At 40.8% G+C, this 66,917-nt stretch overlaps 7 protein-coding genes and 1 non-coding gene across 8 annotated transcripts; 4 read left to right on the forward strand and 4 right to left on the reverse strand.

The window, feature by feature from the left end:
* Positions 1-215: 215 nt before the first annotated feature.
* On the reverse strand, positions 216-5,340 carry LOC140004371 (phenylacetaldehyde reductase-like). Its single transcript, XM_072080283.1, has 6 exons — positions 5,196-5,340; positions 4,522-4,691; positions 3,002-3,190; positions 2,051-2,213; positions 1,222-1,408; positions 216-577 (listed from the first exon to the last, which is right to left on the reverse strand). The coding sequence occupies exons 1-6, from the start codon at positions 5,329-5,331 to the stop codon at positions 430-432; spliced, it is 993 nt and encodes a 330-aa protein (XP_071936384.1). The 5' UTR covers positions 5,332-5,340; the 3' UTR covers positions 216-429.
* A 4,719-nt stretch (positions 5,341-10,059) lies between these two features.
* On the reverse strand, positions 10,060-11,551 carry LOC140036961 (ferritin-like catalase Nec2). Its single transcript, XM_072080284.1, has 3 exons — positions 11,176-11,551; positions 10,847-11,072; positions 10,060-10,702 (listed from the first exon to the last, which is right to left on the reverse strand). Exons 1-3 carry the CDS (start codon positions 11,523-11,525, stop codon positions 10,325-10,327), a joined length of 954 nt encoding a protein of 317 aa, XP_071936385.1. The 5' UTR covers positions 11,526-11,551; the 3' UTR covers positions 10,060-10,324.
* A 3,469-nt stretch (positions 11,552-15,020) lies between these two features.
* On the forward strand, positions 15,021-16,845 carry LOC140036204 (uncharacterized). Its single transcript, XM_072077517.1, has 2 exons — positions 15,021-15,937; positions 16,071-16,845. The coding sequence occupies exons 1-2, from the start codon at positions 15,021-15,023 to the stop codon at positions 16,843-16,845; spliced, it is 1,692 nt and encodes a 563-aa protein (XP_071933618.1).
* Positions 16,846-18,276: 1,431 nt separating this feature from the next.
* LOC140036205 (uncharacterized) lies at positions 18,277-18,972 on the forward strand. The gene is made up of 2 exons (XM_072077518.1): positions 18,277-18,527; positions 18,609-18,972. Exons 1-2 carry the CDS (start codon positions 18,277-18,279, stop codon positions 18,970-18,972), a joined length of 615 nt encoding a protein of 204 aa, XP_071933619.1.
* Positions 18,973-44,668: 25,696 nt separating this feature from the next.
* Positions 44,669-45,199, forward strand: LOC140036206 (uncharacterized). The gene has a single exon (XM_072077519.1). It carries the CDS (start codon positions 44,669-44,671, stop codon positions 45,197-45,199), a length of 531 nt encoding a protein of 176 aa, XP_071933620.1.
* A 7,345-nt stretch (positions 45,200-52,544) lies between these two features.
* LOC140036207 (uncharacterized) lies at positions 52,545-56,182 on the reverse strand. Its single transcript, XM_072077520.1, has 4 exons — positions 55,138-56,182; positions 53,663-54,648; positions 53,246-53,280; positions 52,545-53,190 (listed from the first exon to the last, which is right to left on the reverse strand). The coding sequence occupies exons 1-4, from the start codon at positions 56,180-56,182 to the stop codon at positions 52,545-52,547; spliced, it is 2,712 nt and encodes a 903-aa protein (XP_071933621.1).
* On the reverse strand, positions 56,182-57,768 carry LOC140036208 (uncharacterized). Its single transcript, XM_072077521.1, has 2 exons — positions 56,329-57,768; positions 56,182-56,214 (listed from the first exon to the last, which is right to left on the reverse strand). The coding sequence occupies exons 1-2, from the start codon at positions 57,766-57,768 to the stop codon at positions 56,182-56,184; spliced, it is 1,473 nt and encodes a 490-aa protein (XP_071933622.1).
* Positions 57,275-57,381, forward strand: LOC140037432 (small nucleolar RNA R71). The gene has a single exon (XR_011841336.1). It is a non-coding gene; the product is annotated as a small nucleolar RNA R71 (small nucleolar RNA).
* Positions 57,769-66,917: the final 9,149 nt, after the last annotated feature.

Below are 66,917 nucleotides of genomic sequence, written 5' to 3' on the forward strand. Positions count from 1 at the left end.
TCAAAAAGTAACATACGTAACATTCAACGCACATATTTTGTGTTTGTATTATTAAACGCATTGGCCATTTTTTCGTTTGGATTGCTTTTTTTTCAAAAAAAATTTATATTTTTCGTAAACACATTTTCTAATAACATTTTTATCTTACATATATTAAATCACTATAACACATTTTTCTACAAAAACTCCAAAAAACAACAATCCAATCGGGCTAGTTTTTGGTGGTTACACCACATTTTTAATTTACATACGCTTTCTCCACTTTGACAATTCATACATTCTCAAATCCACTTTGAATTGCTTATTACCAAATTAACATGAAGAATAAATGACAAATTACATGAATGAACTCATGTACCATTTCTCACAAAGGATAACGTTTCACATTTATTCACTGGTAATTTAAATACAATACAACAATGCCTTGGCTTAGATGCTAACTAAATTCTTCTCCCTGAAGCTTTCAATCATATCCTTTAAGCTGACCTCCAAAGGAATAAATCGAACTCCTAAATTCTTTGCCTTCTCGTTGGATACTGTGTGGGCCGGATAAAAAAGGTTGCTATAGTCTGACAATCTGTAGTATGTTAAGAAAATTCAGAAAAGACAAGTAAATAAAGCATAGTTGAAAAGAAAATGCTCATGTAAAATTAAACTCCACAAAATTTGCAGGAGACAATAATGCTTCACAAGCATTTTGCCTTTGTATAAAATTTCTGTCATATATGGTAAGAAAATTTAGTTTAAAACTTTTGTTACAATCCATTATATCAAAGGGCGAATTGCATGGATTAATGGAAGGGCCGTATTTATCTAATTAACTTTTGAACTTTCCATATGAACTAAAACTAGAAAAAGACAAAATCAGAAAATGCTGGCTGAGACAAAACCCTGGTAATTTGAAAATCCTGGCAAACAGAATCTTAGGTGACCAGAATCAAATTCATTTCCATCACCAAAAACTCAATTATTTATAATTTGGAGAGGAAACCAATTTGGAGATCCTACTTCTAAGAAGAACCTAATTCTAGAAACAAATTTGAGAAAGAGCTCATTTGATGAGAACATGAGACAAAAGATGCAGAAAATTCTGGATTTGATGTATGTACTTTGTTAAATATAAACAAAAATTATGCGATACATCTTGGAGGTGCATATTGCCATCAACAACAGCCTATAAGGACATATACTGACAAAATTGACAAGGAAAAAGAGACTTACTTATCCAGAAATTTATGAGCAGGGTAATGTCCACGCAAAATGTTGATGACCTGAGAGGCATGTGCTGATCTCTCAACCAGACAATATCTTCCACTTGCAGAAGGGATTTCAAAGGCAAGAATATGCGCATGGGCAACATCTCTAACATCAACCCATCCAAGAGTTACATTAGGAAATGCTCCAGCCCCTGCATTCAATAGATAATGAGATCTTTAAGCATATATACTATTGTCTTTTCACCTCTCCTCTAGATAGGCAAACAAAAGTAATTTCCAATTTTAAGTTCCAGAAGATTTGAATTAGCAATCACTTCATGAAATGAAAGTCCTATCATCACTGTACAAGGTGGCCATTTGGCTCCAAAGAGTCAGTGTCAATGGGAGAAGTAATAAAACAAGCTGATTAGCAAGTAGTCTTAAGACACAGGCAGTGACAACACAGAATGAATTTTTCCTGTCAGTGCCCTCCCAAAAAATTCCTCAAGGAAGAAAAAGTTATAACATCTTCCACCCCAAAAAGTGTTGTTCTTCCTAAATTTGCATAGAATCTCAATATCAAAGAATAGAAGATGCAAGCAACATGAACGCCAGAAAAATGGTTGGACAGCAAAGCTTTTTGGCATGACCAGCTGATAGACCAGATAGCTTGATATATCAGTTCACATTTCTATCAATGTCTGTATGCTCCATTACAATAATAAGCTAGCAGAACCTTACAATTTTATTAGTGTCATAGATACTTTGTTGTACGATAACAGAGAACATTTTAGTTCATGATAAAGCTATAACAAAACATAGATGAACATTATCTAATACAGCTCACGACATACCATTTACTAGGCTCAGAATCAATTCGGTGGTGAGATTAATAGATGGCTGCAAGACTGGACCAACTACGAATCCTGGATGAATTGTGATTATCTCAATGCTATGCTCCTTTGCGAATTTCCATGCAGCATCCTCTGCCAAGGTTTTTGAAAGTTCGTACCAAGACTACACCATAAAAATTGTTAAAAAGTTGGTTGCTTTGTAGCCGAAAATACATTAGTTTTTAGACTCAATTAACAAGTAATATTTAAAACTTTTAGAAAATGGTAAAACCTGTTTCCATCATTTGGAGCTACTACTTATGCGGCCATAAAGCACAAATTGAAAGCATGCATATTGGACAAGCTATTTTACAAATGATTAAGTAGATTCTCAAGGATGCTAAGAATGGCATTGATTTTTCCTTTAATTTAATTATGTGCAACGGATGATGCAAAGTACCACAGTGTTAACATACTCCTGATAGTATGATCTCTTCATCCTCGAGTCAACACAGAACGACAAAGGTATTTGACTTGTGACTGATCAAGCCATATTCATGACTTTCTAGCAGAAGTTCCTTGACATCTGCCCAAGCAAACATTGATCATCTTGCAATGCCTTTCCAGACAATAATGTGGAACTTGATTCTACAGCTTCATTTAGGAGATGCGCGGTTGGCTATTCCATACTTTATTATCTCTTTCCAATTAAAGCTAAGCTGTTAGTTAAAGGAAGAAAAGAAAGAGGATCCACCTTTCTGGCCTGCCCTTTAATCAAAGGGTTCTATCAATTATACCAAAAAAACATCTTTCTTTCCTATAAAAGTACCACGAAGCCGTGAAGATTCTATCTTAATTTTCCCCATACTTGGACCAAGCTCCTCAGACTTTGTACAATAACAAGTTGAAACTACAGAAATCTAGCATTCCACATATACATAATTTAACAGATAGAAATGGATGATAACATACCTTCTGCTCCTCACAGTATGATGGATCAGAAAACCAACTTTCATCAACGACCACGTCCTTCTTTAATTCTCTATTGATTGTAACTGCAGCCATAGAAGATGTTATAACAACTTTTTTTATAGATGAAACTTTTGCACATGACCGTAGCACATTGACTGTTCCTCTTACTGCAGGTTCCAGTAGTTCTGCCTAGAAAATGAAACAAAGACAAAAAACGAAGTCATTACCAGGCAACAGATATGCCGATGCTTGCGTCCTGCACAATCATGTTGGTATTCTGTTTTTAGATTTTACTATAAATTCTGTAACCTTTACCAGACCATGTCTCCACCACAGTAACAACTAACAACTCAAACAAGTCGCAGAACTGATTCCCTAGAAGTTTCAAACATCAGCAAGCTAAGTACAGTGAAATCATGGCTTGAAAAACACAGAGAGAGAAAATAGGAAAGGTGTTGCTCCTACAACTCCTGCAAAGAGATTTTAGCAGAAAAATAAACAGCGAGCAATAAAGGGTTACTATCAAACTTATTTGGAATTTTCTTTTGATGCCTACGAGTCAATGGACCATGAACTAGATAGCCTTGTTCATTAAAATAACTAAAATCAAACTTCTAGTGAGTTACTTAAAGGGGAGCCCCACAAACGCAATTAGAGAAATGAACCAGGATAGGCACACTACGTAAAACCATAAGGCACAATCATTAGCAGATGTGAATCAATTAACAAAGGAAGATGCATTCAATCTGCAGATGCTCAAATGTATGTTCAGTTGATATGAGATTCTTAATCATTATAATTTGCGTACTCAAAAACCAGAATTCTATATTGACTAACAGATTAGCTGGCCAAAGCAGGGACTTATTTGCTACAGGGACAAGCTTAAACCTAGCTCTAGCACCTTACACTGACTGACTTATGCACAAATATAATTCGATAGATCTTGTCTACAAGCCCACTTGTAGACCATGGGAATGTGCTCAACTCTTAATTTTTTTCATCGCCTAACATCAACATTCTTCCAATTGTATCTCTGAAGTAGCAATAGCTAAATCATTTACTAGAGATCTCATATATAGGTATCCAAGATAATGAAGCACGAAGCATATCACAGTCTTCTTACCGTGACCTTCAGGAAGAGGATTGTGCATCTACAGACTTTAAAGAAAAATTCTTCACGGTTTTACCCTGGAAACTATATTACTCTCTTTCATTTTGCATAATAAAAGAGAAATTGAAACACATCATAAAGCCATAGAATTGGAAATAAGAAACTCCCTATTTGTAGTCAGTATTGATGCTTTAACATCATCTAAATCAAAGTCCAAAGGAATATATATCATCCAAAAAAGAAAGTAGAAATGAAATATTGGCCGGCAATAGAAGAATATAGTAAAAAAAAAAAAAGTAGTAGTAAAATTAGATATTCTACAAAGCATGTCAAGAATTTTAAATTCCGTTGAATAGAAAGCAATTTTTATTGACAATAAAAAATTTCCAGTTTGGTAAAGAAAATGCACCTCTGGATTGCTAACAGAAAGTTGAACAGGAGATGCGGTATGGAAAACACCTTCACATCCCTCAACTATTGCATCAAAGGATCCCTTTTCTAATAAGTTTGCCGAGAACAAGTGAAGCCTTTCCTTTGCTCCAGCAAGTGCTGTCAAATGCTGTGCCTTTTTTGGATCATCTGTGGCATGATTGCATCAAGGAGAGGTTCAGACAGCTACAATTAATCCCAAGCTATCTTAGAAAAGTCTATCATGTTTTTACCATGGCTATATTTAAAGGAGACTTGGACCCAGAGTAAATAATGGAAGAATCCCAATGCAACAATAAAGTGATTACTTGTATGGATACAATAACATTATAGAAATTTCCTTTTCTTATAACCTTTTTCCTACTCGTTTTGTGTTTTTTTTTTTGCTTGCCAAAATTCATTCCTAGTTTTAGACCACCAGCCTTTCACCTTTAAGCATTGGGAGCCAAAAATGCAGATAAAGATGAACACAAGGTGATAACACTGCAACAGACCCTGAAGTACAGGGCGAAAATCCCACTTAAGCCTTGTCCATACAGGCCTAAATACATGCACATGGCAGAAAATCTACTTGCAAACAAGAGAAGCACAGGAAATCAAAATCTGCACACAACACAACAGAGACAGTACTTGAGGAGCACAAAATAAACTTACTGAGATCACGAACGGAAGCTTTAACAGTATAACCCCGCTCAAGCAGCAGCTTCACCAGCCATGAAGCTATGTATCCCGAAGCTCCAGTCACGCACACCACTTTCCCTTCTCCTGCTGCTGCTGCTGCTGAGCTCATTTTGTTAGTGCTGCGTTTATTCTGTGTATGTTTTGCCTTGGGTCCATACCACGAAAGGCTTGGGAGCTTATATATAGCAGTAGACAAATGGTACTGTTGCAATTTGCTTGGCTCATGGATGACGTATGCTTCACGGTTTTGGCGGGGGTTCGGGCGGCGGGCCGGGGGGATTGGGGTGGGAGGTAAACGGTAATACTGGTATACGCATGCATATAAAATTTATATGAAATTTAAGCGTGTTATTTAGTATAGTGGATGATGATTTCTAATAATCTGTTAATGAAATTTAGTTTTACAAAAAAGAGTAAAAAAAAAAATAATATAATATTATCAAGTTATAGTAAAACTTGATATATACATATATATATATATATATATATGAATAAAATAAGATATTTTATGCATTCGAATACAATAACATAATCTACTTGTACCATTATCAGGTGTTTAACAGATTTATTAATGGATATGAAAGTGTTAGATTTTATCTCATATTTTTCCCAATTTATGACTTTGACTTCAAACTGATTAACTCATAAGAGAATCCAAAACCATCTGGTTGTCAAACTGGACAAGTAACAAAAAATCATGTCCATGCATGACGGGTTTTTGCTTCCCATTCTGATTCAAATTCTATAATATGTACCAAAGTCTGAATCCTCAATTAGAACTAAAAGATAAATCAAATTACTCAAGACTTAAATCAAGTTTCACTGAGTAAGAGTTCGTTTAAATTTGACTTGCGAACTAATTAAGTCAAGTTAGAACAATATTTTATGCTTGATAAAATTTTTAGTGTAGGCTGAGCTTAGCTTAATGATCATAAAATTGGGATTTATTGGTAAAAAAATTTAAATTACTCGAATTTGACTCAATAAAATTTTTTTGAGTTTGGCTCAATAAATAAACAAATCAATCTTAAATACCATCTCAAGTTCATTAAAACAAAATATATTTAATATATTTAGTTTGATTACACATGTTTACACCCTTTTATTTTTCATATGGTCGATAACCATATAATTCTGGACTGGAGCAGATCTGAGTAAGGTACCTAACATGTTTATCAATTTTATTGTGGTCTGTGATGGATCTAAATAAAACATTTCAAGTATTCTAGTACTTTAATGTGATGTAATTATAGATTATTGTGTACATTATTCTGTATATCACACCTGTGTAAGCTGAATAAATTGAACCATGTTACAGTATCTTTTTTTAAATTAAAATTTAGAATTTTGTGCCAAATTCTTTTGCAATAACAAATTTATTTAAAAATTTCATAAAACATAATTTAACATGACAAATTTTATTGTGTATGGTAAATTTTTAGTGGCTAGTAACCCTTTTGATAATTTTCAATTTATTGGATAGCAACTTAATTTAGCTATACACATAAACATGGCAAGTGTACACACATTTTTTTAATCTTTTTATTTCTTGTTTTTGTGGGGAAATAACTAAAGGATGTGTTTGGATAGGAGACTAATAAACTTTTTTTAAAAATTTTCCTCGTGCCCAATTGCAGGTTAAAAGGAAGAACTCTCCACCATCTACAATCTAAAAACGGATTTAGTCCCTTTTCGGTGGCTACTGAATCGAAGCTTAGTGGGTCTACTTGACTCTGGATTTTTCTTTAGTCATACCATTTTGTCATAAAAAGCGACAGATTGTTTCTTCTAAACCTTTAATTGCACACGCCATGGTCTACTTGATTGCGGGTTTTCCTTTAATTGCACCATTTTGTCATTAGTGACGATTGCTTCTTCTAAACCTTAGCTCACTGCACAGGTCATTCGTGTGAAAGTTAATTGTTACTGTTGGGTGAAGAGTTAAAGTTGAAATTGGTAATCGCGGAGCAATTCATCTTTTGACTCCTTGGAAAATACTGATGATACTTTTTTCTACTCACCAGCACCCAAAGCTTTTCTAAGATGAGCTTTAGTGGCATTTCACTGTAATTTTGAAGTTTGAAAAGATACGATGTTATCATCTCCTTTTCTTTTCCTATTGTCGCCCATTACTAGCGTCACCTTTGGAATGAATTGCTTCCTAACAATTCGGAATTGAGACCTGCATCTGGTTTAGTTTGCTTGTTAAACCGAACTTAAATTGAACTCGACAAGTCATGCATAATAATCGTGTGATTCTATTGATATATTTTTTTTTTTCGGGTTTTGCATGTTGGTTGAACAATTGTTCAAGTTCTTGTCTCGGATTTTACTGCTTCACCAGTATGTGGATGTTGCGGCTAAAGAAATTTGCATTTGTCGTTAGAAGAAGAATTTTCTGTTTTATGACTGGCAAGTGATTTGGGTCCATCTATTTTAGTGCTTTGTTTACAATTTAATTGGGTTCAATGGTCCATCCACATCGGAACTTAGAATTTATCCTTCTGTTTGCTTTTGCATGAGCAAAGATTAGTGATTTTTAATCATAATTCTGGATTCCTCTACTCCAGCTGTATATAGTGAAGAAATCTATCCCGTTGTAATTGTGTATTTGCACACCAAACATCATTAGCCTGTCTACTTTTGACATTGTTCTTGAATTACTCAGTATAGAATGTGTATTAGCTACTGCAAGCAAATGAACAATACAATGAACATATTACCTCTTAGACGTTATGTAATCTGCATTTAAACAATACAATGAACATATTACCTCTTCTGAAGGATTAGTAAGTAAAAATACAAGCTCAAGATATTAGCAATAGTCGTTGAAAACTTTACAACGATCAAGGTAGCAAGTAGAAAGGGCACCTTGAACCTGCGGTAGAGAAACTAAAGGCACTCCAACAAAGAAACCTCAACACTTTCCAATATTTCTAAAACGAAAAAGGAAATAGTACCAATCAATTTAGATTTAATCCCACAACTTGAGCAAAAAGATAAATTATCTACTATTTTCCAATGCTTGACCATATCTGTACCTACAAAACTAGCTTTTAAAGTTTGCGTAGATGTCATACATCACAAAACTAGCATCTCACACAAAGTGAATGAGATGTTGGCACATTTCATCACATAATAATTAATTGAAAACAGCATGCATTGGACCCTTTATTTTTTTGGAGCATTACACCAAGACAGAATGACTTAATATAAATGGATTCTAATTTATACTTACTAGTCTAACCAGACCTACCATTCCAATTTAGCACACATTTTTGTCAGAATATGGTAAATAAAGGCACTTTATACTATATGAATTTCACAAAAAGTTATACAAAAAATGCAGATATAGGTAGAGAAGATACATACCTAAAAAGTTCTCAATTATGTTTTCAAAATGCTAAAGTAATTCTTTTCCAGATTTACTGATGGTGCTTTATGTTTTCATGGTTTATGCAAAGAACATCATACTATCTCTCTTAGTCAAATAATACAATTCTTCCCCACAAATTTCCTAAAGCATCTATGAACCTAGCTTGGAAAAAAAAGGAGAGATTCTTATTAACACTTTGAAATGATTGTGAGAAAGAAGAATTTAACCCTAGCGTAATTAATACAACTCCTCAAAGGAAAGAAAAAATTAGAAACAAGCAATATTTTTTTATCTTAAAATTGTACCCATATTCACACAATATACAATGATAGAACAAACAAAAACCTATAAACCATTATTTTGTTCTATGGGATTTAGAGAGGGAAAAAAGTACCTTTAATGATTATAATGGTAGATGACAACGGAATTATGATAGGGTTTGTAGATAAAGTTTCAGTGAGTTTCAATGTTTTTAGGATTTACTCTAATACTTATCAGTTAAGAGAAGAAGTAAGGAAACCTCATCAATAAGGCAAGTAAATCTCATCAAACAGTGAACTGTGTTTTTTTTTTTTTTTTCATTTTGCTTATTTTAAACTTTTTAGGAAATGCCAGTAAAACTCATGATCCAATGACGCATAAGGTAATGCCAACCAAGTGTGGCCAGATTTGTATTTGATGGCATAGTCAGCAAAAATGCTGTTGAGCTAGCATTTTCATAGTGTGAAGAAGTGAAGTTCCCTTGAAAGATTCAACCATGGCGTTCCCTTGAAAAGTTCCATTAAATAGGTGCCACTAATTCAGATGTTTCTTGTAGTGATTAGTGACTGTTTATTGGTTGTTTCTAATTTGCCCACACCGAGTCCAATTCAAAGAGAAAGATCTTCTTATTTTCCTTTGTCTTCGTCTCTCCAGAAGAATATGACACGTGGGTCCCAATCTTATGTTATTCTTATTGAAGTTTCAATATAGTAAGAAGTGTTAATGGTACTCAATTAAACTTTCATGGTACACATGTGGACCTGCAAGTAACACACATCATGTGATGATTGGTGTTGAAATTTTCAAAATCCAAATGCATAATAAAAAATTTAGTAACATCAACGGTTGGAGTTTGGAAATCAAAGAAAACTTTCTTTTTTTTTTTTTGGAAGTTGCTTGCTAAACAAAAATAACACAGAAATATTATGCAGTAATTACCATGCAAATTTTTAATTTTTTCCTTCTAGTTGTTATGTCATTATCCACAGCATTGTCATGAAAGGGACGAGAATTTTTTAGGACAGAAAAAAAAAATTTTGAGTGTTTACGTGGTTAACCATTTTGCTTCTTGTATTATAAACCATGACTAGTTAACTAGTTCTGAAACAAGGTTTGTCAAAATTCGAACTTTAGAAGTTTAAGGTGTTGGAAAATCATGTTTGACCAAAAAAGTGCAAATTCTTTTTGCTAAACAAGAAATTTAGCTTTTCTTCCCAACTTACCAAACGTGGCAAGATAACGTTTGGACTCTGATTCATCCAATGTCTAAGCTCGTACAGTAACATAAATCTTCATGATTCATCCGACAATTACGGACAATCAGGTAAATTTGCCTTACATTATTTTGACAACATCAGCAACATGAAAAAAGATGCGATGAAACAAGTTGTAGTAACCACAATCCTCTGTGCCAAATAACGGGGCAGACTCTTTGAACTGAGGGCACAAGAATTTATTTACTCTTTCAGTATTTCTTGAGAAATTCTCTGGCAATCTTTCCGTTGCCTCCCTTAGGATAGAATCCTCCTGGAACATGCTCATTACCAGTGCCATAAACAATCCTCAGTATCTCCTCTGGACCCCTCTCATATGAGATAGAGTAGGAATTGGCAGATAAAACGTTGCTTGAAGTCCGTCCTTCGGCGCCTAGCTTCATTGGGACAAAGATCCCTTCGTCCTTGATTCCATCCTTGCCCAACTTGTTTCTCAGCTTTGAAATGCGAATAGTAAATTCAGCCACTGTTTGATTGTAAGGGTACACCACTTCTTTAGCTCGTTCATAGAGATACATTCTGATTACTGCATCTTGGCCTGATTCAACTCCTAGTAGCCCCGCCAAAAGCTACAAAATTAAGGAGAAAAAATATATGTGAATCACATACACGTTTTTTTCAACTTAGCTATCTTGCTTATTGAAACGAAAAAAATCTTAACTTTTTGAATATGCTCAATCATGGATTTTTGGCCTGAATTTTAATGGACTTACACGCTTGGCTCGATAGCCTTGGAGTAAGGGATTTGTGCCAACATAGCCTACTAGGCCTACATAGGGAATTACATAAGAAGCCAACATGTAGTTGAGGCTGTTGCTGTAAGGGTTGAACGGAGGGTCGAGTTTGTACCCAAATGCTTCATCAAAGAGCTTTGCAAAGTTTTCAGTACGGAGGTCCAGCTGTGGCCTTGGGAACAAACCTACCGTATCTCTAAGCGCCCTAAAGTTCAATGACCCAAAAAAAAAAAAAATTGATGATCAGATATACTTCACGATTGGAATTCTAGCTCTAATATAGTAGAAATGAATAATTACATACGAACCTGAGATGGCCAACTTCTTGATAGGCAAATTCAGTGATAATGTTCTTTGTAAGAAGATCAAGATTGGCTTTTTGGGCACCGATGGGAGGAGGACCTTCATTGGGCAGTTCAGGCTCAACCATGTCGAGTCCATGGCCTAAGGCACCCCACAAGAAAAATTCTGCTTCCAAGAACTCTAGATTCACCGGAAACTGCAACAGTTCAATGTCTTTCTCGTATAGTGGAAGTGATTTTTGTGGAAAAGTTGGCTTGCAAGGTTGAGGGGAAAATGATGCTGTGGATGCTGTGCAAGACACCATCAAGACCATGAACACGACTATTTGGGGCTTATATGATAAAAGAAGAGCCATTGTTCGACGGCAGAATGAGAAACAGAGGTTGAGAAGACGTGATTTGAGTTTTGAGATGCATTGATCGAGATATTCGGTGGTGGTATTTATACTGGGATTGAACATTGACATGTGTTTCTTTCGGAGTACGTCAATCCTTGGTTTGGACAAATCTCCACCCAAAAAATTGCGTAAACAATTGTTAACCAATCAGAAATGCACATGAACGTCATGAAACACAAAAATATCAGATCTGCATTGCTAAATTATACTAATAGAGTAAATTATTGATTTCCCTTTAACTTTGTCAAATTTGCAAGTAGCTGCTCCATTTGTTGCTGAAGCTGTTTTTAGAACAAGTAAATATATTTATGAGGAAGCATTGGTTTAAAAGTTGAGGTTGAGACTCCAAAATTTAAAAGTTGTTAGATTATAATCCTGCTTTCTGCTTCTCGTTTTTTAAATCCCATCTTTCCCCTAGTAGAAAAAATTTATGTGTGAGTTGGTTGTGAGCAAAAATGTTTTGGACATTTCAAAATGACCATAAAACTGAACCTAGTATTGATTTCTCTCTGGTCGAATTGTGGACTAGTCTTTTCGATTAGTTTGACTGTGCAATAGACTTAAAGTATTTGATTGATTTTAAATCAATTGCTTACTCCTTTTGTGGCTGGAAAAGTCCGTGTTTGAAAAAGCCAAAAATTTGGAGGAAGGAATATGGACAAAGGGATTCTTTTCCCACAAAAACAATGGATTTATTAAGAAGAATTCATGATTCGCATGGAACCCTTCGTTGTCTTATACCAGCATGCCTTCTGATTTCTTAAGAAATTCGGTCAAATGTTTCATCCATGAATCATGAGTTAAAAGTCGCCGCTAATATCTTTCAGATTAAGTTTGTTGGTCATTTCCTGGTATGAAATATGACCTGCCGAATTGCTGTGGATACATGCTGCCCTAAGCCTGCAAGATCATAATACTATTATTAATATTAGTATTATGTTTTTTTATTGAAGAAACTCTATTATTAATATAGTAGTAATCCATGCCTAATTCTTGGTTAATAATAGGATAAGGTACTTGTTGGTTTCTTTGCATTCTGCATTTGCGGTCCCACGCATGAGTTTTAAAGTCACTGAAGTATGGGCAAAATCTACGGACTCAGTTACTGTTTTTGGACTTCAGTTACCATTTTGGCCATTTAATCAAGGGTCTGTTTCGATTCAGGTTTTTTACATATAGATTTTCCAAATACAACAGTAACACAATTTAAAAACACTCTAACAACATTCAAAACATAGTCAGTCCAAAAAAAGTGGCTATTCGCTTGTATCATAAACACATTTTTCAATCCATCTTTTTATATTCTCAATCACCTTTTTATTTCACATATATCACATCACAAAAAATACTACCATAATTATTCCAAATAATTATTTAGAATAATACTCTATCCAAACAAAGCCGTACACTTGTCCAAAAAAACAAAGAAAGAAACTTCTAGCTGTCTTTTCAATCTCCTCCAGAACCGCACTTGGAATTTGAGCTGACTGCATAGCATAAGCTAGCAGCGCTCTTTGTTTTTCTTTGATCTATTTTATTGCAATTCATCTTTTATGTATATATATATATATATATATATATATATATATATATATATAAACAACATACCATTATTGTAACTAGTAATAGGTTATGTGCTTCTCATGTGATTGTATCATAAAATGTAAAGTTACTTATGTACTAATTTTTTGAGAAATTTTATTGTTAACATCATAATTTAATATTTAGATTTTTTTCCATCTTTTTTTCAATTTTCTATTGCCACTTTAGGACTTTAATGAAAATTAAAAAACCCTTATAGGGTCAATTCCATACACTATAAGTCAACCTTTGAAATAAAAAAAAAGAGCACAATAGAAAATATAAAAAAAATATATGCATTCCCCAATTGGTATGCAGTGACATATAAAGGATAAAATTAAACATGACCTTAAATATAATGGGCCAAATCGGTCATTTTCAGTGATGCACACTATGTACATGGCTAACTCCATTAGAATTTTTCATTTTCCGTTAGAGGTCCTTTTTTTTTTTTTGTAAAGATAAATGACTAAAATGATCGCAATATCGGATAAGGGACTAAATTAGCCAAAACCTCAAAGATGAGAGACCAAAATGGTCATTTTCCCATATTTTAATTGTTTTGTTAAAATAACCGAGAACAAATGAGAAGACTAAAAGATGGGTGAATTAAAGGTCGTGATCAACATTGAAGTTTGGAAGGTGCGGAAATTGAAATTTCAGAGAAGGATTGCTTGGTGGCAACTGTAGAGGCCCCGTCCTGGGCCTGTACACGTGGCAGCCCAAGGAGGTCCGAGTTGGGCTTGGATCCCGGGCCCAGGAGAACTGTCCCGCGGCCCTCCGCCTCCATGGATCCAAGGGGCTCCCGAGAACAATCCCGCGTAGGTCGGGATTGACCCCCCCTCAGTACGGGATTGAGGCTATTTTGGGCAAGTCCCGAAACGTACGGAGGTCGGACTCCTAAGCAGGTATAAATGGTAACGCACATTGACTGCGCAAGGTACGCTCACTATTGGACAATTACGCCCATCCGTTTTACTTCCCGTGAATCTCACTTACCGGAAAGCTAACTTGACCGTCGGAGTGCCATCGGGGATGATCTCGGGGCCCCTGTTAGTTCACTCTCTTGTTCGTCTTTCAGGCTTAGGACGCGCTCTCCCGATTAGCACGCCGAGCTCATCAGGTCAGCTCGGTCCGGGAAAGTTCCGTGCTTATTCAGTTGGAGCCGTCTGTGGGAACGAGAAGGTACGAGTATTTGTGTTGATGGCGAGAACGCGTTCCAAGCGAACCGTGGAGAACACCGATCCCAGAGCCGGCGAGGGGTCCCGGCGAATGGAGACCGAGGCAGCTCGGGGCGCCGGGGGTTCTGCCCTCTCAGGGGAACGGAGACAGCAGATCTTTCAGTTCGTGACAGAGAACCTTCCCATACTGGAAGACATAATTCGGCAAGCAAATGAGGGGGGTTAAGCCGGGGGTGCGCAAACCTCCAAGGCGAAGGGAAAGGAGAGGGCATCGCCTCCCGTTCCCTCGGAGGATGAGTCACGGGACCAGCCCCCCAAGAGGAAGTGGCCTCGGACCCCCCCCCGGCCGCGAGCCTCGGTGGTCGGGGACAGAGAGAGATATTCTTGCGATCGGGCCGCGGGGGGCCAACCGAGGAATCCCTCCTCGTGGAAGCTAACGCGGAACGAGCCTGAGCGCTCCCCCACCCGATCTATCAAGAGCCGGCCGCGAGACCCTCCCCAGTGGCAGCCTATCCGGGACGAGCTTGAGCAGATCCTGCGGCCGCAGCAGTACGAGGATAACTATACAGTCTCGCCCTTCACCCGAGAGATAGAGGACTACCCGTTACCTCGGAGGTTTAAAATCCCGAACATCGAGCTGTACGACGGCTCGACCGACCCGGAAGACCACCTCTCGGTCTTCCTGACGCATATGCGTCTGCAAACCGCTGCGGATGCACTCCGCTGCAAGACCTTCCCCATGTTTCTGAAGGGGAAGGCCAGGCTCTGGTTCCAGGACCTAACACCGGGGTCCATCCGGAGTTTCGCTGAGTTGGCCAGACAGTTCGCCGCCCAACTCGTCTCCTCGAAGACTTACTCAAAAAACACGGCTCACCTGATGGCGATCAAGCAGAAGCCGGACGAGTCCCTGAAGAATTTCATGACCCGCTTCAACACAGAGAGCTTGCAGATCAGGGACAAGGATGAAAAGGTGGTCATGGCCGCCTTCGTGAACGGACTCAGGGTAGAAGATCTCTTCTACAAGCTCGAAGAGAAGCCCCCCGAGAACCTGGAAGAACTCTTGACCAGGGCGCACGTGGCCGCTAATGCGGAGGAGGCTAGTCGCCTGAAGAGAAAATCAGATCGTGAACTCGGAGATCGGAAAGGACGGGCAAACCCCCCCGAGAATAAGGATGGCCCGGCCAAGAGGAATGTTTTCGACCGGCTCTCGAAAGACAAAGCCCCTGCTCAACCGCCGCTTCCAGAAAAAGGCTACACCCCCCTAACTCGGCCCAGATCCCAGGTTCTGGCCGTCATGGAGGCGAAGGGCCTAGTAGGGCGGCCGCCTAAGATGGGGACACCCCGGAACAAAAGGAATCAAGACCGGTATTGTGCCTTCCACCGTGATGTTGGGCATGATACGGAGGGATGCTGGGCCCTGCGGAAAGAGATCGAAGATCGGATCCAGCGGGGTTTCTTGGGGCGATTCGTGCGGCAAGGTCGATCAGGCCAGGAGTCAGGACGCACCTACCACGGAGACAGGGCCGAGGGCCAGCGTCGCGACCGCCCTGAGCGGCGTTACCTTTCTCGGGGCCATTCCCCGATCAGGACGCCCAGAACTTGGCAGGGGTAATAAACACCATCGCTGGAGACCCCACGGGGGGGACAGCCATGCAGCTCGGAAGAGCAGGCGATCTCCTCCGGAGGGGGATGACTCCTTGAAGTGCCTGCGTATGGACGAAAAAATCACTTTCTGACCAAGGGACGCAGTTCCCCTGGTGTCTGGAAACGACGAGACCATCGTGATAGACATCGTGACCAATAATTATCGGGTGAAAAAAGTGTACGTCGGCCAGGGGACCGCGGTGGACATCCTGTTCTACCGGGTGTTCAAGGAGCTCGGCTTGGAAGACAAACAGCTCACCCCGATTAGGACACCCCTGGTGGGCTTCACCGGACTGCCCATCACTCCGGAGGGGATGATCACCCTGATGGTTACGGTAGGGCAGGCGCCCAAGTGCCGGACCATCCCCGTCAACTTCGTGGTGGTCAAGCAACCATCCCCATATAACGTGTTCTTGGGACGTCCCGCCTTGAACGCCCTCCGGGCTATCCCCTCGTTTCTCCACCTCAGCGTCAAATTCCCCACCCCGGGAGGAATAGCTGAGGTGCATGGAGATCCAGAGGTGGCCCGAGCTTGCTACTTGGCCGTGCTCCGGGGACACGAGAAGGTGGTCGCCCAGACGACCAGCTTGGAACCTTACATCCCGGGGGAGGAGGCCCGGCAGTTGGGCACCCAGGACGAGATCGAAGAGTTCCCCCTGAGAGAGGACAGGCCCGACCAGGTCCTCCGCATCGGGGCATCGTTGCCTTCCGAGGAGAAAGAGGGCCTGAAGGCCCTGCTAAGGGAATACTCCCAGGTCTTCGCATGGACGATTGAGGACATGCCCGGGATTCCAACTGATCTGGCCGTCCACCACCTCAACGTGGATCCCCGCTTCAAGCCAGTGAAGCAGAAGAAGAGAGGAATGAGGTGATCAGAAAGGAGGTTGGCAAGTTGTTGGAATCCAAAATCATCCTAGAGGTGTACTACCCGACCTGGTTAGCCAACCCCGTCCTGGTAAAAAAGGAGGACCAGTCCTGGAGGATGTGCGTGGACTTTACAGATCTCAATAAAGCTTGCCCGAAAGACTGCTTCCCCTTGCCGAGGATTGACAGGTTAGTAGACGCTACTGTTGGTTTTGACGTTTTGTGTTTCCTGGATGCTTTCAAGGGGTACCACCAGATAGATATGGCCGAAGAACACCGGGAGAAGACCTCCTTCATCACCGAGGAAGGGACTTACTTCTACCGGACTATACCATTCGGGCTAAAGAACGCTGGAGCTACCTACCAGCGCCTGGTCAACAAGTTGTTCCAGAATCAAATCGGCAAGAGTATGGAAGTCTACGTGGACGATATGATCGTCAAGAGCCGAACCGGTCAGCAGCTCATTCCCGACTTGAGGGAAATCCTGAACATTCTGTGGGAGAGCCGGATGCGGCTAAATCCAAAGAAATGCACCTTCGGGGTCAAGTCAGGAAAGTTCCTGGGCTTCCTGGTCTCCCGAGAGGGGATCAGGGCCAACCCGGATAAGCTCCAGGCCATCATGGACATGTCCCCTCCGAGGAGCGTCAAGGAGGTCCAACGGCTCACGGGAAGGATGGACACCCTGAACAGATTCCTCTCGCGCTCCGCGGTGAGGGGGCTACCCTTCTTCCTGATCCTGAAAACACCAAAGGATTTTCAATGGATAGAGGAATGCCAGAAAGTCTTCACCGACCTAAAAGCATACCTGGCCGAGCTGCCTGCCCTGACTGCCCCAGAGCAGGGAGAGACCCTGCTCCTATACTTGTCTGCTTGCAACGAGGCCGTGAGCGCGGTCTTGGTGCGGGAGGACATGGGGGCTCAAAGGCCAATATATTACTTTAGCCGAGCTTTACAAGGTTCGGAGACGCGGTACACGCCGGCGAAAAAATTGGTTCTCGCCTTGGTGTACACCGCCCGGAAACTCCGACCTTACTTTCAGGCCCACAGCATTACCGTCCTGACGGATCAGCCCTTACGGCAGATACTCACTAAACCCGAGGTCTCGGGTAGGATGACCAAATGGGCCGTCGAGCTAGCCGAACATGACATCGGTTACCAGTCTCGCATGGCTATTAAAACCCAGGCCCTGGCAGACTTCCTTGCCGAGGGAGCCAGTTTGTCAGTGGCTGAGCCAAGCCCTTCTCCAAGGGGGTGCGGCCGGGAGAGCCGTGGGTGTTGTTCGTGGATGGAGCCTCGAGCAAGGAAGGGAGCGGAGCCGCCCTGCTGCTCACCTCGCCCACCGGGGAAGAGCTGACCTACGTGGTCAGATTCGACTTCCCGGCCTCCAACAATGAGGCGGAATACGAGGCCCTATTGACAGGGCTGCGGATAGCCCCCAGATGGGTATAGCCGCGATCAAGGCCCGGAGCGATTCTCAACTCGTAGTCCACCAAGTTCGGGGGGACTATGAGGCCAAAGAGGACGTCATGAAGCAATACTTGGCCAAGATACGAGAGGCGATAAGTCTGTTTGATGTCTTTGAAATCGAGCGGGTGCCAAGATCGCAGAACAAGCGAGCGGACGCTCTATCAAAGCTGGCGTCCTCCTCGTTTGCCCACCTGAACAAGGAGGTCTTGGTGGAGGTGGTCAAGTAGAAAAGCATCGACCAGACCCAAGTTTTGGCTATAAATAGCCCGGTTACTTGGATGACTCCTCTCGTGGACTTCCTCAGCTCGGGTGCCCTTTCCGAGGACAAAATCGAGGTCCGCCGGCTCCAGCTCCGAGCTGCTAAGTATGCCCACGCTGGGGGGACCCTCTACAGGAGGTCATATTTGTCTCCCTGGCTAAAGTGCGTAGCTCCCGAGGAAGGCGACTATGTCCTCCGAGAAGTGCACGAAGGCCTGTGCGCGGCACACGTAGGGTCCCGAGTGTTGGCCAAAAAATGCCTGCTCCTAGGCTACTACTGGCCCTCGGTGTTTCGAGATGCCGCAGCTCTTGTTCGGAAATGCCGAGCCTGCCAGGTGCACGCCCCGCTGCGCCACCAACCCACTCGGGAGATGGTCCCCATCTACAGTCCTTGGCCCTTTGCCCAGTGAGGGATCGACCTCTTGGGTCCCTTCCCCCGAGCTCCGGGAAGGTACGAACATCTCGTGGTGGCCATCGACTATTTCACGAATTGGATGGAAGCCGAACCCCTGGCCACTATCTCCGGAAGGGCAATTCAGAAGTTCTTCTGGAAAAACATAGTCTGCCGCTTCGGGATCCCGCATGTCTTGATATCCGACAACGGGCGACAGTTTGCTGAAAATCCCTTCAAAAGCTGGTGCGCCGAGCTCGGGATTAACCAGTATTTCACCTCGGTCGGACACCCCCAAACCAACGGTCAGGTGGAGAATGTTAACCGAACCATTCTGCAGGGGCTAAAGATTAGGTTGGAACTAGCCCAATCTAACTGGCTAGACGAACTACCTAGCGTTCTCTGGGCTTACCGCACTACGCCGAGGACGGCCACTCATGAGACCCCATTTTCCCTGACTTATGGGGCGGAGGCGGTGGTACCCGCGGCGATCGGCCTCCCCTCGCCCCGAACACAAAACTTCGTTGCGACAACCAACGAGGAGGAGTTGAAGTGCAACTTGGACGTGCTGGAGGCCAAGCGTGAGGAAGCGGCGATACAAATGGCTAAGTATAAAAGCCAACTCGCCCGCTACCACAACGCGAGGGTAAGGAATACGCAGTACCAGTCTGGAGATCTCGTCCTGAGAAAGAACTCAGTTAGCCGAACTCATAGTTCCAACAAACTCGATCCAAACTAGGAGGGGCCGTACCAAGTCCTGGAAACAAGCCGAGCTGGTTACTGCAAGCTTGCGAAATTAGACGGAATAGAGGTACTCCGCACTTGGCACTTCTCGAATTTGCGGTTGTTCGTAGGATAGGTTGGTCCTGGATATCTTACTGTATTCTTTGGAATTTTAGTACCATTTCATCATTAAATAAATGCTCAGTTTTCACATTTTAAATCCCTTCTCATTATCAATGCCGTTTAACTTTTCACTTCTACACTAGCACACTCAGATAATGCTAAGTGTCCTAGTGGGGGGCCCTAAGAGTGAGAGATCGACGCTCGACCCAGGAGGTTGGCATGATCATCTTTAAAATTTTGAGGGCGTTTCAAGTCTCGACGCTCGACCCAGGAGGTCGGCGTGATTGTCTTCAAAAGAAATCGGCATGGTTATCTTTAAAATGTTGAGACGCTCGACCCAGGAGGTCGGCGGCGAGGGGACAAAATAAAATAAGAAATCAGCGGAAGGTCTTTAAAGTTTGAGAATTGATACTCGACCCAGGAGGTCCGCAGGGCTCAAAGCTTTAAAGTCTGATACTCGGCCCGGGGGGTAGGCAGGATTGTCTTTAAAATTCCGCCGCCCGACCCAGGAGGTCGGCGCAGCTCAAAACCTTAGGGCTCGATGCTCGACCCAAGAGGCTGGCACGCTGCTTCAGTAAGTCAGGTTTGACGTTCGACCCGAGAGGTCGGCGCAACTTGAAGCCTGGAGGTTTGGCGCTCGACCCAGGAGGTCGGTGCATCGCTCCGGTTAATAGAATTCGATTACTAAATCAGCCTGATGGCTTGGTGGTTGGGTGTTCCTGACAACTTAGTTGTTGGCTTAAAGTATGGCGGGTGCTCGACCCAGGAGGTTGGCACGGCTGCCCTTAAAGATGGGTATTCGGCCCAGGGAGGCCACTTCGATTGCTAGAGTTCGCCGCTAACAAGGAATTGAAGGTCAAATCAGATAGTTTCATTCAAATTTCATCTCATATATGCATTCGGACCCTATCTATTACAAAGCCTACCGAGTTATACAAGGAAAGTGAAGTCTAGCTAAACCTCCTTCTCGCTGGCGACTTGCTTGAGGCGGGAGTTGAAGGTACACCTTAAACATGTTGAGAGGCGTATGGAGAAGGCTGTCAAAAAGGATCTGGGGAGATCATGAACTGCGGGGCACTAGGCTGGGGCATGGTCACATCCTTATAAGATGGAAAGGGTTTCTGGAGTGACCACTCCCCTAGGCCACTGGCTCTTTCCCCGAAACCCTGCCAGGACCCCCGTCCTCCTCCAAGGGGACTTCTGCCAGTTCGGACCCCACATCGCTCCTGCCCACAAGGTCCTTCAGGGCATGCCCCTTGCAGTACCCATCAAAGAGCCAGTCCAGCTTCCCCTCGGCTGTAGGGTTGTAGTCCTTGAAGTCAGCCAAGTTGAAATCGGGTGGGTTGAGACCCTTCACCTGATCCAGGTCTCGCGTGGCGCCGACCTGGAGGATGGGCTGGTTGAGGAGGGCCACGTCCTCGGCAAACTGTTCGGAGGAGATGAACTCCCGAACAGCCTTCTTGCGCTCCCGGCTGATGGTGCCGGAGAGCTCAATGGCGTGGTCCTCCCTCAGCTTCTCCACGCCCTTCTTCTCTTGGTCCAGCTCGGACCGGGAGGAGGCGAGTTGGACTCGGGTTTCCTCTAGCTCCTTCTCAGCCTTGCCTTGCTTGGCCTTAAGGGAGTCTACCTCCTTAAGGGCCTTGGCAAGTTTCTGCTCGGTCTCCCGATTCTTCTTTTGCATCTTCTCCAAGTCGGGAGACAGCTCGGAGAAGCGGGTCACCAGGGCAGCACCGGCGGCGTTGGCCTGAAGAAAGGAAGGTAAAGGTTAGCATATTACCAGCCCCATCAAGGGAAAGATCACGGACCCAAGGGACCTGAGCGAGAGAGGGCTTATTTGGGCTTGAGCGGTGTAGTACATGTTCTAGAGTTCGGACGGGCTGGCCAGCTCCATCCACCTCCTGTCCCGTGGAAAGACTGAGCCCATGACCAGCTCGCAAGCCACCTCGGGGAACTGGGCTCGATCATTGATGGAGAGCTCCCAGGACGGGCAGAAGTGACGGGGGTCGTGCATCGTGGGGGCTTGCCCAGGCTTCGTGGGGGCCACATAGCGGAAGTGCCACAAGTTTGGGAGAGCGCTCTCCCGGGCGTGCTCCTTCGCGGAGCCAACCCCCTGGTGGACAGGGCCCCCCGAGGTCAGCAGGAGAGGGCGCTGCGCTGGGGCTTGCGTCGGCTTCTTCCCGGGTTGGGTAGGCTCGTCCTTTCGTCCCCTCTTATGTCCCGTCTCCTTCTTTTTGCCGGCGACCTGTTTGGAGGGGGATTGAGCTTGGGAGGCCTCATTCTAGGGGGCCGAGATGCCCCCAGGAGCGGGAGAGGCCTCAAAGGCCTTCTTGGCAGCCTCTAGCTGAGGGGTGGGGGTAACACCCTCGGTAGACGCGCCCAGCAGTTTGGAGAGCCTCCTCACTGCGGCAAACATCGCCAGGTCAGCAAAAACAGGTCAGTCTAAAAATTATAATGTACATATATGTAAATGCAACGAGCTGCAGGGACAGAGTCGGCGTTACAGGAATCGAGGTTGGTATCGGAGGCCACCACCTCTCCAGATGACCCGGACAGTGTTCCCATCAGCCCGGCCGCAGAGATTTGCGGGGTGGAGAACTTGTTGGCGTAGAGTTTCACTTTGGAGCCCAACAGTTGGCCGAGGGTTTTGGGGTCCAGGTCCTCCGGATAGGGGTCGGAGTCGACCTCCCCGACTTTTCACACGTTCGGGGAAAAGCTTGTGGATTTTACAAAGAGGAAGTCCCCCTTCCAGTTTTTTACAGAAGAGGGGACCCCATAGAATAAATCCTGGGTGCCCTTCCCCCCCCGAACTTGGCTAGCCCCTCGGCGGGAGAAGTAGTACCACCCAGAGAGGGAGAGCTTGAGAATGTAAGAGGCCCGGAAGAGGGAAAGTGAGTAGGGGATGGAGCAGATTTGGCAGTAGATCAGGAATTCAATGATGATCCTGATCGAGTTGGGGTGGACTTGGGTGATCCGGAGCCCCCAGTAGCTCAGGATCTCCGCCAAGGCTGGAGGAATGGGGAGCCGGAGCCCAGCGAGCAGCTGCTCCCCGTAAATGGCTACTAAGCCCGGGGGAGGTCGGCAGGCTCGATCGGCGGGTCCGGCGGCTCGCGGCTCGAAGGCCGGAGGGATGGAGAAAGACACGGCCAGCTCGGCCACCGCCCCGGGTGAGAGGGTGACCTCTTCCTGGTCGGGTGACCGTAGTTGAACTCAGAATCATCTCCCTGCTCGGAAGCAGGGGTCTCCTCGGAGGAGTCCCTGTCCTCCCCAACTCCCCCCCTGGGCTCCGCCCTGGGAGTCATGTGGAGACTTGGGGGAGGGGATGGAAGTGGCTTGCTGTTCAATGAAGGCGTCGAGTTCGACCACCTCCTCCAGGAGTTGGGCAGAAGGGGAATGGGCAGATGGATAGCTTATGATGTCGATGGGCTCAAACAAGTCAGGAATGAGGAAGTTGGGATTAGAAGCAGAGGAAGATGAGAGAGGGGGAGGAGAAGATGAAGATGAAGATGAGGACGAAGACGAGGAGGAAATGAAGATTCTCGGGGCTCTACGGCGGACCGGAATCTAGGATGCGGTGGAAGTGACGCCGGAATGATCCGACATAAAATGCAGAAGGTGGCAAAAGAAGAAAAGGAAATGCGAAAGAGGAGAGGAAAGAACTTACTGATGATCGAAGTGAAAAAAGGATGGAGAAGTCGCCGGAATCTGGGTGCTGGAATTCGGAAGTCTTGTTGCTGGAAATTGAAAATGCACGAAGGGAGGAGAAATGGCAAATAGAGTCTGAGGAAGTTTGCGAATCCCTATTTATAGGGAGCAGAATGGGGGGAAACGGTTGCTTGAATTTGAACCGCCCCATGTGAACGCATTTAAGAGCAGTACAGAGACCGAGGGGACGCGACAACTGAAAGGACGCGGACGCTGCTTCCCCATGACAGCACTGTACCAGAGGTGACCGCGGCAGAGCAGTGCAATGCTGGGCTCCCACGTGGCCTGGGTATAGATTTGATTTGCCTGGAAGCCCTACCTAATCTAGGGGGCTAGTGCAGAGGTCCCGTCCTGGGCCTGTACACGTGGCAGCCCAGGGAGGTCCGAGTTGGGTTTGGACCCCGGGCCCAGGAGAACTATCCCGCGGCCCTCCGCCTCCATGGCTCCAAGGGGCTCCCGAGAACAATCCCACGTAGGTTGGGATTGACCCCCCTCAGTACGGGATTGAGGCTATTCTGGACAAGTCCCGAAACGTACGGAGGTCGGACTACTAAGCAGGTATAAATGGTAACGCACATTGACTGCGCAAGGTACGCTCACTATTGGACAATTACTCCCATCCGTTTTACTTCCCGTGAATTTCACTCACCGGAAAGCTAACTTGACCGTCGGAGTGCCCTCGGGGACGACCTCGGGGCCCCTGTTAGTTCACTCTCTTGTTCGTCTTTCAGGCTTAGGACGCGCTCTCCCGATCAGCACGCCGAGCTCATCAGGTCAGTTCGGTCCGGGGAAGTTCCGTGCTTCTTCAGCAACTTTTTAAGTTTGAATAGCCATTTGATATTTTTACTACATTGTTTTAAATTTGTTTCTTGATTTTTGCATAGGATGAGTGTCATTCTTTTGGGAATGTTATTATAGTCCTCTTGAGCTATCAAGGAAGGTAAGTATAATATTTAAAATTAGAGGGGTGCTTGGTAAAATTATTAAAAAATCTCGGGAGAAGTTTGTTAAATAATCCCTAAAATTTTGTAATTGTTCCCCGTAAAAAATGTACACTGAATTGAGCCAAACAATGCCATATGGCGAATAAAGAAGAGAATTTTATGTTGATACAGCAAATAATTGAGATTGGGAGGCATGGTAGCATATTGTGTTGATACCTAAAGTAAAAATTGGTAAGCAAGTTCACGAGAAATATTTTCATATGCATGGTAGAAAAAAATAATCATGAAAAATAAAAATTCTCTTAATAGAATATAGAACTTCCCGGAAAAAATGAAAATAAATGAAAAGGATATACAACATCAACCTAGCTAACTGGTTTTTTTCCGCAAGCTTTCGGATTAACAAAATCTGTGAAAATGAAAGCAGGTACGGTAGGATAAGGACTAGTTAGGTGCAATTGGTGTACTGCATGTATAATGTGAGCATAAGCTTATAAGAATAGGGTGTATTTTATATATTGATATGATATATAGAATAAAATTTATGAGTACAACAAAATTATATAAATGTATACCACTTAATGTAGATAGTGCAACAATCGGACAATTGTATTAAACCTCCAACTGTACCTCTCCCAAATCCAAATATGTGATTTTACTTCTTTTGTGGCTGGAAATGTCCGTGTTTGAGAAAGCCTAAAATTTGGAAGAAGGACTATGGACAGAGGGATTCTTTTCCCACGCAAACAATTGGTATATTAAGGAGAGTGAGGATGCTCACCTCGGCAATCCTTCATGCCCGAGGTGAACTCACCTCGTCCTTCATCAGAGCTCATCCGCGTCTCGGGCATATCCCCTAAGCTCGGCTAAATCCCTAGTCTACCGGGTAGGTGACCTCGGCACCTCCACCTCAGCTGCACGCTGATGATGTCAGGACACCTGACATCACCCGGGATCAGTGTGCTTTATCTGAAAAGCACTGTTGCACTTAATGGCTACTGCAAAGGACTCCCCGTCACCCTGTCCGGGCGGCTACAGTGTCAGAGTCAGGCCATCTGACAGGGAGCAGAGCCGTAATGGCAGGACATGGGTCCCACCGGCATAAGACCTCCGTCCTGCCTTCCACTCTCACTCTATAAATACCCCACACACTCCCAACAAGTAAGAGACACTGTTCATTCTCATATACTATTATCTTTCTCGTTCTCATACTAACTTAATCGTCGGAGTGATACCAGGGGAGAAGCCCCGCCATCCACTTCGGACACGAGGATACCCCTCACTTCATCTCAGAGAGGTCTGATTTAGGTCGGTCCATCTATCCACCAAAAATCACCTCTTCAATTGGCGCCGTCTGTGGGAAGCGAGATAGCTAAAAAAATGAGATCGACGCGCTCCAGAAGCGGAAGAGTTCCCTCAACTGGGGCTGGGCAGACCTCGGGAGCCCAGCAAGAGCACATCTCTGAAGAGCCAGGGTCCCAAAGGACCCAACCCCATAATGAGGGCGCCATCGCCAAGATGGCCGAGTTCGTATCAGACAACCCTAACATTTTTGAGGAGCTAGGAAGGTACCTCAAAAGACAGGGGAAAGAAAAGGCCGAGCCTTCCAAGAGAAGGCCGACGAAGTCTCCTGAAGTGCCCTCAGGAGAAGACTCCGACGAGGGGCGCCTCTCTCGGAGTACCTCCAGGCGCGCCTCCTCCAAGGCGACCTCTAAGATTGCCTCCATCTCCCGGGCATTTTCCCGAGGACTGCTAGGGAAACGCGCCGAGGATCCACCTCGGCGCCCCGGGGGCCTAGCTACTGACTACATGAGGGCTCCGCCCTTCACTGATGACATCAATGGGGAGATGGTGCCCCCAAACTTTAAGCTTCCAAATTTGCACACCTATGACGGCCGAGGTGACCCCGAGGATCACCTCCGCGCCTTCATCTCCGCATTCCGACTCTACTGCGTCCCCGACGCCGTGATCTGTCGGGCTTTCCCCATCTTCCTACACGGGATCGCCCGGAAGTGGTTCTGGATTTTAGAACCAGGGAGCATTTCCTCCCTGGATGAGCTGATAGACCGGTTCATCCACCGCTTCGTGTCGTCTCGACCAATAACAAAGACTTCAGCTTACCTCTTGAACCTGCAACAGGGTCAGGGCGAGCCATTTCGCTCATACGCCCAAAGGTTCAACGAGGAGAATGTACAGATACCTGACCAGAACGAGCAGGTAACTATCGCTGCCTTCACCAACGGGTTAGTGGCAGGGATCTTCAACACAGAAATCCATCGGCAGTACCCCCGTACACTACGGGAGCTCTGGGAAAGAGTGGACCAGGGAATCCGAAGTGAAGATGTAAATCGCATGAAGCGAGAAGCCCAAGCATCTCGTACGGGGCAAGATCCCCGGAGGAGGAAAGACACTGGCCGAGGTGAACCAGGCTCAAGTGGCACTTCAAACCAACCCCGAGACCGCCGAAGTGTCTTCGACCGGATCGTGAAAGGCAGATCGTCCACCTCGGACGCCGAGCTGACGCCCCTCAATTCGAGCCGGACCCACGTCCTGGTTGTGATGAGGCAGAATCACCTCGGCCGCAACCCTCCCGAAATTCCGGGGAGGAGAGATAAGAGGAACTCGAACCTCTACTGTGCCTACCACCGTGATGTAGGGCACGAGACTGAAGACTGCAATGACCTGAAGTGGGAAATCGAAAATTTGATCCGGCAAGGATACCTGAAGCAATTCGTCCGCAAGGATGGAGGCTTCAACCGAAGCGTCTCCCACCGGGAGAACCGGGGCCCCCGCCGCGACGACCGACGGGACACGAACATGCATTGCCGAGGTCCCGAAGACCGTAGGGAGGACAAGCAGCCCCCACGCGATGGCTCACCGGGCTACGGCCCCAACATCGCCGGGGTAATCAACACCATCGCGGGAGGACCAACGGGAGGAGACAGCCAGAACTCCCGGAAGCGGACCTACCGCCAGGCCGAGATGGAGGTGGCCGAGCCGAGCTCTCGGCTGTCCGAGGTCATCACCTACGGTCCCGCTGACCCCGTTCCTGCGGCCTCCAGCAATCACGAGGCTCTTGTGATTGAAGTCCTCACCAACAACTACGTAGTCAAAAAGGTCTACGTAGACCCCGGAAGCTCGGTAGACGTCCTGTACTACCGAACTTTCGAAAGTTTGAAGCTGACCAGGGAGCAACTCACTCCTGTCAGAACTCCTCTCGTGGGATTCGGGGGACACGTCGTCCACCCGGAGGGCATGTTGACCCTGATGGTAACAATCGGGCGTCATCCACGCTGCCGAACTGTGCCTGTCAGTTTTGCGGTGGTCAAAGCAGACTCCCCCTACAATATGCTGATAGGCCGGCCCACGCTCAATGCCTTGAGAGCCGTATACTCCACCTACCACCTGAGCTTTAAATTCCCAACATCTGCGGGGGTGGCCGAGGTGAGCAGCGATGTGGGCGCCGCCCGGGAGTGCTACCTCGCCACCATTCAAGCACCAGTCACCCCCCGGCCCTCACCGAGGTCAGAAGAAAAGAGGCCAGCGGTCCTCTCCATAGACTGTATCGACCCTCAGAAGGCAGAAGAGCCCAACAGGCTGGAGCCCGGGGATGAGGTGGAACTGGTGGTCGTGGATGAAGCGAAACCTGACCAAGTGGTCCAGGTAGGGGCGGGACTCCCCCCACCCCTGAAAGAAGAAATGATCTCCCTGATCAAATACCACCGAGACGTCTTCGCGTGGTCCGCGGATGAAGTGGTCGGAGTGCCACCCGAGCTCATGACTCACCAACTCAACGTTGACCCGCAGGCCCGACCTGTGCGACAGAAACGAAAGCACTTCGGCCCCGAACGTAGCCAAGCCATATCGGATGAGGTCGACAAGCTCTTGCCGGCCAAGATGATCCACGAGGTCCAATATCCCACCTGGCTGTCCAATCCAGTCATGGTAAAAAAGGACACCGGAGGATGGAGAATGTGTGTCGACTTCACCGACCTCAACAAGGCCTGCCCCAAAGATTGCTATCCTCTGCCAAGGATAGACGCCCTCGTCGACGCGGCGATGGGGTATGAAATCCTCTGCTTCCTAGATGCCTTCAAAGGGTATCATCAAATAGGAATGAGTGAGGAGGACCAAGAGAAAACGGCGTTCTACACCGACCGAGGTACTTATTGTTACACTACCATGCCCTTCGGGCTAAAGAACGCCGGGGCGACCTACCAAAAGCTGATCAACCGACTCTTCCAGAATCAGATCGGCCGCAATGTGGAGGCCTATGTGGATGACATCCTCGTTAAAAGCCTCGCCACTTCATCCTTTCTGTCAGACGTGTGGGAAGTCTTTGGTGTCCTGCGAGACTCGAGGATGAAGCTGAATCCCAAGAAATGCGTCTTCGGCGTCACCTCGGGAAAATTCTTGGGGTATCTGGTTTCCCACCGGGGAATCGAGGCCAACCCCGACAAGGTGAAAACCATTCAGGACATGTCCCCACCTCGGAACATCCGAGAAGTCCAACGGCTAAATGGACGCCTGGCCGCGCTGAATCGCTTCCTGTCCCAATCAGCTGAGAAAGCTCTGCCCTTCTTTAAGGTGCTCAAGAAGGCTGATCAGTTTGCCTGGACGGAAGAGTGCCAGGCTACTTTCGACAAACTGAAGCAATACCTCCATCACCTACCCACTCTCGCTTCACCTCGGCCCGAGGAGAAGCTCTACCTCTACCTCTCCGCAGCCGAAGAGGCCGTCAGCGCTGTTCTTATCCGGGATGAGGGCACCCAAGTGCCAGTCTACTATGTCAGCCGAGCTCTCCGCGGACCGGAGACTCGATACACTCAGGTGGAAAAACTGGTGCTGGGGCTAGTCCACGCCGCTCGGCGGCTGAAGCCCTATTTCTTGGCTCATCCCATATCCGTCAGGACCGACCAGCCTCTCCGACAGATACTGGTTCGACCCGAGGCCTCCGGGCGCCTCACTAAATGGGCCGTCGAGTTAGGGGAGTACGACCTGTCTTATGAGCCGCGCACCGCCATAAAAGCTCAAGCCTTAGCCGACTTCTTGGCCAAGCTCACCTTCACGGAAGGTCCGGAGTCCACCTCCGCCTTTGCCGAGGTGTCCACCCCATCCCTGTGGACATTGTATGTGGATGGATCCTCTAATGGGGACGGCAGCGGAGCTGGACTGCTCCTGGAAGGACCTCAGGGAGAAGTGTGCTTTTACGCCCTCCGCTTTGGCTTCCCAGCCACCAATAATGAAGCCGAGTACGAGGCCTTAATTGCTGGACTCCAGCTGGCTCGCAGGCTCGGCGCCCAGCAAATCCACGTCCGCAGTGACTCCCAACTTGTTGTACGCCAAGTTCTTGGTGAATACGAGGCTAAGGATGAGACCATGCAACGGTACCTCTCCAAAGTTCACCAACTCACCGCGTACTTCGAGTCCTTCGAAATCCAAAGAATACCTCGGTCCCAGAATAAGCGAGCCGATGCCTTATCCCGGCTGGCTTCTACGTCATTCTCTGACCTCAACAAAACTGTCTTAGTGGAAGTCCTGAGTGAACCAGGATACGTGGAAGAGGTGGCCTGCCCCGTGCACTCTGAAGAAACCTGGATGACCCCGTTCATCCTTTTCTTGAGTCACGGAGCCCTTCCAGAAGACCGAGCCGAGGCGAGAAAAATACAACGCAAGGCGGCTCGGTACGCTCTCCGCGATGGAGAGCTGTACAAACGCTCATACCTCGGCCCCTGGCTGAGATGTGTCACTCCCGAGACGGGATGCCACGTCCTCCACGAGATCCATGAGGGCTTGTGCGGAGCTCACGTCGGCCACAGAATGCTAGCCAAGAAGGCTTTGCTTCTTGGATATTTCTGGCCTTCAGTTCGGCAAGACGCCCAGGACCTCGTTCTCGGCTGCCCTTCTTGCCAGGTCCACGCACCCGAACATCACCAGCCCGCAAACTTCATGGTTCCCATCACTTCACCCTGGCCATTCGAGCAATGGGGGACAGACCTCATAGGTCCTTTCCCCAGAGCCGTCGGGGGTCTTACCTTCCTGGTAAGCGCGGTGGATTACTTCACCAAATGGGTTGAAGCCGAGCCTCTGAGGACCATCACCGGGCTGGCAATACAAAAATTCTTTTGGAAATGCATCGTCTGCCGCTTCGGCATACCTCAGGTGATCATCTCGGATAATGGGAGGCAATTTGCCGAGAACCCCTTTAAAACTTGGTGCACAAACCTTGGCATCAAACAACATTTCACTTCGGTAGGCCATCCCCAGGCCAACGGCCAAGCAGAAAACTTCAACCGAACTCTCTTGCACGGCCTCAAGACCCGACTACACCAAGCTGGAACATCCTGGGTCGAAGAACTCCCCAGTGTCCTGTGGTCTTATCGGACCACGCCAAGGTCAGCCACGCAAGAGACCCCATTCTCCTTAACCTACGGAGCCGAGGCTGTTATCCCTGCCGAGATCCTTACCCCTAACCCTCGACTGGCAGCCTATGCCGCCGAGGTGAACGACGAAGAGAGACAGCTGGATCTCGACCTCGTCGATGAACGAAGGGACCTCGCCTCAGCCCTGATAGCCTCCTACAAGAACACGCTGGCACATTATTACAATGCCCGTGTCAGACACCGTAGATTCCAGCCTGGAGACTTGGTTCTGAGAAAAAACTCAGTCAGCCGAGCTGAACCGCAAGGAAAACTATGCCCAAAGTGGGAAGGCCCTTACCGAGTTGTGGAGTCTGACTTTAAGGGATATTGTAAACTGAGCTACCGAGATGGCTCACTAGTGCCGAGGTCTTGGCACTCCGAGAACCTCAAAATGTATTATGCTTGAATTTTTAATCAAGTTATGACTTCGGATCTTATGTTATTTTTCAACATCGGTTCTACGTTGTTAAAAAATAAAGGGGGACAAGCAAGGGACGAAGTCAAAGCAAGAAATTAAAGAGCCGAGATGAGAAAATGGGCATTTCATTTAATGAAAGGAGAATGCATAAGAATACAAGACCAAGGTCAGGAGTGCTACTAAGCGTCTCCCACCTCAGGATCCTACTGAAATATCTACGAGCCTAAACCCCAGTCTCGGCTCCCTCCCCCGTCTCGGCCCCCTCTTGGCCAGTGGCCTCCCCGTCTTCTTCCCCGCCGGGGTGAACAGCTTCTCCTCCTCGCTCCTCGGCAGCCCCCTCGCCGATGTCATCCCCAGCCTCTTCTCCTCCTTCCTCCTCGAACGCTTCGTCGAGTTCAGATAGCCATTTGTTGAACTCGTCTTGGACCTCGGCCAGGTTCCTCCCGGCTCGGATGCCTTCGGCCATTCGATCGCACAGCTCCGTGGAGTCCTCGTTATAGTGAGCACTGTTCCTCAAGGACTCCAAAGCCTCGGAGGGCAGATGAGCTGCGGCCTGGTCTATGGCCGAAGTGAAGCCCAGCATGAAGGATGGCCTTGTCAGCTGGCCGAGATCCCCAATGAAGGTCTCGGACCTCCGGAAATCCTCGACGGCCGAGGTCCTCGCGCTATCAAGGGATTGTTCGTGATTCTTCTTCGCCTCCTCGGCCCTCTTCTGCTCTTCCTCAAGAGCGGACCTCAGACTGTTGGTTGTGATCTCGGCCTCCTCCCCTTTAGCCTCGGCCTCCTTGAGCTGTCTCTGAAGCTCGGACTTCTCAGATTCAGACACCACCAGCTTCTTCTTCAACTTGGCAACCTGATCTTGCAGCTTGCCGGTGTCCTGCTCCTCGAGCAACTCGCAGTACCGATGTGCCATCTCGGCCATAAAGGCTGTGTTGGAGGCCGTGGTCACCATAACGCTTTGGAGCATCTCGGCCGGGGTCAGCTTCCTTGTGAAGTCCAAGTCTCTTGGCAGAGTGGACTGCATCACCAGGTCTTGGGCGACCCGAGGATTCGAGCATCGGTCGTTGACCTTGAGCGACCAATCCGGACACCACTGCCCGCCGGAGTGAGACTTATCCTTCCCAGAAAACACTGGGGGGCTGTGGTACCGGTTCCAGAGCGAAGTCGCCGTCACCGCGTTGACCGGAGCTTTCAGCTGTTTGCCTCGGCCATGTTGAGGTGGAAGTGCCGTGGTCACCCCTAGTGGCACCCCTTCTGGTACCGAAGTGGACCCTGTGGCAGCAGCAGCCGAACTGCTCTGAGCTGCCGTGGTGGGGGTGGTCTCCTTTGCCGACGTCCTGGGAGGCTGCCCTTGCGTTTTCTTCTTGGGCGGGGGCGCCGATGTCTCGCCCGAACTCTTCCTCTTCGACCTCTTCGCCACTTCGGCACCTAAGCTCGACGTGATGATGTCGGACAATTTGGTCACTGCACAAAGAGCAAATATTATCATGTGCCTTAGCCGAAGTGAAATCAAAGCTATGAAAGAAAATTACAAGGTATCTTAAGTTTAGTGGAGGTGAAGGGAGTCTTGTCAGGAGGGATCAAAGCTCGGCTAATTCCCCCGTCAACCAGCACGGCTTCGGGGTAGTGCAGACTGTATATCCGAAGTCCCGACCCCATCAGCTTCTGGAAGTCCTCCTCCTTGGCATCCCCAGCAGAGGGATCGGCCTTCGCTTTGATTGGCCTCCACCAAAAGCCCCTGGGGAAGTCCACTTCGGACACAAAGAAGTAGTCGCGCTTCCAATTCTTGATTGAACTGGGAGCGCCGACCACCAACTTTGGAATGGCATTGTTCCGATTGCCAACATAAAACCATCCCTTGTCTGTCCCGTGCGCCTTGAGGGTATAGCATCGGCAGAAGAGGTCGACAGAGGGAATCACCTCCTGATGTCGGCACAGCATCTCGAACCCCATAATGATGCGGATCGCATTCGGGGTGAGCTGGGTAATCCTCACGCCGAAGTGACGGAGCAGGTCCCTGAAGAACCTCGACGTAGGCATCCTTAGCCCGGCCTCCAACTGTTGGACATAGATGGCCACCATGCCAATAGGGGGCTTCTCGGCTGAGTCATCTGCCCCGGGCGGTATAATCTCGTACCCCGACCGGAAGGGGTACTTGTTTATCACCCTCACGGCCCTATCTCTTCCGATGCGACTTCTAAACTTCGGCATCTTGCCGAAGTCGATGTTGGCTGTGTCCTTGGGAGCGACAGGCTCCAGTGCGTCCTCATCGTGTGGTATCTCGACACCGAGCTCCTCGTTATAGTCCACCTCGGAACCGCCCTCGCTCATCTCGGACGACTCTAACTCCGAGGCTGCCTCGCTGGTTCCCGCCTCGGTTGATCCCTCCTCAGAACTCGGGGTCGACCCTTCCGAGCTGGACGTCGTCGCTTCTTCCCCAGGATCCGGCCTCACCTCGGTCTGGTAGCTCGGAGTCACGGTCTCTTTATGGGTCTTAGCCGTTCTGGCCATGGGTGAAAGACGAGATAAGAAAGAAGAGGGATACTTACTATTGCCTACGGAATTGGACGAAGTTGATGGCCTCGGCTCTGATCTCGGCTCTGATCTCGGCTACTAGACTGATCTCGGCTACGCTCGTGAACTTTGCAGGTCTCAGATGAAAATGAAAGGTGTGAGAAGTGCGGTGAGGGGGACCCCCACTATTTATAGGGGTTTGGGGGGAATCCGAAGAGGCGGCAAGAATGCGAAAGGACGGCCACGTTCGAATTCAAAACGCCGTACCTCCCTCTCTCCTCATTAAGGCCCCGTCCTTTCAGCTGACACCCTCTGCACGAAACGTCCCACTGCTTCACGACGCGACGGTTACCAGTGACCACGTCCTATCAACTGACACGCCCACGTGTCACGTCCCCGCATCCTCCGGAGCAGTTTCGGGACTCCGGCTCTCTACGACTTCGGCACAAGGAAGCCTCGGAACCTCCCTAGCCCGGAGCTCCCGAGGCTTGGGGGGCTTATTAAGGATGCTCACCTCGGCAATCCTTCATGCCCGAGGTGAACTCACCTCGTCCTTCATCAGAGCTCATCCGCGTCTCGGGCATATCCCCTAAGCTCGGCTAAATCCCTAGTCTACCGGGTAGGTGACCTCGGCACCTCCACCTCAGCTGCACGCTGATGATGTCAGGACACCTGACATCACCCGGGATCAGTGTGCTTTATCTGAAAAGCACTGTTGCACTTAATGGCTACTGCAAAGGACTCCCCGTCACCCTGTCCGGGCGGCTACAGTGTCAGAGTCAGGCCATCTGACAGGGAGCAGAGCCGTAATGGCAGGACATGGGTCCCACCGGCATAAGACCTCCGTCCTGCCTTCCACTCTCACTCTATAAATACCCCACACACTCCCAACAAGTAAGAGACACTGTTCATTCTCATATACTATTATCTTTCTCGTTCTCATACTAACTTAATCGTCGGAGTGATACCAGGGGAGAAGCCCCGCCATCCACTTCGGACACGAGGATACCCCTCACTTCATCTCAGAGAGGTCTGATTTAGGTCGGTCCATCTATCCACCAAAAATCACCTCTTCAGAGAGAATTAATGACTCGCATGGAATATTGGAACCCTTGGGTGTCTCATATCGGCGTGCCTTCTGGTTTCTTAAGAAACTCGGTCAACTGTTTCATGTACGAATCATGAGTTAAGGTCACCGCTAATCCCTTTTACATTAAGTTTGTTGGTCATTTTTTGGTATGAAACGTGACACGCTGAATTGCCGTGGTTGATCCTTACGGATTGCACAAGGAACCATACATGCTGCCCTAGGCTTGCGAGTTCAAGCTTGTAGATCATAATACTATTGTTAATATAGTAGTAATCCAAGCCTAGTTCTTGGTTAATGGGGTAAGGAATTTGTTGGTTTCTCTACATTTTGCGTTTGCAGTCCCATGCATAAGTTTAAAGTTCGTGTGGTCACACAATAAAGCATCATTCGAATTTATTCTAAGCAATAACTCTTTTTTTTATTTTTTGTTAGTCATCAACTCCTAGTTCTCCTTCTATTTTAACCTACACTGATTGAGAGAGCCCGACTAAGGTCAGGAAAGGATAGAGGATTACAGCGAGGAAAAAAGGAGAGGAAATATGCTGCTGTTTTTGAACTTCAGTTAATGTTTTAGCCATTTAATAAAGTTTTTGCTAAATAACTCTTACCTTTTTACCATATCAAGTGGATAGGTTCTCAAAAAACAAATGCAGAAAGAAGAACAGGGTTTTAAAATTGTTTTCGATTTTTTTGGCAAGCCAAAAACTTATGTTTCTCTTCTTTCTTGTGAGACTTAAGGATTGTAATGTCTTGGATTAGAGTTTATCTCTAATCTGCTTTGCTTCCGCAATTAAAGAGTACGTTACAGATTGGTCACTATTAATGACCAATTGCACTACAAGTTTTTAAAGCAGGTTATCCCTACCCTTTTCTCTTGAATTAAACAAGTGTTCTTTAGTTGCATGTTTATTCATGCATGGCATACTAGAAATTATTGGAACAAAAGAGCTTGTTTGGATTGTAATTGTTCAAGAGTTTATAGGGAAAAATTACCGTAGAACTTTTAAAAATGTGATATATATGAAATAAAAAATTATTAATAAATTTATAAAAGCAATATTCACGAAAAATATTAAATATAGGGCATTAATTGCATTGCATTAGCATTGTATGAATGGTCTTATTGAATCCATGATTGTTGATTCAATGTATCGAGGGATAACTTTAAGGTTTCGGGCCTCTTTATGTGCTGAAATTTGACACGTACTCAGTTGCGATGCTTTAGAAGTTCGTGATCAAATTTATAGTGTAATTCTATTTTGCCCTCTTAGTCTCTTAAGGACAACATAAAAAAGAGCTTATGGAAGTTGTCTTGTATCAGATAAATAATTCTTAAATTATAATAAACGGTATCAACAAAGTAAATTTTATTATATTATAGAATTATTTAATAAAAACCCTGAGGAATTTATTTTTTGAGGTTCTATGTTGGTTTTTAAGTTGGATCCTTTAAAGTTGAAACCCTTAGTTGATATATGAATCTTCGGTGCAACAATGGGGACCGCCTTCTTTGTTCACGTATTCGTGAATAATATGTTGCATGTTTCAATTTGTCCATGACTTTAATGGCACAAATGAGTTCTTTTAAGCAAATTGGACCAAAGGTTTGGCATTTATTTTGCACATAAAAGATTCAGTTTATAAATGCCTTACTTGGATTTTATATCTATTGACTTAAATGGTTTTGTCTGATTTGAATAATTCAATTGATTATTATAATTAGTACCACTAAAGTGGTTATTGTTCTAATTCATAAAATTGTTCTATAAAAATTCTGAGGTGTTTGTCTTCTCAAATTATTATCATACTTACCTGCCGAAAAGGATTATATTATTTTAAAAAGGTCAAACGATCACCATGGTACTTTTATGGTCACTAGTAATTATATTTCATGCGTTTTGCACGTGAATATAACAATTCAAATATAACATCTTTGACATGCTAAAATTCGTTGTGAAATTTTGATTATCTACCTCATAATACAAATTTTTGTATGTTTTTCAATTTTTTAACCAACTATGGCTATAAAGATTATTCAAATTTAAACTCTTCGATCTAAAGATTTATTTGAGCATTTTTTATTAATTTTGAATTGAACTTTGATAACAATTGTCAATACTATCATATTTTACCAAAAGTGTTGTGATTACCATAAATTATAAGATTACACTTTTCTAGATAGTACAAAATATTGTTGTTAAAAAAGGAAATATATATGCACACGTCAAGTGGAGGAGAAGCAAATCTAATCTGTAAGTGTTAGTAAAGTAAATATTTCATAAGTATGCATTTTGAGTGATTTAAGTGTGTTCTATTATTTAGTTTTGGTATGTTTTAATTATTTTTATAACTAATTAGTTAGGTCTTAAGTGAAGTTGACATTTTGTGGTTCAAAATGTGAAAAATTGCATATCTATGGATTAAAGTGATGAAAATTTCATATTTTTATAGGTTTCAATGATTCAATCATCAAATAGAGTGAATTGAGAAGATTTTTGAATGATTATTGATTATTTGAAGTGATTTAAAGAGAATATGAAGTGCCAAATTCTCAAAAGATGAAATGTAATCTAGTGTAAAAGAAAGGGAGTTTAACAGTTTTAACACCTATCGGTATTTTAACTATATCTTGAGTTACAAGCATCAGATTGAGGTGATTCTTGAGGCATTTTGAAGCTAACACATAGTCTACATTCCTTATAAAGACATCAAAATTTAGTTTATGAGTTTTCATAGTCAAAATGTCAAAATACAGTTAGCCATTTTTGTTATCGAAAGCTGAAACAGAATTTTGACCAGTCAAGGGTATTTTGATAATTTTTCAGTCTGCAGAGCTCCAAATTGGTTGATTCTAGAAGCATTGGAAATCTAATCCAAAGGCTACAACTTTCACGTTTAGCAAAAGAGTTATTTCAGCCTCCATCATTGAGAAAATATTAGTTGAAATTGGTGCAAAAATAGAGCAAGGTTGAAGACTGACCAGAAATGAGAAAACTTGCAAAAGAGGCAAAATGCAGGCTAATGCGTGACCTCATGCCCACGTATTCATGGGTGCATATTCTTCAAGCGAACCTGCAACTTGCACATCAACTTGTTCTGCATTTACATAGATTTTCTAGCTTATCTCTAGCTCAAAATTTCGGCTGCAGCTATAAAGAAAAGTGTGGAAAGTTGGAGAAACAAATTATGGTGATTTCAAGAGACAAATTTGCCAACTAAAAACAACTCACTTTGAATTTGAATTCCTCTATAAATAGGGACCTTGGAGAACATTTTGATAGTTTTGAAAGGCTAGAGACACTACCAAAATGCAGTTTTCATTAGTTTTTCTTAGTTAATTATTATAGTATAGTTAGTGTAGTTTATCTTTTTTGTACTTGTAACTAGATTTGAATGAAAAATTAAGGAGTAAGATGGAGAGTTTGGAACTCATGTGACACGTTATCTTTTGTATTTGAGTTCATGTTTAGCTATAATACAAGTATGATTTTTTCTTTATTCTTTTCATGTTTTGCTAAAGTTTATGCTTGAAGTTATGGATGGACTTTCAATATCTTATTAGTGATGTTTATTTGATTATTTGATGATATTATTTTAAATAAGTTGTTTATCACTTTTGCTTTTCTAATCATGATTAACTGACCATTAATTGTGATAATTTTAAGGTGTTAAATTTACAATGAGAATTGAAATTTGACAACAGTTCACGGATGTGCTAAACTAAGGGAGCACGCTCATGAGAATAGAGGTGCACCTTTGTAACTTTAATGGCTTTTTTGATGTAATTTCATAGAAAAAATAAGTTTGTAGTAAATTTTATAACCATAAGAGTAACTATGGTTTAGTTACAAGTATAGTTGATTCACTACGAGAGTAGGTTACACATACATTAGAAAATTACATCATAACTAACTAAGATAATAACATTAAATTAATCAGTAATTTCACTTGCAAGAGTAGTTAGAAATTCCACAATCCTAGAGGATTTCTATTGTTATTTTTATTGCTTTTATTTCATGTTTGTAGTATACAATTAATTTCTTGCACTTTTGGTAGTTTAAATAACAAAGAATTTCGAAAACCATCAGTAATTGACAATTTTTTCTATGGAATCGACACCTAATATTTCCTATACTCGATAAACGACCTGTATACTTATAGAAAATGGGGTATTTAGGTATTATTTAAAATTTGGTGTATGGTAGAACCTCATCAATATTTAAAGGGCCATTAGAGTAGTACATGAATTGATTTCTTAGATCTTTGTTAATTATCAACCCGGGTCCATATGTGTCTTTTCTCAATTGAAAATAAAATCTGCGATGGACTTTTCAATAAAATTATCAAAGTTTAACAACTTAGAAAACTAAGCTTTGGGTAAATTATTAAATACTTCTAAATAGTACTTACAATATCGATAGGATTAAATTTTTTTGTTTTTCTTGTTTCTTTTTGGTTAAGACAAACAAAATTTAATTATAGAATTACAATTTATTGATTATTTAAGAACAAAGCACATGAATAGTATTTGTTTTTCTTCATAATTGAGTTTTCTACAATTTTCATTTCACATGAAATCTAATTCTTAGTGTGGTAGATATTATTATTTTTCATGCCATATGAGTAGAATTAGTTAGCTTTTTAATAAGGTTCTTTAATATGAAGTGAGATACACTATTTTTAAATTGTTTGCACCATTTTTTGTATTGTATGCATATATTGTGTACACAACTTATACAACTCTACAATTAGGTATAACATTGTGCAATCAAAACCCAATTACTAACATTATTGAAGCAATTGGTAACATTTCACGTTTTATTCTAATTACTAAGAGAGTAATTTTCATGTTTATTACTAACATTGTTGGAACAACTAGTAACATATCAATTTTTATTCTAATTAATATTAATTTGAGTCAAATGGTAACATTTCATGTATTTCATTAACACCATAACCAATTAGTTAGTTTTTTATTAATGAAGTTCTTCAATATGAAGTGAGATGCACTATTTTTAAATTGTTTGCACCATTTTTTTGGATTGTATGCATATACTGTATACACAACTTATACAACTCTACAATTAGGCGTAACATTGTGCAATCAAAACCCAATTACTAACATTATTGAAATAATTGGTTACATTTCAGTTTTTATTCCAATTACTAAGAGAGTAATTTTCATTTTAATTACTAGGATTATTGAAACAATCAGTAACATTTCGGTTTTTATTCTAATTACTAACATTATTGAGTCATTTGGCATCGTTTCATTCAAACCATAACTGAAAATGAATTAATTCTAATTATTAGTCAGTCATACTAAAAACTAAGACAAAAAATGCACATGAACAGTATTTGTTTTTTCTTTATACATGAGTTTCCTATAATTTTCATTTCACATAAAATCTAATTCAAGTTTTATGAGTCGAATTATTTAGCTTTTGGATGAAGTTTTTTTTTAAATCTTAGTTAAATAATTTATTGAATTATTTTAATTGGTACACCAAAGTGACTGATAAGAGAATATTTAACGTACATTTTGTACAAGTTTGGCATGAACTTTTGGTATGTTTTGAGAAGATTAAAGCCATATTTGAACTCTTTTGGTGATAATTGCTTAAATATTTATTTAAATGTTCAAAACTTGATAAATGAGTAGATCAATGCGTTAATTTTGTGAAATTGTTAAGGATATTGATGTGTGAAATTCATGCACGAGATGAAAGAAATGTAAGGATCGTCCAGAGGATAAAGTACACAAGAAATTAGGAGCAAACATGAAGAAAAAGGAAAAGAAGTGAAAAACTGGAAAATGACCAGCACGGATCCGAGCTTGGATCCGTGTGAATCAAGGACGATCTGAGACCTCGTCTGTACTTCTGGAGCAGTGCATCCGAGTCCAGATGATCCGAGCTCGGATCATTAAAGAAAGGCCTCGGATCAGCCTTGATCCGAGCTTGGATCGTTCTGCACCCCTCGGATCTGCCTCTCTCTTCTGCAAGTGGCACAACCATTTTTTCTCACTTTTCACACAACTTTCCAGCTATCTTGAATGAGTGAATTCGGTGGCACATGCTTCTGTAACAAAAGGGAAGACAAAATGAGTTATTGACAAGTCAAAACAACATTTCTTTTGACTTTCTTTACAAAATCTGAGTTGTTGGAATCATGAAGGAAAAAAAATTGTTTTTCTACCACCTTTTATGCAGAGACATAAAAAAAAGTCAGATATCACCATACGTAGGGGAGTTTTTCATCTGGTAACATTTTCTCTCTAGCTAGAAGTTCTTGAGGAAGCAATTGGAGACTCATCTTGTAATCATCTTGTACAAGAACATAGCAGAAATTTGAGGGCTTCACCATTAATTGGCTAAGCTTTCTTTTATCTTTCTTGTAATTGTATTTTATGATGTTTTGCATTAATAAACTTGTGAGTTTGATTTTTATTTCATTTATGAGTAGCTAATTTTCTTTATCTAGGGAGTAGATGAAACTTATGGCTAAATAATATGAATTGAATGTGATTTACACTTGTTATATCTTGTATTAACTTGTCTATTTGTGCAGTTGTAATTACTTGTTGTTGTTTGATCACCAATAGCATGTTCATAGTTGTTATTAGTCAATGAGAATTGATAGTAACAATGGAAAAACATTAGTAGAGCTTGAGTTGTATGTTCATGAAAATAGATGTACACTTAAGTGGATTTTCCAGCATTTCATGAAGGAAAACAGAGTATAACTAGTATTTCACCATGAAAATAGGAAAAACTATATTGCTCTAGGCCATTTCATCATGAGAATGAGATTTGGTAATATTGGAAATGAATCCCTGGTTAAACAAGAAAAATAACAAGAGGTAAATCTATTCATTTGTGTTGTTTATGCCATAAGTGGAATCTACATCCCTAGATTCAGTCTTTAGTGAAATTTCTCCATTTGCATTTAACATTGATTAAACCAGAGTTGTAGACAATAGCATTATAATTTTCTTGCTCAGATTTATTGTAAGTCTAAATAATAGAGAAAAATAAGGGCCTAGTACTTGTTTAATTTGCTCCTCGTGGGATCGACCCGATACATACCCTACATTACGATTTCGGCCTGTATACTTGCAGTCAACGGGTATAAAATCGGATTTAAACTTGCATTGATATAAAAATCCCGTCAGTGACGATTGTTATAATTCATAAATTTATTTAATAAAGATCCTGAGGTGTTTTCTTTTAAAATTGCATTATGCCGTGTCCTATCCGAAGGGGATAATTGCGTATATCAATTTTAAAAAGGTTGAGTGGGAGATGAGAGAAAATTATGACCTCCAAAGGGTCTGCCTGGTGAAACTTAATTGAGTATTGTAGGTATTAATCAAGCATCACTTGATCTTGTACTGGTTTCAAACTTGATGAAATAGCAAGTGCCAACCCTTACTGCAATCAGGAACAGTTGGGGTGTTAAAGCGATCCACATAAAAGACCCTCTTGTTTCAATGATCCAAGTGATGTAATACTCAAAGCAGGTGCTCAATTTCTATACAATACACAACATTTTCTTTTAGCTTTCTTGACTCATCCCATTTCAGAAAATAATGTTGCCACTATGGTCCCATTTCTTACCAGCCCTAAATGCATTTTGCTAATAGTCTCGTCTACATTAAACAATGGAAGCTTAAACAAGTTATTGCTGAGATATGCCAGCTTTTGCACATTTTAACAATTAAATAAATCTTGTTGTTAGGATACTTGTTAACCAAAGATCATTAAAAAAAATATTTTAACCAAATATCATGTTGATTTGTTAACAAATATTTTAGTTAAGATTTGCTAGTGGAAGATTATGTTATCAAGTAGTTTCGCTAAGGTTTTTTAGGGTAACTATTAGTTAGAAATTGTGTTAATCTGTTTCATATAAATACTATAAATAGTGAGTTGGTGAATTAAGAACATGAGATTATTTTCAACCTTTAATACAAGTCTTCTGTAAGCCATTATTTTACAATACTAACTAAGGTGTTGTTTCTTAATTTATGTCATAAAAACCAACATGAGTTACCCTCCACACAAATACATCCAAAAGAGGGGAACATTTATCAGCAAAAATTGTAGATCCTGTAAGCTCAGTGTAAATGGAATGACTAAATAGACTGTGCAGGCTTAGAAACTAACTAAATTCTTCTCCCTGAAGCTTTCAACAGTATCCATTATGCTGACCTCCAACGGAATGAATTTTAACACCCAAACTTCTTGCCTTCTCGTTGGATACCGTGTGGTCTGGGCTAATAAGGATGTTATTATCCGACAATCTGTAGTATGTTAAAACATTTCAAAATTAACAAGTAAATAAAGCATAGGTAAACAAAAATGCAAATGCAGCACGAGAAATTAGCCTCGCATGGACTTTTCCTTTCTACGAGGAAAAAGAGACTTGCTTATCAGGAAATTGGTGAGCAGGGTTAGTACGCTCAAAATCTTGATGGCCTCAAAGGTGTGTGCAGATCTCCCAACCAGGCAACATCTTCCACTCGCAGAAGAGATTTCAAAGGCAGGAACATGTGCATAGGCAACATCTCTAACATCTACCCATCTAAAAGTTGCATTAGGAAATGATCCATCTCCTGCATTCAGCAGCTAGATTAGTGAGATCTTTAGGCTCAGTTACAAATGTCTCCTCATTACAAATGTCCTTCCACCTCTCTTCAAGATAGAAAAACAAAAGCTAAATATATTTCGTCATCATTGTACAAACTATTTGGGTCGAAGGAGTGATTATGAATCAGAAAAGTATAGTAGTGAGATATAGACAGTGATTACTCCACATGAATTTTTCCCGACACTAATCACCCGAAAGTATAATTCCTTGAGGAAGCAAAGTCATTATGTCTCCCATGCAAATATGTCTTTTCTTCCTATAACTCGCATAGAACCTCAATGTCGAAGAAAAGAAGAAGCAAGCAAAATGAATTTCACACAGCTGATTGTGCAGCAAAGCTTTTACAAATCACAATGTGATCAGACTAAATTGATATTTATGTTCGCGTTTGGGTGCATGTCCGTCGATTATGTAATCAATCACAAGAAGACCAAGCGGAGCCTTACATTTTATTAGTCATAAATTCTGTGTTGTACTGTAACAAAGAAAAACTTAGTGCAGTATAAAACTATAAGTATCACAGAGGAACAAATTTAGATAGACGGTGATAACTAAGGTGATTCACTATATTTTGAAATAAACCATTTACTAGGCTGAGGAACATTTCTGCACTCAGATTAACAGATGGCTGAAAGACGGGACCAATGGTAAATCCTGGATGAATTGTAGTCATGTCAATGGCATGCTCCTTTGCGAATTTCCACGCAGCATTCTCTGCCAAGGTCTTTGAAAGTACATACCAAGACTAACAACACAAATAATCAGCAAAACTCGGTTAGGTTTTAGCAGAAAATAATTACTTAGATTTTAGACTTATTTAAGAAGTAACATTTCATTTTTCTACAATATTTGGCCAAAACTGCTGCATGAGTTGGAACTATCATTGCTGTAGCCACAAAGCACAGATTGGGAATGTTCAAATTTCCTAGGACAAGCTTTATTACAATTGGATAAGTAGATTTTCCAAGGATCCTAAGACTAGTGTTAGGTTTTCCTTTTTAGACTCCACTGTGTACTTTGATATGCTTATATTCAACAAATGATGCAAATACCAGAGTGTCAACATATTCCTGATAGTACGATCTCTTTGGGGCTGGGTGAGAGGAGAGACGTATTATTTCTCCATCATGTCCCACAACCCCACCATTCCTCCATCACTCACGCCTCCCCCAACGGAGTTCATACCGGAGCCCCGGCAGGTTCAGCCAGTGCTCACACCTACTCCATCTCTGTACAAACAAAAATCCTGGTCTCCGGACACTTATCGTGATGAGGCTTGGCAGCGGCGGAAGGGAAATCACGACATTCGCTGCAACCGTCGGAGTAAGAGTGTGACCGAGGAAGACCTCGAGGAACTCAAAGCTTGTATCGAATTGGGTTTCAGTTTTGACTCCCCAAAAATGGACCAACGTTTGTCTGATACTTTTCCGGCCTATGGACTATTTTATGCTGTAAACAAGAATTACAACGACACAGTTTCTAAGCATATCACTTTGGCATCGCCTTTCTCTTCCACTGTCTCGGACTGCCACACGCCTTCCCCTCTTGACAGCCCTCATAACATCTTTGGTCCAGGTGAAAATCCACAAACGGTGAAGACAAGATTGAGACAGTGGGCACAAGTGGTTGCTTGTGCCGTTCGTCAATCTTCAAGGTGAATGATGACCGATGAGTTGGATACAGATGATGAAGATGAACAGCTTAGCAGATGAAGTCTTGTTGTTGTTCAACCAAAGGGTTTCATGATAGTTGAAAAAGTAACCAAATTCCAACAAATTTGGTGAAGTCATGATAGTTCTCCTATTCATGTTTCACATTGATTGACATAAATTATCCAACACGTCCACCGACTGGATTAATTGCTCGCATGCTTGCTTGGTAATTTGGTTATGTGTAGGAGTACTAATATACCGGTAGTGCCTCACCTAATGGGAAAAGGATCTTGGAATTTCTTGAGGTGTTGACTTTAGGTACTATTTGGGTGCTTGCTTTCCATGATTGGTGTTGTTGAATCTGTATTACATTAATGCTTTGCTTCGGCTTTTTTGCATCTGCTTTTACCTTTTCCCACTTGGGTTGAGGTACTAGATTTCATTGATGTCTGGCCCATGATGAATGATGTGGGAAGAGAGGATTTGGGACAGGGACGGTCATCAGTATGACTGATGACCGTCCCTGCACGTTTCATGGTCCAGATTGGACCTCAAAAAAATGTGCGGCTCAGATAACAAGTGGTAACTCGATTTCCGCGCCAAGTGTGGGGCCCACCACTATCTGTTGTGAAAATACAACCTGTGGAAAAAAAGTTACACGGTGAACAAAAGAAGTTACGCGCTGTTGATGAAGAGGAAATTTGTCAGGGACGGTTGCAGGTGCAACCGTCCCTGCCCCGAGTCCGGGAAGAGATGATGCCCGTTCCTTTGTTTGATTGAACATACACATTCTTTGTTTAAAAAAAAAAAAAAAAAAAAACAAGGGGACTTGAATATTTCGACTCATAAAGACACATTCATGACTTTATAGCAGAAGTTCCTTGTTTTCTGACCAGGAAAATAATGCTCATCTAGCAATTCCTTCCCAAAAAATAATGTGGAACTTGATTCATTGGTCAAGAAGGAAAACTGTCTTTTTTCTCTCAACTATTCCATACTGTATTATCTCTTTTTTATTAAATTAAGTTGTTACTAAAAAGAAGGAAAGAAAGAAATTGGCCTATATGGCCTGCCTTTTGAACATTGACCCAAAAAAATCCTACTTTTTACATATAAAAGTACTACCAAGTCATGAAGATTATCTTAATTATCCCCACACTTAGACTAAACTCGTCAGTGACGGGATTTTTATATCAATGCAAGTTTAATTCCGATTTTATACCTGTTGGACTGCAAGTATACAGGTCGCAATTGTAGTACAAGATGTGTATCGGGTCGATCCCACGAGGAGCAATTTGAACAATTACTAAGCCCTTGTTTTCTCTATTATTTAGACTTACAATTAATTTGAGCAGAGAAAGTATATTGCTGTAATCTACAAATCTGATATACAAATCTAGTTTAACAAATGCTGAATGCAAATAGAGAAATTTCACTTAAGGAAGATTCTAGGGATGTAGATTCCACTTATGGCATAAACAACACAAATGAATGAACTTACTTCTTGCTATTATTCTTGTTTAACCAGAGATTCATTTCCAAAGTTTCCAAGTCTCATTTTCATGATGAAATGGCCTAAAGCAATATAGATTTCCCTATTTTCATGGTGAAATACTACTACTACTCTGTTCTATTTCATGAAATGCTAAATAATCCACCTAAATGTATCTCTATTTTCATGAACATACAACTCAAGCTCTACTCATGTGTTTCCATTGTTATTACCAATTCTCATTGAACAATAACAACTATAAACAAGCTATTGGTGATCAATCAATAACAAGTAATCACAGCTACACAAGTAGACAAGTTAATACAAGATATAACAAGTGTAAATCACATTCAATTTATATTATTTAGCCATAAGTTTCATCTACTCCCTAGATAAAGAAAATTAGCTACTCATGAATGATTTAACAATCAAACTCACAAGTTTATTAATGCAAACATCATAAAGTACAAGTATAAGAAAGATAAAAGAAAGCTTAGCCAATTGAAGGTGAAGCTCTCCAATTCCTGCTATACTCTTGCACAATATGATTACAAGTGAAACACTCCAAAAAATGCTTCTCCAAGAACTCCTATCTAGAGAGAAAAATGTTACAAGATGAAAAACTAGCTACGTATGGTCATCTCCTCACCTCTCCCCTGTGTTTCTGCATAAAAAGTGGTAGAAAGTCTACTCTTTTTCTTCATAATTTCCTCCACTCAGATTTGTAAAAAGAAGTCAAAGATATGATGTTTCTTTTTGTCTACACTCATTTGGTCTTCTCTTTTGTTGCAGTAGCATGTGCCACCGATTTCTGTCCCTCAAAATAGCTGGAAAAGTTGTGAGAAAGGTAAAGAAAAACGGTTGTGCTACTTGCTGAGGAGAGAGACAAATCCGAGCCTAGGATCCGAGGGGTGAGAATTGATCCGAGCTCGGATCTGTGGATCCGAGGACTTTCCATGATGGATCCGGGGTCGGATCGTTCTGACCTCGGATACACTCCTCCAGAAGTACAGACGAGGGCTCGAATCCCTCTTGTTTACACGGATCCGAGCTCGGATCTGTGTTGAGCAATTTTCCAGGCTTTCACTTCTTCCCTTTTTCTACATTTTTTTTCCAATTTCTTGTGTACTTTGTTCTCTGGATGACCCTTACATTTCTTTCAGCTTGTGCATGAATTTCATACATTTCTAACCTTTAAAATTTCACAAAATTAACGCATTAATCCACTCATTTATCAAGTTTTGAACCCTTAAACAATATTTAAGCAATTATCACCAAAAGAGTTCAAATATAGCTTTAATCTTCTCAAAACATACCAAAAATTCCTGCCAAATTTGTACAAAATGTACGTTAAATCTTCACTTATCAAATTCCCCCACACTTGAATCATTGCTTGTTCTCAAGCAATTTTACACAAAACTTACTTCAATGATTCAATAGATAAAACAATATACGTACTTTTGTCAAATTTAATTCCTCAAAAACTTAGAAACCAATCATTATGCCATTTCTCAGTTTACACTAAATACTCATAATATTCAATTAAATAAAAATAATTATGCCTTAATTTCAACAAATTCTAATCAATCTCTCATTCTATTCTAATTCCACAAATAAGTAAAACATATAGTCAATTTTATAGCCTTCCTCATCCAAAACTTAACAATTTAGAGGGATTTATTCACATTTCATCTTATTTAAATAGTGAAAACGTCTTTTTACGCGAAAATCAACACTTTTAGGTGAAAATTCCCGGTTACTCAACATTTCACTTATTTAAATTGCTAAGCATACTCTTAATTCCAATACCTTTTTACGCGAATGTCGACATTTGTAAATGCCAACCCCCGGTTACTCAGTATGTGAATCATTGGAGTAGAAAAATAATAATATTATTATTATTTTTTTTTTAACAATCTTTTTCCCTCTAAGTATAATTAAAGGAAGAATTTGGCCTTGTCTTTGACTATATCAATCACTTATAAAATTAAGTAAAAATGATAAATATCATTAATCTTGCAAAATTCTAAGCATAATTTTTCTTATTTAGCCAAATATACTTTCTAAAATGTAAAAATCCTAATTGCATAATAATTCATTCCAAGCTAAATAAGAACTAAACTTTTCCAAAATACATATAGCAGTTTATCCAATGGAAGAATTAGACACTTAAAATTTTAACATTTTAGCCATTTAATTGGAAGAATTGCAATGAAATATTGGAAATTATTTTAGAAAAATTTTGACAGAGTTTCCCCATAAAAATGGATGAAACTCCCTGCCAACAACCTCAATTTCACAAAAATTATCCTCATGACAATATCTCCAAATATAATTCCAATATTTTTAAGCCATAAACAACTAAAATCATGCATTTCAAGACACAATCACCCATAAGATAAAGTAATCCCTCCCCCACACTTAAAATCTACAATGTCCTCATTGTAGAGGAAGGTAAAAGAAACTGAAACTTCCCTCAAATAGGTGGTGATGCAATTTGAAGCCCTTAATCATCACGATCATCCAATTTCTGTCCAAAATGAGACAACAAGGGTACCAAACACCATAAGTAGCACAAGATGATTCAAATAAAAGAAAAATAAAATCTACACAGTTTGTCTTAACAAAAGAAAAGAAAAATAAAGAAATAAAAGATCCAATCCGCTAAGGAGCATCATGGCTGCTCGGAACGAGGGTCTACTGCCTCCTCGGCTCCATGAGTACCCTGTGAGGTACCAATATGGCCCTCCTCCTGATGAGGTGTCGGAGTAGGGGACCGGCGGATATGAAAATGATCCTCGATCGCACGAAGACGGCGATCATGTCGGTCGAGTCGCTCGGTCATCATCTGCTCGGTCTGGTCAATGCGCTCGACAACACGTGTCCCCATACAGCAAATGGCATTGAGGAGCTCTTGCTATTTGGAGCGCGGCGGAGGAGGTGGTCGCGGAACAGGAGGAGGAAGAGTCCGCTGTGCCTCCGTCTCTTGAGTTTCCGCTTGTGGTTCAGTGTGAGGCGGAGGATGAGTGGAAGTCGATGCTTCTCCTGTGTCCCGGACTAGAGCAGCTCCAAAATTCGTAGAAATACCCAAGGATTTGAGTATCGAAGCATTTACCTCCTCGGCCGACCTAGTTACCACAGCTCTCTCGGTTCCAAGAGGAACTTTGAGCTTCTCAAAAATGAGGGATAGCAGTCGAGGAAATCCAAAACAAGTCTCGCCGGCCCTCATGCGAGCCGTGGTCCGCATATAATTGATGATAATGCTGGGTAGAGGAATACCGGTCAACTGCTCACCCACACCATGTATCATCTTGTCCAAGAAGTAGAGATTACTGTTGCGGAGCTCCCGTTTCCCACTTTTTTTTGGTACCACATTGAAGGCAAAGAGGTAGAAAATCAAGTGGTACCTATGCTCGAAGGAATCGGCGTAAACTGTAAGCTTCTTCGCAGTTCCTCTCTCTCGATACTGGCCCTTGAGGCGTCCAACCGCCTCTCCCACCTGCCAAGGGTCTCGAGCCTTGAACTCCTTGGTCAATTTGACATCTTCGCCTTCGTCTTTGAGTTGGACGAAGCGTCTCAGTGTATCTCGATTAAGAGCTACTCTCCTGCCTCGAACCCATGAGACAATGAGGTTGCCACTGTCGCTCTGTTTGTTTTCTACATTAGCGTAGAACTCCCAGACCAAATTGGGGTAGTAGTGCTTAGGCAACTGAAGGATGTTCTCCCATCCACGTCTCTTGAATGCTGTAGAAATGTGATAGTGCACGTCCACCTCCGGTGCCAAGTGCTTCTCAACTGAAGGATATGATCTCCTTGTCCAGTCCGGTTTCATGCCACTGTTGGTTTTCAAGCGATGTGAATCGTGTGGTATCGTAGTCTGGAGGTGGCTCGTTACGGCTAGTAGATGTGGTCTTCCGGTGAGAGCGAGGTGGCGGCTCAGGCAAAGGAGATTCTTCCTCAGGTGACTTCTCATGCAAAGAGGGTGTGTGTTCCTCACTTGAGGAAGGAGTAGGAGTACGAATGCGAGCCCTCCTTGTGCGAGCCATTGTAAGCCTATACACAAACCAAGATGAATATTCATTAGAAATAATAGGATCTTGCTCACACATATTAAATAAGAATTTAAGAAAATTTCGGCAGAGTTTCCCCTTAAAACAGGGCTAAACTCTCTGCCAAAATGTACCCAAATTTAAACAAATAAATTTCCTAACAATTCTCAAATCCAATTCCCACATTTAGAAAGAATATTACCAATAAGGAAATCATTTCATGCATAATAAGTGCAAACCATTGAAAATTATATCCATTTGCAAGAATGAACACTCAAACACTTGAGAATATCTCCAATCCAATTCATAACACTCAATTTACATACACATGGGTTCTAATTCATCCAAAAAAAATGCAAATTATCTCAAGTAAAAGTGGTTCAATGTGCTTGACTTAATCTTGAACACACTCTTTAACCCAATGGGCTTTTGCTCTAATGATAGCATATCATTTTCAATTGGTATAACAGTGATTTATACTCCTCGGAACAAGTTCATTTATTCAATGAAAGAAAAATTCACAAGTCTAAATCACTAAAATGCTCAAGCCCAAAAATTGAGAAAAAAGCTCAAAAATATCACCAAATCCACAATTTTTTCAAAAATAAGCATGAAAATAGTTGTAACAATCTATTGAAGCACAATGTAGCACAATTGTATCAAGGAATTCTAGCAAATAAGTATTTATCACAATATAACCAAAACTAAAAAAAAAATTGCAAAAATAGGAATTATAAAATCGCAAAAGAAATTGCAAATTGTTACCTCAAATGTATAAGAGGATGCTAGAGGATGATAATGATGAAAAATGAGGAAGAAACAAGTCCAATTTCACCCAGAAATCAAAGAATTTCCGTGCGGCCCAAAATCCCCTTTTGAAAATCAAAAACCACTTTTTATGATGTTTTGTGGTGAAATAGCTTAGGGTTTCTGATCATACAAGGGTTAGGGAGGTGTTTATGGTGAAAGATTGGAGTTTTGTTGGATGAAATGGAAGATTGGAGGAAGAGAGTAGGGTTTCGGTGAGAAGAGGGAAGAAAAATTTTGAAAAGTGCAAAAACGAAGCCTCGTTTCTGCTATATCCTTGAACCGATCCGAGCTCGGTGAGAAGAGGGAGGGCCTCGGATCCGATAAGACTCGGATCAGTCCTAACAGAAACACAGACGAGCCCTCGGATCTATCTGGGTTGGAATGGATCCGAGCTCGTATAGGTTGATCCGCGGTCGGATCTGTCTGGGTTTTTTAGGATCCGAGCTCGGATCTGTATTTCTTTGCACTAATTGCAGAAACTGTAATTTTTCAAACTTTTTCTTCCTTTTCCGGCCAATTCCAAATTACACATTGGACAAACTTTTTATCAATTCTAACCTCCCACGCACATGTAATATACCATAAACACAATATCCAACCTCTCAAAACACATCAAACACATTTTCATTGAAAATCGAGGTGTGAGGTTCTTTGATCATTTTTGCACTTTTACACCAAAATGGCATGTTTGGGCATTAAATGCACATCAAATGAGTCCATGAGTATTTATAACCATGTTATCACCAAAACTCACTTAAATATACTTGAAATGCACAATGTATATATATGCATGAGAATTTTATGCACTTAAAACACAATTTGGTACGAAAAACTCCCTTTTTACACATGTTCTTCAAATGTACGTCCAAAATGGATGATAAAACTCCCGTGCCTCCTAGAAACAAATAAAATACATCTAATTAGTCAATTAAATCACACAAAAATAAAAGAAACACATAAATACACTATTATCGTTGGCTCGACTTTCCTATAACTTCTTTTAACTCTCCATTGCATTTCCTAAGGAGTAAATTACTCCTTTAGGAACTTTTTCTCCGGTCAAATAGAGTTTCAATCTTTGGCCATTTACTTTGAATGGAGCACCATTTTTTCCTTTTATTTCCACTGCTCCATAAGGAAACATGCGAACCACTTCAAATGGACCGGACCATCGAGACTTAAGTTTTCCAGGGAATAATTTAAGCCTTGAGTTAAACAACAAAACCTTTTGCCCTTCTTCAAAATGCTTAGGGAGAATGTGTTTATCATGCCAAAATTTCACTTTTTCTTTGTAAATCTTGACATTCTCATACGAAGTCAACCGCAATTCCTCCAATTCGCTTAACTCAAGCATTCTCTTTTCACCTGCAGATTTAAAATCAAAATTAATAGCTTTAACGGCCCAATGAGCTCTATGTTCTATTTCCACAGGTAAATGACATGCTTTCCCATAAACAAGCTTATATGAAGACATTTCCAACGGCGTTGCAAATGCCGTTCTATACGCCCATAAAGCATCTTCAAGCTTGTTCGACCAATCCTTTCTTGATCGGTTTACCGTTTCCTCCAAAATGATTTTAATTTCCCGGTTGGCCAACTCCGCTTGTCCATTAGCTTGAGGATGATAGGGAAGTGACTTTTTATGCCTGCATCCATATTTAAGCAACAAAGTGTCAATAACTTTATTACAAAAATGCTTACCTTCGTCGCTTATTATTGCCTTTGGGACTCCAAACCTGCAAAATATGTTCCGTTTCAGGAACTTAAGCACAACTTTAGCATCATTAGTTTGTGAAGGAATGGCCTCCACCCATTTAGAAACATAATCAACTGCTAAAAGGATGTACTTATTATTATATGAACTAGGAAATGGTCCCATAAAATCAATGCCCCAAACATCAAATAACTTAACTTCCAAATATGTAGTCAAAGGCATTTCATTTTTCTTGAGATATTACCGGTCCTTTGGCATTGATCGCAGCTTTTAACCCAATTTCTAGTGTCTCGGTACATAGTAGGCCAATAAAATCCAGATTGCCATATCTTTGCTACGGTTTTAGTAGTACTAAAATGACCTCCCGTTTCAAGAGTATGACAATGCATTAAAATGCTATGTACCTCCTCCTCCGGAACACATCTTCTAATTATTCCATCTGCACAATGTTTGTAAAAGAATGATTCCTCCCAAAAGTAATGTTTAGCATCATTTAAGAATTTTTTCCTTTGATGAGAATTCAAGTCATTTGGTATCACTCCACTAGCTATAAAGTTAACTAGATCAGCATACCATGGTGACTTATAAATTGCCATTAAAAACTCATATGGAAATTCTTCTTTAATGGACAAATGGTCTTCTTGCTGCATGTTCTCCAGTCTAGAAAGATGATCAGCAACTAAATTCTCGGATCCTTTTTTATCTTTGATCTCCAAGTCAAATTCCTGCAACAATAAAATCCATCGAATTAGTCGCGGTTTTGCATCTTTCTTATTTAACAAATACTTGAATGCTGCATGGTCGGTATAAATGATAACTTTAGATCCTACTAAGTACGATCTAAATTTATCCAATGCAAAAATCACTGCTAGCAACTCCTTCTCTGTTGTTGCATAGTTGACTTGGGCTTCATTTAACATTTTACTTGCATAATAAATGACATGAAGTCGTTTATCACATTTTAGCCCAAGAACAGCCCCAACTGCAAAATCACTTGCATCACACATCAATTCGAATGGCGTGCTCCAATCCGGTAATGCTATTATGGGTGCGGAGACAAGTTCCTTTTTCAATCTATTAAATGCAAGTAAACACTCATCATTAAAGTGAAAAGGAACATCTTTTGCAAGTAATTCACATAAAGGTTTAGCAATCTTTGAGAAATCCTTAATAAACTGCCGATAAAATCCCACATGTCCAAGAAAGCTACGAATGCCTTTCATATTGGTCGGTGGAGGCATTCTCTCAATAACCTCTATTTTGGCTTGATCAACCTCAATACCTTCTGAGGAAATTTTGTGGCCTAGCACAATACCTTCACAAACCATGAAGTGACATTTTTTCCAATTGAGTACAAGGTTTGTTTCTTCACATCTCTGCAAAATTAGATCTAAATTGTTAAGACAATCATCATAAGTAGATCCAAATACAGAAAAATCATCCATGAAGATTTCCATAATTTTCTCATTAAAATCAGAGAAAATTGCTATTATGTATCGTTGGAAAGTGGCCGGTGCATTGCACAGTCCAAAAGGCATCCTTCGAAATGCAAAAGTACCGTAAGGACAAGTGAATGTAGTTTTCTCTTGATCTTCCGGTGCAATGACTATTTGATTGTATCCTGAAAAACCATCCAAGAAACAATAAAATTCATATCCGGCCAATCGTTCTACCATTTGATCAAGAAAAGGAAGAGGGAAATGATCCTTTCTAGTAGCTGCATTCAGTTTTCTGTAATCAATACAGACTCGCCAACCAACCACAACTCTAGAGGGAATCATTTCATCATTTTTACCATGTACTATGGTTATCCCCCCTTTCTTTGGCACTACATGAATAGGAGAAATCTAAACACTATCAAAAATTGGAAAAATTATACCTGCATCTAACCATTTAAGGATTTCTACTCTTACCACTTCCTTCATGTTTGGATTTAACCTTCTTTGAGTCTCAACCACTGGTTTAGAATTCTCTTCCAATAAAATCCTGTGCATACAAATAGTTGGACTAATTCCTTTGATATCAGAAATTGTCCATCCTATAGCCTTTAAATGCTTCCTCAAAACACGTAAGAGCTTGTCTAATTGTTCCTCATCTAATGCTGAATTTACAATCACAGGCAGTGTCTCTTTTTCTCCAAGAAACGCATATTTGAGGTGCTTAGGCAGCGGCTTAAGCTCAAGCTGCAGTGCTTGCTCACATGATGGTGGAGGTAGCCCTTTGCTCAGTCCTAACTCCTCATATGCATTTCTCCTTTTATAAGGAACCTGTGCCTGCAAAAATTCAGTCATTTCTTCAATCTGTTCCTCTTGTATACCTATATCATTAAGACAAAGTTCAAGAGAATCATTATCAAGATTTACTTGACTCATTTCTAATGCCAATTCATCACATATGTCAATCGAATAAACATGATCGGTAAAAGAGGGATATTTCTCCACTTTACTCAAATCAAATTCCACTTCCTCTTCACCGATTTGAAATTTAAACTTATCTCGTTTGACATCTATTATTGTACCTGCAGTGGTCAGAAATGGTCTACCAAATATAATAGGTACATTTACATCTTCCTCCATATCTAAAACAACAAAATCGACAGAAAAAATGAATTTCTGCACTTTAATGAGCACATTCTCCAATATGCCCATTGGATATCTAATAGACCTGTCAGCCAATTGCAAGGAAATGTTAGTACGCTTCAACTCTTTCAACCCCAATTGCCTAGCCACAGTTAAAGGGATCAATGACACACTTGCACCAAGGTCACAAAGTGCTTTAGAAAATTCTACATTACCGATAGTGCAAGGAACTGTGAAACTCCCTGGATCTTTCAACTTGGGTGGCAATTTGTTTTGTATGATTGCACTACATTCTTCCGTTAATCCAATTGTCTCACTATCTACCAATTTCCTTTTCTTAGTCATTATCTCCTTGAGAAACTTGCGTATGAAGGAATCTGCAAAATAGCATCCACAAAAGGAATGTTAATATGTAATTGTTTAAAAATGTTGACAAATTTCTCAAATTCTTTGTCATTTCTTGAAGGCTTCAATCTTTGAGGGAATGGTACCGGTGGAGGAATTGGTGTTGCATCTTCCATTTGTAGTTCATTTTCCTCCATCTTTTCTTTCCCTTTTACTTCCTTGCTTCCCTCTTCTAACTCACTCAATTTCTTATTTTCTCTTTTTTCAAACTCTCTTCCACTTCCAACTACCGGCAGCTCAACTAATTCTTTACCACTACGGAGGGTTATAGCCTTCACATGCTCCTTTGGGTTCACCTCAGTTTTGCTAGGTAAATCCCCTTGGTTGCGATTATTAACCGCATTAGCAATTTGGCCTAATTGGATCTTAACATTCCTGTACATATTGGTGAGTTGGTCCATTTTTCCCTCAATTCTTTCAAACCATTGAGTAGTGGCACTAGCTAACTTTTCAATTTTATCATTTGATACATTGGCTAGCTTTTCAATTGCCAATTCCCAAGCTGGTTTGGACTCATGCAGTGGTTGCTTTTGTTGAAAACCCGGTGGATTAACTGGTCTTTGTTGGTTCCCTTGATCTTTCCATCCAAAATTCGGGTGATTACGCCATCCTGGATTATAAGTATTGGAGTATGGATTGTTTTGGAGAGAACGGTTGTAATTGTTGAGATATTGAACCTGTTCACTACTAGAACACATAAAATCATCATGATCTCCGCCGCAAGTGGTACAACATGCAACAACTACTCCTTGATTAGAACTAGAACCAACTTGCCTATTAAGCATCTTAACCACATTATCCATTTTTCCACTTAACATATTCAAGGTATCTACTTCAAGCATGCCTACGGTTTTCCTTGAATTACCTCGTTCGTTTGCCCATTGGTAGTTGTTAGCAGCCATTTTTTCGATCAATTGCTGAGCTTCCTCAGCTGTCTTTCCCATCAAAGCTCCTCCCGCTGCAGCATCTATATGCGTCTTTGTTGGATAGGTGAGACTATTGTAAAATATTTGGACTACTAGCCAATCGGGTAGACCATGATGAGGACATCTTCGTTGCAATTCCCGATAACGCTCCCAAGCTTCATACAATGTCTCTCCTTCCTGTTGAGAGAAACTAGTTATATCCATTCTCAATTTAGCAGTTTTTCCAGGTGAAAAGAATTTATTAAGAAAAATCTTAGCTAATTCATCCCAAGTAGTAAAAGTATTTGGAGGATGAGATTGTAGCCAAACCTTAGCCTTGTCCCTTAGTGAAAATGGAAACAATCGAAGTTTAATTGCATCTTCACTAACACCATTAAACTTAATTGTATCACAAATTTCAAGAAATGTTGACAAGTGAGAATTAGGATCTTCGGTAGCATTACCTCCATATTGAGATTGTTGTACCATTTGAATCAGTGATGGTTTTATCTCAAAGTTATTAGCGTTTACCGTTGGCCTTACAATGCTAGTTTGAGAACCTTGTGCTCCCGGTAAAACAAAATCTCGCAGAATTCTCCTATTTGATTCATTTTCTGCCATTTCTTCCTCAAATTGTAATTTTATCAAGATATCTTCATTGGCTGCCAAACCTCTTGTTCCTCTTGATGCAGTGTATTCCTCCTTTGTCCATGTAATGTTCTTTCAATCTCAGGATCGAAATGTGCAACTTCTCGATTTGATCGGTGCATACACTACAAACAAAAACAAGAAAAATTTTACAGTTTTAATTCAACAACTTGAATAAAAACAATGAAAATATCTAAATTAATGGAGATGATTAGGGCCTAATATTGCCGCTCCCCGGCAACGGCACCAAAAACTTGACGGGATTTTTATATCAATGCAAGTTTAATTCCGATTTTACACCCGTTGGACTGCAAGTATACAGGTCGCAATTGTAGTACAAGATGTGTATAGGGTCAATCCCACGAGGAGCAATTTGAACAATTACTAAGCCCTTGTTTTCTCTATTATTTAGACTTACAATTAATTTGAGCAGAGAAAGTATATTGCTGTAATCTACAAATCTGATATACAAATCTAGTTTAACAAATGCTGAATGCAAATAGAGAAATTTCACTTAAGGAAGATTCTAGGGATGTAGATTCCACTTATGGCATAAACAACACAAATGAATGAACTTACTTCTTGCTATTATTCTTGTTTAACCAGAGATTCATTTCCAAAGTTTCCAAGTCTCATTTTCATGATGAAATAGCCTAAAGCAATATAGATTTCCCTATTTTCATGGTGAAATACTACTACTACTCTGTTCTATTTCATGAAATGCTAAATAATCCACCTAAGTGTATCTCTATTTTCATGAACATACAACTCAAGCTCTATTCATGTGTTTCCATTGTTATTACCAATTCTCATTGAACAATAACAACTATAAACAAGCTATTGGTGATCAATCAATAACAAGTAATCACAGCTACACAAGTAGACAAGTTAATACAAGATATAACAAGTGTAAATCACATTCAATTTATATTATTTAGCCATAAGTTTCATCTACTCCCTAGATAAAGAAAATTAGCTACTCATGAATGATTTAACAATCAAACTCACAAGTTTATTAATGCAAACATCATAAAGTACAAGTATAAGGAAGATAAAAGAAAGCTTAGCCAATTGAAGGTGAAACTCTCCAATTCCTGCTATACTCTTGCACAATATGATTACAAGTGAAACACTCCAAAAAATGCTTCTCCAAGAACTCCTATCTATAGAGAAAAATGTTGCAAGATGAAAAACTAGCTACGTATGGTCATCTCCTCACCTCTCCCCTGTGTTTCTGCATAAAAAGTGGTAGAAAGTCTACTCTTTTTCTTCATAATTTCCTCCACTCAGATTTTGTAAAAAGAAGTCAAAGATATGATGTTTCTTTTTGTCTACACTCATTTGGTCTTCTCTTTTGTTGCAGAAGCATGTGCCACCGATTTCTATCCCTCAAAATAGCTGGAAAGTTGTGAGAAAGGTAAAGAAAAACGGCTGTGCCACTTGCTGAGGAGAGAGACAGATCCGAGCCTAGGATCCGAGGGGTGAGAATTGATCCGAGGACTTTCCATGATGGATCCGGGGTCGGATCGTTCTGACCTCGGATACACTCCTCCAGAAGTACAGACGAGGGCTCGGATCCCTCTTGTTTACACGGATCCGAGCTCGGATCTGTGTTGAGCAATTTTCCAGTCTTTCACTTCTTCCCTTTTTCTACATTTTTTTTCCAATTTCTTGTGTACTTTGTCCTCTGGATGACCCTTACATTTCTTTCAGCTTGTGCATGAATTTCATACATTTCTAACCTTCAAAATTTCACAAAATTAACGCATTAATCCACTCATTTATCAAGTTTTGAACCCTTAAACAATATTTAAGCAATTATCCCCAAAAGAGTTCAAATATAGCTTTAATCTTCTCAAAATATACCAAAAATTCATGCCAAATTTGTACAAAATGTACATTAAATCTTCACTTATCAGTCAGATCTTGTCCAATAATATAAGTTTTACAGGAAGAAAGTAGATCATAGAGTACCTTCTGCTCTTCACGGTATGATGGATCGGAAAACGAACTTTCATCAACTACCACATCCTTCTTTAATTCTCTATTGTTTGCAACTGAGGCCATAGAATATGTTAGAACAACTCTTTTTATAAATGAAACTTTTGCACGTGACTGTTGCACATTCAGTGTTCCCCTTACTGCAGGCTCCAATAGTTCTGCCTATGAAATCAGGTAAAGATAAAAGTGGTGTCATTACCAGGGAATAGAAAGACTATATGCTGCACAATTGTTATTATGATGGTATTTCCAAATCTTACTATAAATGCTGTAAACCTACATTATTACTTAGATAGCTAAAGGATATCACTAAAATCAAATTTCTTGGGAGTTACTTGAAGAAAAATTCAAGAATATAGTTAGAGAAACTGACATGGATAGGCAGACTACATAAAACCTAAGCACAATCATTAACAGATGTTTAACTAGCAAATCTAGACAACATATGATCTGCAGATGCTCAAATATATATTCCAGCTGCTATGAGGTTCTTAATCATTATGATTTGGGGATTCAAAAAATAAAATTTTATACTGACTGACATTTTAGTTGGTTAACAGATTTAAACCTTACTTGGCACCTTACCTGAAGGAGTTACCCAGGAAAATACAAAGATAAACCTCACTTTTCAGGCCCACTTGTAGACCATGTGATATTCTTACTTCTTAATCTTTTTGTTTCCTAACATTAACGTTCTTCTAATTTTTGTGTCTGAAGCAACAACATCTAGATCATTTACTCTAGAGTTCATATATACTCGTTCAATAGACTGAAGCACAGAACACATGACAGTCTTCATATGAATGACTTTTAGGAACAAAAGAGTAATGTGTAGACCAAATTTAGACAAATATTCTTCAAGTGTTTATCCTGACAGCTTTATTACTATCTTTTTTTTTTAGTGATAAAAGAGAAATTAAAGAACATCATTATGCAGTAGAGTTCGAAATGTTCGATTCTAACCCGTTTCAAATGAAGAAGAAGTAATTAAAAAAAGGTAAAATTATCTTTATGTCTGTATCTTTTTGATTTGTAACACTTACACAACTACACTAATGGAGCGTGCTACCCACACTCTCAATACACCGTTAGTTTTTTGGATTCAATCACCAATTTTACTTAACTGGAACATATTTTATAGCTTAAGAATTTAAGTATCCCATTTTGAAGTTGTGGATTGAAATGAGATTCTGCATATAGTTTGAGGGAGCAAAATGAAATTAACCCTACTTGTTAATTCGAACCCACCATATTCACTATATATATATCTAATATGAATGAAATTATTTCCCCAATAAACAAATCCTCTTTTTAAACCTCCAAAATATTCTCCTACTATTTAATCCTGAAAAACAAACACACACATACACATCCAAACCCATTCTTAACATAATTATACATAATCTTGGGCACAGTTTTACAGCCTTCTAGTCTATAGTGTGCCCTAACATCCTCACATATATGAAGTGTGCATATGAACTCTTTTCAATTACCACTAACTTTGTTTTAGTTCTTCAAGATATTGTCAGCACTATCTTTTTGTGATTCTTTGAAAACTCTGCACTTTGCTGTAGCATGTAATTGGGGTCTTATGGTGCAAGCCTAACATCAGATACTAGCAAATTTTTTTTTTTTGGTTCACTCTGATACTAGCATGTCATTTACACTTGATTTCTTCTAAAAAATTAAATCCTATGTCGTAGTAAATTCATCTTAGAATGTACATACTGTTTTTCTATGGCTATTTTGATTGCTTGCCATCCGCCAAGTGATTTTTTGGTGATGTCAAATAGTCACCCTTGGAAACACGGGCGATATTAGTTCTCTGTTTTCTAGACAAACTGTCACATTGTCTTTCTCTTGATGTTCTGTTGGGAAAGGATATGGTGCAAGCACATAATATTAGAATATATTTAGGACAAATTAGTCTTTTCCTAAGTACGACTTAAAATAGGATCAAACAGAAACAAACTAAGGGTTTTTTTGATAACATCTATATATCTATATATATTGCAGAGTGGGTTTTTAGGAGAGAGTCTCTCAATGGCTTCCAAACTTCTCATTTTCTTTTTTAGATTTTTGTATTTATTTTAATACATAAAAAGTAGTGGGTTATAACCAACCCTATCACCAGTCAAATTTAAAATTTAAAACTTTTCCACTATCTACTTCATAAACCATTTATAGTTTGTTATTTATACTTTAGATCCTTTTTACTCCTTAATTAAAGATAAATGCTCATTCGTATGCTATTTTAATACAATTTTATATTTTTATAATTAAGAAATATTTATCACTAAACTAATCTTATAACCACCCCTACAAATGAGCTTTGCAAATTACAATCACGTTTCAAAAAAATCGCAAATGTGCAACTAAATGTAAAGTTGAGGGGATAAAGTGCAACTAAATATAAAGTTAAGGGGCTTACTATATTTAACACTAAAAAAATCGCAAGAACGAAACAATTGTTTTTTTTTCCCTTTAGGATGGCGGGACATCCATGTGCAGTGACCAAAAAATTTTCGCTTTCTTAATGAACGTAAAATGGCCAATTTATTTATTTTTTAAAAATGAATAGGGTTGTTTTAGATCCAAAAAAAAAAAAAGAAACAAACCCTGGTTCCTCCATTGTTATGATTTTTTTCACCATTATTCTAAGAAATTTGCTAAATTGAGTTCTTTAGGGCAAAGAATGAGATGTGTGACCAGACCTTTTTTTTTTTTATATGCGTAACCAGTCTATTGTTGACAAAAGTTTAAATTTTTTAAGAAGTATACAAAAATTAGGGGAGATAATATTAGTATTTATAGTAAATTTACCACACTTCTGGTGTGGTTTTCGCCTGTCCAATACCATGAAAGAATAGAATAAGTCATTATCAATTATTACACGCTAAGTAGAATTCGGAAGAGTACAACATGATCAAGAAACAACAGAACCAATTAGAACTAGATTTTGACCCAAAAAAAAAAAATTAGGACTAGATGCCACTAGCACGTTGCCGTAACTTGCAATGCCAATTAGGACTATTTAGCGTTTTTTTTTTTGCAAGGAATTAGGACACTGTAAAGATTATTTAGGCAAACTTTACCTCATCAGTGATTTGAGTATACTATCAAGTTATTGAGTATACTACAAATCCTATAATCATGCTCACATTTTTCTCACATTTTCCTCACATTTCCCACTCCAATTAAGAGTCCTCCAATTCAAGAAATGTTTATCTCTTAACTAATTCTATAACCGCTCCTAAAAATCCTATAATCATGCCCACGTTTTCCCTGCATTTCTCCCATTTTCTTACTCCAATTAAAAGTCCTCCAATTTAAGAATTCCACTCCAATTAAAAGTCCTCCAAAATATAGTATTCTCATTCAACTTTCTTGCGTGCTCACTCCAATTAAGAGAACTTTCTTGCATTTTCCCCAAGAACTTATTATCTCCTTCAACTTTTTTATGGTATCCATCTTAGTCCTTTACCTAATTTCACTATGGAACATGCCCGCCTACAAGCATTTCAATGACAGCTAAATTTCAAACTCGCAAGATTGCAAAGGAGGGAACATTTATATAAAAAAAAGAAACGTACACCGCAACGATTCCACACAGCAGTTCGAAAAGTTTTAGCAACTTTGCGTTGACGAAAGAGAAATCTCACATCAAATTCGAAGGACAAAATCCCAACTACACTGATTAAAACGTCATTCACATCAAATTAGAAATTCCGGTACTGTTTATTCTTTAAACATTTGCATTTCCATTGTTTTTTTAAATATTGTTCCCTATAATGTAATATTTTCGATTGATTATTGCTGTTATTGTTTTTCGTCTTTAAATAGAAGTGAAATGTTAAGTAATAAGTCATCGTTTTAGACTTATTTTCTCATTATTCAATAACAACTTATTACGCAATAGTAAGCATAAAAATTTATTTTATGGTCAAAGCAATAGATGTCCATCATTGTTTTTATGTCATCTTTTTCCCTATGGCACAAGTATTGGTATTTGACTTTTGATGGAACCAAGTTCCCTCCAGATACAAAAATGATGGAATTTGATATGAAAAATTTCTTATGATAGAAAATTTACATCTTCAAATTGTTGACGACGTAGTTTGGATTCTTGGAGTTCGATAACTATGTATAGTATTTGATATTGTCATGATGACAGTTTTCGTACCTTTAGGCCAAAAGAGTTAATGTTTCTTATCACAAAAAGATTGTCATTATCTGATTCTTTGTCACTTTGGTTTGCATTGTAATGACGTGGTCAACACTATTGTTAAGTAATTAATTTTATGTACTTTTAATTTCAACATATTTTTCTGTATTGTATATAACATTTTATTTGTCAAACAGGTACAATGTTAACATATAAATCAGAGATTCCAATGGTAACATGCATCTTAATCTACAAGATAGACATGCACGATTGGTATCTGGTTGTGATACTTCTTATCTCAGAAAATTAAAAAGGAAGGTAGAATTTCTTGATATATATTTATTTTTTATAATGATATTTATAAACTATGTAAAAAAATACACTAATTTTGAATTTCGTACGTACTTAATTCTCAAGAAAATGGTGATAGGTTGTTCAACCAACGAATCAATTCATTCAAAGATCGTGCATTTTCATTTGTTGTACGCACTCTACAAAATTCAACAGAATTAATTAAATCACCAATTTTGGCTTTCGTATTAAAAGTTGATTGATGTGAAGAGTGTTCGTACCTTCATGCAAGATTATCAAATCGAATGCATAATATTTGTAAGTATTTCATTTTAACAACATTCAATTATATTCATTTTTATTCATATATCATTCATTTTCTAATATAAATTTCTATTATTTTTTCAGGATCTATCTTCCGAAAAAGGCAGTTCTTGAATGATGTACACATTCTATCATATTTTAAACTATTGTTAGACAGATATTACATTTTAATTGTGTTGGTACAATTTTTTAATCTTTTTTTATTCACTATTTTATTTTCATTTTTTTAATAATGTCAACACTATGCGTAGCACGGGTATTCACACTAGTAAAAAAGTATTAAAACTAAAGCTTTTCAGATATTCAGAAGTTTTGATATTTGATAAATAAAAATTCATATGCTGAACTTGTTAAGTAGTATTAAACTTGTGTGTATTTTTTGGCACAAGAATCATAACCGAATGCTTAATTCTAATCAGAATCAACATATTTATTTCAACTACCTTATCTTATCTACCAAATCTACCCTTGTTTGTTAATTACGTTCAAAATCCTTATGTAATTAAACAACTTGATATCTCTGTCTAATGGCTTTATACTTCTCTTTTCTCCCTAATGTCTAATGGCTTTATCTTATCACAGTTTCTCTATATTCCTCATATCTTTTTACTTTGTCATAATTTTATCATTTTCTATTTTCCTACTCTTTCATAATTTCTACTCTTTTAATTAATTTGATTTAAAAATAATTATTGTCATTTTCATACTTAACAATTTTAAACTAATTAAATCATAGGCTCTATTTCTTTTTCGGATGAAAAGATAGAAGGATAAAATTGTACAATTTAACTTATTAAGCATTCAGTTATAGATGTTTATCACACAGTATAAATAAGTTCAGTATTAAAATTCAGATATTCATATATTTTTTTCAGTGCTTAAAATTCAGCAAATTAACTGTTTCAATATTCAGATTTCAGAATTCAGATTCAATTTTATCAAACAAAACCTAAATCATCAAGTAATGAATCAATAGCAATAATAAAAATGCAGAAAAGTAAAAGGCATAAAACACCAAGATTTTTAATATGAAAAATCCAATTTGGAAAAAACCACACAACGTAATCCAATCAAAAAATTTTCACTATCCCAATAATATGAATACATAGGTCTATCCGAAACATCTGGATGACAACAATATCATCAACATCAACCAAATAAAATTTCTACAAGTTCATCTTCAACTTTTTAAGAAGTAAATTTTGAAAGGTATTCTCAATTAAGGAGGAAATCCAAAATTGAGAGAGGTAAAGAGGTAAAGCTTGACAAAAGGATCACATGATTAAAATTTCATCTCAATCGAATTTCAAATAATCATCATCCGATCAAGTCTTGAAGTTTCAAAACTTCATTTTCTATCCGGCCCTTTTTCTCCCCAACTCTCTCTTTCGCTCTCTTCGATCCTTCACCAAGAATAGCGGCTAACCCTTCACCTGGCTGATGCAACTTGCGGCTGATCTTTTCTTCTCATCAAGTCAAAATACTTGGTTAATCATCTAGTCAAACTTTGACTCAGTATACTAATTGAGTTATGGGCTTTGTTTCGTGCCTTTGCGCCTCACAAATGAGATGGATTCAATCCAGCCCAGTAATCTCCCCCTCCAATTCATTTGAGGGGCACAACCAAATCTGTTGCCTCATTACAAGGAGTCAGCTATGGTGCAAAGCTGAGTTAGCTTTGTACTGTAGGAAGAATGAAAGGGATGAGGACAACATATGAGCATGGGCCATACAAAGGACAGCTAAGGGAAATAGCTACTGAAAATCGGGCAAAAGGAGTTCTAAACATGGGACCCACTGTATTATACTGACTGTATTATTGTAAATGAACATGCACCCCTGGACAAGTTGTGGGCATGTTCTATGAACCCTAAAACAAGTTGTGGGCATATCCCCCATTTTGGGATATGCAGGAGTAGATCGCAGATTGCAAATTGGCGTGAAGAGAAGTAAAAAATAGTGGGAAGACTAGAAACAATAGGATCAAATTTGTTCAAAAAAAAAAGAATTGAAATTATATATATATATATACCATATGTATGATCATAAATCAAGATTATTAAGCGGTAAATGTTTACTTAAAGAAAAAGTTATGCTGATTTAAACTAAATTGTTAGTTGATGCAAATGAGTGAATATACACATAATTGACCCCTTTCGCTTCAACAGGAATCAAAATTTTAGATGAGTAATCATAAACATAATTAACACATTATTTGAAGAAATCAAAATTTGTTGTTGTGGATAAGTAATCACAATCATAATTAACATAGTGAATTTGATTCACAAACATAATTATATAGTTGACATAATGACTTTTAAGCCAGTATTGAAAATCAATC

Source organism: Coffea arabica, chromosome 2e (assembly GCF_036785885.1).
Source record: "Coffea arabica cultivar ET-39 chromosome 2e, Coffea Arabica ET-39 HiFi, whole genome shotgun sequence".
Classification (NCBI taxonomy): Eukaryota; Viridiplantae; Streptophyta; class Magnoliopsida; order Gentianales; family Rubiaceae; genus Coffea; species Coffea arabica.

What these genes read in the sequence shown, in the direction of transcription:
- LOC140004371 (XM_072080283.1), bottom strand. Translation starts at nt 5,331, where the DNA reads ATGAGCTCAGCAGCAGCAGCAGCAGGAGAAGGGAAAGTGGTGTGCGTG. An exon ending in GATTCTGAGCCTAGTAAATG is followed by an intron (nt 1,409 to 2,050) that starts GTATGTCGTGAG and finishes TATTGAATGCAG; the next exon opens with GGGCTGGAGCATTTCCTAAT. An exon ending in GCTCATAAATTTCTGGATAA is followed by an intron (nt 578 to 1,221) that starts GTAAGTCTCTTT and finishes AACATACTACAG; the next exon opens with ATTGTCAGACTATAGCAACC.
- LOC140036961 (XM_072080284.1), bottom strand. Translation starts at nt 11,525, where the DNA reads ATGGCTCTTCTTTTATCATATAAGCCCCAAATAGTCGTGTTCATGGTC. An exon ending in CAAGAAGTTGGCCATCTCAG is followed by an intron (nt 11,073 to 11,175) that starts GTTCGTATGTAA and finishes ATTGAACTTTAG; the next exon opens with GGCGCTTAGAGATACGGTAG. An exon ending in AAGGCTATCGAGCCAAGCGT is followed by an intron (nt 10,703 to 10,846) that starts GTAAGTCCATTA and finishes TTAATTTTGTAG; the next exon opens with CTTTTGGCGGGGCTACTAGG.
- LOC140036204 (XM_072077517.1), top strand. Translation starts at nt 15,021, where the DNA reads ATGCGTCTGCAAACCGCTGCGGATGCACTCCGCTGCAAGACCTTCCCC. An exon ending in ACGCCCAGAACTTGGCAGGG is followed by an intron (nt 15,938 to 16,070) that starts GTAATAAACACC and finishes TTTCTGACCAAG; the next exon opens with GGACGCAGTTCCCCTGGTGT.
- LOC140036205 (XM_072077518.1), top strand. Translation starts at nt 18,277, where the DNA reads ATGGGTATAGCCGCGATCAAGGCCCGGAGCGATTCTCAACTCGTAGTC. An exon ending in GTCTTGGTGGAGGTGGTCAA is followed by an intron (nt 18,528 to 18,608) that starts GTAGAAAAGCAT and finishes GGACTTCCTCAG; the next exon opens with CTCGGGTGCCCTTTCCGAGG.
- LOC140036206 (XM_072077519.1), top strand. Translation starts at nt 44,669, where the DNA reads ATGTCCCACAACCCCACCATTCCTCCATCACTCACGCCTCCCCCAACG.
- LOC140036207 (XM_072077520.1), bottom strand. Translation starts at nt 56,182, where the DNA reads ATGACTAAGAAAAGGAAATTGGTAGATAGTGAGACAATTGGATTAACG. An exon ending in GATGTGTTCCGGAGGAGGAG is followed by an intron (nt 53,281 to 53,662) that starts GTACATAGCATT and finishes CATATTTTGCAG; the next exon opens with GTTTGGAGTCCCAAAGGCAA. An exon ending in GGCAATAATAAGCGACGAAG is followed by an intron (nt 53,191 to 53,245) that starts GTAAGCATTTTT and finishes ATATGGATGCAG; the next exon opens with GCATAAAAAGTCACTTCCCT.
- LOC140036208 (XM_072077521.1), bottom strand. Translation starts at nt 57,768, where the DNA reads ATGGCAGAAAATGAATCAAATAGGAGAATTCTGCGAGATTTTGTTTTA. An exon ending in CAACACCAATTCCTCCACCG is followed by an intron (nt 56,215 to 56,328) that starts GTACCATTCCCT and finishes GCTATTTTGCAG; the next exon opens with ATTCCTTCATACGCAAGTTT.